The sequence below is a fragment of the Ambystoma mexicanum genome, chromosome 11, assembly GCF_040938575.1.
Source record: "Ambystoma mexicanum isolate Mex_15411 chromosome 11, UKY_AmexF1_1, whole genome shotgun sequence".
In the NCBI taxonomy this organism is placed as follows: domain Eukaryota; kingdom Metazoa; phylum Chordata; class Amphibia; order Caudata; family Ambystomatidae; genus Ambystoma; species Ambystoma mexicanum.
The window spans coordinates 1,308,489,303-1,308,561,391 of NC_090934.1; positions in this window are offsets into that span (position 1 = coordinate 1,308,489,303).

A 72,089-nucleotide genomic window follows, 5' to 3' on the forward strand; every position below is an offset into this window, starting at 1 on the left:
TCATTTTTATTACACACTCGACAATATCTACCCTCCAAGGATTTTTTCAATTGTGGTCCCAGAATGGATAATAGTGGTAATTTGTTTATGCCAAGACGCAGCATAAGCCAGCGCACTTCTGGATTAGGGCTAATGTTGATGCAAAATTTAGGTCTTTTGTATCTATGCACCACATTTGCTACATTGCTCTAACTTTTTAAGGTAGCAATGTGTTCATAGTTTCTGTTCCAGTCGTTTAAGTCAAATGTAGCTTTACATGAGATGTTTAAGCTCTGGTAGCAGCTCTTAGATCTCCAATTTGGGCACCAGCTGATTTTTTTGAAGGTAGACATCATGAGATCGTCAAACATTTTGCTGTCTGAGTGTTCACCTCTACCACAGTTTGCACCTAAAATTTTCAAAACGGGGCAAACCAGTGTCAAATTTGCCTTCATGTAGAGTTCAGCCCTCTTTCTTTCCACCTATCCTGCCAGTTAGGTCAAACCCAACTCCAATTGAACAACCTCCATAGGGACAGAGGGTCTCATTCTCAACAACTTCCTCCAGAAAGTCCCCTCGAGACAATTTAGGCATCTTAAGTCCCTCATCCTCAGTACCTCAAGGATATTAGTAATGGCTGGGCAGAAACACTGCTTATAAAACACTTGTATCCCCGCAAGGCAATACCGCGCAGTTTGATGGGTGCATTTATTGAAGAGGTTGGTCAGCAATGCCGCCTTTCTCTCCTTGTTTGACACAATATAAGAGTAGCTAGTCGCTGCACTCATCTTCAGTCCCAGATAAGGATAGTGATCAACATATGTCACCTCGCCTAAGGAGGTCTCAGGTTATACCATGTTTACCATTTTCACACGAATTAAAAGGTTTTTTCGATGTTAATCTCGAGATCATTCTCCTTTGCGTAGCTGGTTAGGGCATTCAACATAGATTTGCAGCCACTAAGGGTATTGTCCATTATAACCAGATCGTACGCCTATAACATATACGCGACTTGTTTGTCCAATCTAAGCCGGACAATTGGAGGCAGACAGCATCCTTTCTGATAAGTCTGATATATACAAGTTAAATAGCAGTAGGGCCAGCACGCAGCCCTGTTTGACACCCCTTCACTGATGCAGACAAACCTCCATCATTGTCCAACCGGACTTGCACTCCAGTCCCTTCATGGAGCTTCTTAGTTATATCCAGAAACCAATTAGGGCACCAGATACCCTCCATTTGTATTCAAAAGTCTAGCTCTGTTCACAGGATCAAAATCAGACCTGACATCTACGAATGTTATATATAAAGGGGTAGCATCTATACGTGTGGCATCAAATATAAGCCGATCAAGTAGGTGAATGTTGTATGTGGTGGAGGAGCCTGGCCGAAAACCTGTCTGTAGGTCGAGCATGATGTCTTCTGCCAAAACCAAGGCCTGGATCTCCCTTAAGATAAAGCCTGCAAAGAGCTTGCCAGTCAAGTCCAATATTGTGAGCAGTCTGTAGTTCCCCATCCCAGTCCTGTCTCCATTTTTATAGACAGGAACGAGAACCGACTGCCTCTATGTGGACGGGATGACATATTTGTAGCATACTATGTCAAAAAGGGCCTTTCACCATGGTACCCATCCCTTGGGGTTGCTCTTAAATACCGTGTTTGCTAGGCTGTTTGGACCAGGTGCCCTTGATGACTTTAGGTTGTTAACTGCCAGCAGTAGTGCCTCATTAGAAATAACCAGTGGCCAAGAATCGCAGTTCTCGGAATCGTACACTGAGGGAGGCTCAACGTTCGGGTTCATGTTTGTTCCCAGGTAGGTGAAATACCATGTGGTCTCGTCAATGGGATTGAAGATTGATTTTTCTTTTGCTCCCTTGGCAGCAGACAGTGCTTACCATATGGATCAAGTATTTCCTTCAGTGAGGCTCCGATCATGAGTTGCCATTGTATTTTGAGCTTAGAGTTTTTCCAGAGCCTCAACCACCGTAGATATCGGTTCTTGATCTTGTTTATCACACTGTGTAGCTGACGCCCAGGGAAAAAATACTTTCTCAGTTCTCTAATCTCTTTACGCATATTGCATTTGGAATTACGGATTACAATGTGGAATGGTTTACCCATGCCTTTACCCGCCATCAGGGCCCGCCTTGGACCGATTTTTGCTACATCCACGGCAAAGGCGTGATAACAATTCTTCCGGGATGGAGACTAGGTAGAGTTGCCAACAGACCCTTCCAATGGTATTTACAGTTATCGTGGCTTTATCAATGTTAGCCGCAGACCAATGGAATCGGTTGCCTGAGTGGCTTGATTTGGGAAGTATCTTCACAGGTAGCTGTAGTGTCAGACTTAGTTTGGCGTGGTCACTGTGGGCATTCCACTCTATTTCTAGGGCCAATACACACCCCAAGACAGCATTGCTGCCAAAAAGGTAATCTAAGATTCCCTGTTTGTGGCCACTCCTTCATGTCCATGTCCCAGGGATGTTGCCACTTGCTTGCCGTTTAACAGTATCAGTTCCCATTCTTTAAGAACATTGACCCATAGCTTCCCTGGAGTTCTGCTTTATCAGCTTGCACTCTGGGTTGATGTTCTCAAAGTGGGGCAGTGATCATCATCCAAACAATGCACATATAAATCACCTCTCAAGAGAATGATTTTGTGTTCAGCTTCCACTCCCCATTCCACATATATTTCATTGATGTATGTGAAAATGTCCTTGGTGCTAGCTCCCCCTGGGGGGTCGTACTCGTTTAATAAATACATTCCTCCATCTGCAAATTGATTTCTACAGCCAGAACATTATTTTATTTTGAACTAATCAGTATCAACTAAGTCCCCATAGTTTGCCTAACACCTGTTAACAAGCCCCCATACGGCTTACCCCGAGGGCCCTTTTTTGCCAGCATCTGATGTATTACAAATTCTTCAATGTGTGCCGTGTCAGTCAGCCATATCTCTTGACACATGATAACATCAGATTCTAAAAGTAAGGACAGAGAGCCATCTTCTGAAAAAAGATGGCAGTGTTCCAATAAAGAATCTTTAAACCTCACTTTGAAACATGACGTTGAGGAAGGAAACTTTTGAGCCATTCCCACCGCTGCTGCTTTACTGCGGACATAGATGTTTGCTCATGTGACACATGCCTGACCTCAGGTGTCCTCTTAGGTTCATTTGTGAATTTTTCACAGCAGTTAGGAGGCAGCGGGTAGGCAACCTTTGTGTCGAGATCGTAGCCCAATGACCCGAAAGTTGACCTTTGTGTCCAGATCGTAGTCCAATGACCCGAAAGTTGACTTATGTAAATGTATCATTGCAGCTGTCTCCCATAGGCAACAGTGCAGGCGGGTTATTTTCCTACCATTTACATTTAACTGTTCAATTAATTAAAAATCCATGCAATTCAAGGATACTTTAGTCAATAGGCTTAGGACTTCTAGTCCATTGAGATGTTTTGCCCCTCTGTGTGGTTTCGTAGGAGCAACAAACAAGATTAGTGGATCCAGAGGGTTGGAGGTAGGGGGTTCCTGTGGATTGAGCTGAGTCGGATTATGGGGCCTAGGTGGAGTAAAGGAGTCAACAGATGCCGCACTTCCAACAACCAGCACTGAGTTGCTGACCTGCACTTCCGGAATTGCGACTACAAGCATGGCCTTAGGGGGCAGTGCAAGCTTTACTCCAACTCTAGGTCCTGGAGTCACCTCCTTGGCAAACCAGCTTGTAAGAGTCCCCACACTTCTACGTTTTCTTTCTCTCCTACAAATCTTCCGTCCCCTCTGCTTCTTGGATATTTGAGTAACTGCTACTGCTGTCGAGTTTAGAGGAGCTTCTACAGCTTCCGATGGCAAAGTTGGAGATTCAAAGGTTCTTTTCTGTTTCTTTTGGTGTCAACGTTCTTTATGTGTTTTGTATGTGAGTGGTGAAGCTTCCACATCTAATACTTCCACTATTTCATCAGTACTGTGTGTAGGAACAATACTGCTGTTAGCTGCAGTATCAGAGTTTACCTAAATCTCCACAGGCAGGAATGGTTGGTTTCAGTACCCTGACTTTGTTCAAGGAGCGACGTCAGGTGCGGCACCGTTGTGCCCTGCAGTTTTAGATCCTTGTGGATACTTCCACAAACCTTTAATAGGATCTTTACCGAAAACTGCAGTGCACCCTTGTTTAAGTCCACTACCGGGCTCCCAGTGCTGCTATTTGTCAATGAGCTGCGGTCCGCATTTTCAAATCCTTTGGAAAGTAAAGTGGTATCTATGTCAGGGAATAGGTTCGGGGTCGGGGGACATCCTGTTAGTGTGATCAATGTATGGAAGTAGTGTGGTCGGAGTGTAGGGGGGGACATGTCGCGAGGGGCGCTTCCCCACTTGTAGGTGCTTCGCCGCGTAGTTCACTAGTGGATTGGATTGCCCCTTGTAGAGAGTAACAGAGGGCTAACAGATAGTTATTATTATCGATTTCCACTGCCGAGCCATTTATGCTGCAGGTGAGCTCGTGTTCGGGTATAGACATTATCGGTTCAGTGCAGACATTTGTTGGCAAGCCGTTTTCATTTTGCGAGCTGCCTGCTAATAGAGTGGGTTGTTTTGCTGAGTCCGTGGGGAAATACGATGTGATATGCCAACGACTACTGCGCATGGTTTTCCTTGGTGGTGTATTGGTGCAGTTGGCGCTGATGAAGGCGAGGTCACAGTAAAGTGCTCAGTACTTGTGAAACGTGAGCGAGTGTTTGCTTTTTTGTATGGCTTAGCTTGCAAAGGTTGTAGGCCTTCGATCTGCTCACAGGTTTTCCCAGCATGTTTCAGACATGACACAATATATGGTACGCAGAGTGTTTGATTATTAGTAAAGGTTAGCCGCAGCAGTAGTTATACAGATCTCGAAACAGTCTTCTTGAAGTCAGTACCTTATGCTGACTTGGGCTCACTCGTGCACTCTCCGCTGCTCATCAACCGGCTATCCCACCAGCAAAGTGCCAAATCCCTGGAGCTCAGAAGCACAGACCACAAAACACTCAACACACTCCAGACTGCTCCGCTAAGGCACGAAGTGTTTGTAGTGTTGATCCCGCCTTCAGCAGTCAGTAGCAAGGAAAAATTCTTCATGGGTAGGGTCTCCATCAAAACACCAGACGCACTCCACAACACTCCGCTAAGGCATGGAGTGTTTCTAGTGTTGATCCTGCCTCCAGAAATCAGTAGCAAGAAAAGACTCTCCATCGGTAGGGTCTCCAACAAAACACTTGAAACACTCCGCACCGCTCCGCTAAGGCACAGTGTTGATCCAGCCTCCAGCAGTCAGTAGCAAGAAAAGACTCTCAAGGGTAGGGTCTCCAGCAAAACACTCGACACACTCCGCCTGTTATAAGCTGCAGACAGACCATAAATACATTTGTATTTGTGAAAAATTCGAAAATACCAATCAATTATAAGGAATGATGCACTTTTCCTAATTAACTTTTACTTTGAATATTTCAGGCATTATTTGCCTTTTGTGTTAGGGCTTTTTTGCAAACATAATTCCTTATTGGCTAAAAGCTTTTGCTTTGTTCTGCTGTGAAAGCATAGACATATATGTGACTTGCTTACTACTTTACTAAAATAAGCATTTTGGATAAATACTATTGCATAGGTTTATTAATCATGTTTTACCTTTTGATTGTTTCATCTTAGAACAATTATGAGGCTGTTTGTTAAAATTCGTGTGCTAATAATATCAGTATGCTTTAAATTCCCCATAACTGTGAAAACATAAACATGTTTTTAAACATAAAATCAACTCAGTTTAACATGAGTAGTTTGTGATGTAGAATGAATGGCAGTATTAATGTGAGGTTCCCCTTTTTCGATTGTAGCTGCTGTGAGGTAAGATAGCCGCTTCCGTATTGGATCTCATCGTCTATAGCTCTTTGTATTCACTAAAAGACATAATTGTCATTAGCACCCTGAGAGAGGGCGCTGGCCAATCAGGCTGTATTGTATGTATGGTACAAGCCTGTGTCCCGAGCAGCATGGTTAGCTAGCGCACCCATCCCTTCCCTGTTTCCCCAACCCCCTCACCTCTTAGCACCTGCGTAATTTCCTACACGGGTGCTAAGAGTGTGTTTCTTGTATTAAAAAAAAGTGTTTATTGTATTAAAAAAGAATGTTACCTTTTCTGCGCGGCCGAGCATGGCACAGTACTGTCAGTCAAAAAGTCCTTTTTGGACCTGATGATACATTCATGTCTTCTACAATTGAATTTAAGTTACATTGCATCATTACACTGGAATTCTGAAGGGCCTGCTGTAAACAATGAAAAAGAAGCAGCTGTTAACCACAAACCTAGCTTGATACAGCCTGTCCTCAGTGGCCCAATGGCCACTCTGAAGCACCTTGCCTTGCTTTAGATGGGGCAGCCTTGTCAAGAGTGGAGGCACCATGCCAGGGTGTAAAGAATCGATGGAGTTAGGGCTCTGAGGCTTTTTTTAAATGGTTGATGTAACAGAAAAATGTGGGTGATTGTGGGCTGGGGAGGGCGGATTTGGGGTCTCTACCCACTGATATTCCCTCCCTTGAACAGGACATTTGGTTCTCAGCAGACTCTGGAGGGGAGGAGTTTGGTTCAATTGCAGCGTCTCCCTGGAATGTTCCGTCCCTATTTACTGGAAATCCTTGTTGATCATTGGGAGTCGGCTGTAGAGAAATGTTGGCTTTGGTTTTGTGTAGTGATGAGTGCAGCTCAGTTCTATCGTCTGCAGTTTCACGCTCACTGAGGAGGCATCGTTTGTAATGTGAACAGGAAGCGACTGCTGTTCTATGTTGGGTGTCCGTTTCGCTGCTTTTGCTTCTTTTGAACTACTTGGTTCCGATTCTGGCTCTGGGTCACCCGTAGTCCTCATGGCGGCTTGTTTTAGGGGCGGTATGCTCAGATCCCACTGGCCCGGTGGACTTGCTGAAAAAGAGTGTATAGGGCAGCTTCCCGGGGTTTTGACACCTTTTGGAATTTCAGGGCCAACTCTCCGGGCTTTTGTCATAGGGAAATCTAATGTGACTTCTAAGATTTCAGTGTCAGACAACTCAGTTGAGACGTCTAATTATCTTTTGCATTCTTTCTGGAAGAAGCTTTTCAGTGCATTGGATAGCAACGGTGTTGGTAATGTCTTCACCATGGGTGCTCCTAGTTTCCTTGACTGAAGTTTTAAATTGCTTGTAACTTTTTTGGGGCCTTCTACAGTAGCGCGATTTGCCGCTTTATTAAGTACTCGTTAGGCAGGGGGTTTCTCCTTTGCACCTTTCTGTTGATTACACATTTTTTTTTTGCTGTGACTTTTACTCCGCTGGCCTTATTGCATTTGTTGGACAACCTTCATTGTCAAAGTCTTTGTTGGCGTCACTTTTATTGCGTTCCTGAATCGAATCTTGACTCTGATTCAGGCTCAGACTGGTGGCCACTGATGTGTCTTTGTCTTGAAGTTCTGGGGAATTGTCACTAGAAACTCCATTTGTAAAATCTGTTAAAGGGATGGTTAAAATGTATGAGACTGCTGTCTTGGCATTTGATTCACCTGAATGGACTATGGCAACAACTTTGAGGGGGACATTTACATTGCATTCCAAAGGTAGCCGTGCATTTAGAGTTCTTGCCGGCTTTTCGGGCGGAACCAAAGTTTCCTCCAGGCGGGGCTCCGCTCTAACTCCAGCGACGTCAGATGTGCATGTTTCCTTGCCGAGGGGGGCGTGTCTGCTGATTTCTCTGCACTCGTGTGGAAAATCCTGTCTGCTTCCTGGATGATGGGGCTCCCACAGCAGAGCCGAAGGGGCCGGAAAGGAGGAGCTCCATCCGCTCCGAGACGCGTCCTGCAACCCGGGGGACAGATAGTAGATGGTCCGAGGTCTACGCCGGGGCAGTCAGGTGGGTCGCCAGGAGTTAATCCGTCATTTGGCTTTTTAGTTGTATTTTTTAGGATTGATGGTGTTTTGGTCAGACGTTGCGCACGGCTCCCCTGAAAATCATCATCCAGAGCCACAGTTGTCTCGTCGGGTTCTAAATCTGACACTCCACTATGGTGCGGGCTGGACAGGGGAAGTGGGAGGGGAGAGGGCAAAGAGACTTTTCCTAATGAGGGGCCGTGTTGAGCCACGCAGTCAGTCTGTAGCCACACCTCTTGTGTAGACAGTGAAGAAAAACTGCAGGGCTCTGCCACAGTCACCGCAGATCACTTTCTCTCCACTTTCATAAGAATTATTATGAATGGTTATGAGAGTGGTTCTCTCCTAGAACTGTAGAAATTTCTTTTTAATAGATTATTAAGTTTATGTATTTATATACAGTGAGGAACAGTGTTCTTTTAATCACAAAAGAATGTACATTAGATAAGAAATAATAATAACACTATTAATACCGGAGACCAGTCTTTAAGTGTAATTAGCACATGGAAATCAGCATTGACTCCCTCTCAGCCAATCAGAATGTTGAGAGCACAGTCAATAACTCCTGGCATTGACTGCATTCTGAGTATTCTGTTTTCGGAAGCAGACAGGGAAACAACAAAGCAATGTCCGGGCAAGATTTTGTTTCAAAAAGATAATTCATCTCTCGGAGGATCGTTTTCTTTTTGCTGCAGCATGCCATTTAAACACACAAAAGAGAAAAATAAAACATTAGAAAATTATTTCACTTTCCTATAGAGAAACCATTTACGTTTACATGACACTTAATGTATGCTCCTTTTAAACCTGCTCCAGTTCAACCAATTTGCAATTAAAATTGGTTAACCAGAAGACAACCTTGTTATTTAAATGATACAAAATAGAACCACATTTTTTGCTAACTCGGTTGGTCCAATTGCTTCACTCACTCTTAAAGCACAATTTTTTACTTTACCACGAAAAGAACATGCATTGCTACTAACACCATGTGCTGATAGCCTTACAGATCTCAGTCATTAGCGCTTGGGATAATGACCCTTCCCCAACGTAAGGCCCTCATCTTTGCCTTGGGTCATAACCTGGTGGTGGGTCCATATCCTGTGATAATGACCCCTCCCTCGGTCCATAAGGCTATATTTGAACATGTGGTCCTCTGTGTTGTCTTGCTTCCTAGACAAACGTATTGCCCCTGAGCTATCCTCCAGGTGAATGCAACAAATGTTTTGTTTATTCTGCTACAAACTACTCCACCAAAGAGAGATTGACCTTAATGAAGTGATAATACAAGTTAACATTCCATACAAACTTACATTGACTGTCGAATATAAAGCTTGTATCTATGCTTTGCTTAATGAACTGTTCATTTTGATAGTATTAGTGTTGTTGGTAAATTGGAATTACTATATAATATTGCCCACCACTTAAGGTTGAGAGCTACTCTTGAATCTACCATTTTGATTTTTCATGTAATTGCTCTATGGTGGGGAGGTAGGTTACAATAAATCAATGTATTGAGTTTTAAGATGGCGGTCAAGTTTTACTTTAGTACATTTTTCACACGTATTGCCAAAATCAACAGAAGTCAGAATTGTTCAAATCAGTTAAGAGCACTCTAACACCAAGATGTCAGCCACAAATACCTCTTTACAAGAGTCCATATCTATGTTTAGCACCAGACCAACATGAAGGATAGGATGTAATATGATTCAAGCATAGCAGATTGCTGGTCATTCGACAGATGAGCATCGCAATTAGTGGAACAGACCATGTAGTTTGGGTAAGTCCAGATAATGACTATTCTTATTGTTTTTTTATTAAAACTGGTATAGTGCTCCATCTTAATGTGGATACTAAACAGTAAACATGCCCTTATGTTCTACTTTATGTAGCGTACAAGCTGACAATTCTGCTAAACAGCAATCATGATTGAAACATCCATTTGGAAACCTAATGAAGCTTAATAAAGCTTAACGTAGGAGTCAATAAGGTTCAATAATTAAATGTGTTAGTGAAGTCAATTAGATGTTTTTTTTCATTGAAACCCGTGCACTGGTGCAACAACCTCTGCTGTTTCTTTTGTTGTTTGTCACAGTCTATTCAGCCAACAAGTAATTGTTTGCAACCAAGGTCCTGATTTACTGAATTATTTGCACGGTGCAAAGTGACTTTGCACTGCCAACAAACATCCTAATTTGAAGAACAATGCAAAGTGTATTTTGCACTGCAAAAATACACTTAAACTGTTCTGTAAAACAGTTTGCACTGAAAAAGTTTTCTTTGCACTTTGCAAGAGTACTTTTTCAGTGCAAAGTGATTTACAGAAAAGTGCAAAGTGTGTGTTTGCAGTACAAAGTCACTTGCACCAGTACAAAGTCACTTTAGACTGTGCAAATAAAATCCATAAATCAGGCCCCAGGTCTGCTAATAATCAGACTTTTTAGAAACACTACAAAAAAAAGGAAAAGAAAAAAGATGTAGGAATGATATAGATATTTCTAAATTAGATGCACCTTACAAACATTGTTATTTGATAGTGAGTAAAAAGGTTTCACTGCAAATCCCAGTTACATATTTATCTTACTGATTATTATATGAAAACACATTTTTAAAAGTATCTGCCATTTATTCTGTGCATTCTAAATGTTAAGTAATTAAAGTATATGTTGTGAACATCATGTATAATGGAGTGTCACTAACCCTGTACTTAGACTATTAATGTTAAATGTTAAATGTTAAAGGTATTTGTACCGCGCACCGTCACCAACGGAATTGGTCCACAGGCGCTCTGGCGGATCTGCAAACGAGAAGGTGGGATGGGTTAGTAGGTGAAGCGGGAATTGGATAGTGAGAGGAGTGGTGTTCTGTTGGCAGCTTCAACTCGGTATACACCGGGTGCTGAGCTTTGGTGCGAGTAGCGGATCGATGTCAGTTCTCCTGTGCTGTTGGTGCGGCTTATGTGTTGTTGCGCTGTCGTGAAGTGCATGCGGGTTGTTGTGCAAGAGATGGTTGTGTGAGATAAGTCTGTAGAAATGCTGAGATTTTTTGTTAGTGGGTTGTATGGAGTTTAACAAGTCGTCTTTTCAAGAGTTCTTTAGACCCTGTTTTGGAGGAGAACATGATATGACTGTCTGTACCAGGGAAATTGCAATGAAATGTAATTATCTGTAGCACATGAGTGGCTATTATGGCACAATCAGCAAACTTAATTAGATATAAGGCTCCATGGTCCTTAAAAATGTATACAGCGAGCCACAATGTAATGTGTGCAGTGCCAGAGGTTAAGATTAATTCTAAACCTTCCAGCCATCACCTATTTTGTTTTGCTATAGTCACCCCAGGTGGGACGGGTATGCCCAGATGTGCCTAGAGACCCAAGCTACTCCTCACTGATGACTCACAAAGAGGCTGAAACATGCCTGGGGATGCTTGTGGTCTCGTGCAGAAGGGATGCGACCAAGCCGTTCAGGCTAGACTGCCCTTTTTGGGTGGGACCAAGTCTGATTTGCAAATGGTCATCCCCCTTTCTGTAATGGGTTGTCAGGCCGAAGAACGGTGGTCTAGGGGGTTGCCCAGAGCAGTGACAGAGGTTTAGATTTATCCTAAACCTTCCAACCGTCACCTCTATCGTCTTGCTACAGGACAGACACACCTCTGTTGTCTTGCTACAGGACAGACACAGTACAGTATTTCGAAAGTAACTAAATGCATACAGGGAAGTATGTACAGTTGGATTTGTTGCAGGGAGAGTGAGAAATGTGAGCCGAAGTGGGGTGTGCCTCCTCTTGGTTAAAAGGAGGAGCTTTCGTGCAGATTTTAAAGGGTCAATAATTGATGGCTATTATAGAAAAAGATATATAGCACGTTCTGCCCCTCCTACGAACAAAGTGAAAACTAACATCACTGAAAGATAAAGCATACGCAGGTGTTGCCGCGCATGCGCACTACCGATTGCTCTGTGCATTGTTTTGCACAGTGCTCAGGTCTGCACATGCGATGAAACTCACGCACGCATTTTTTTTTTCTTTTACTGGCGTCTCGCGCAGTTTTCAGGTACGTACGGGCAAACACTAAAGAGAGATTGGTGGTTGCTGCATTTTAAATCTCTGTCCGCAAATGTCGTGTACTCCTGCTCCTGGTGTCTTAACTGCAGAATTAAGTAGTTTGTATTTTGGTTAAGAAATGCCTAGGCTGATCATAAGTCTTCTGTTTCATCGAACTGCTTGGGTTGAGTGTCCCTAATGCAAGATTGCATTGGGCAAGCCCTGCACTGGCTTCAAAACGCTTGTACTAAAGAGGTGCCTTGGCTTCATATCAAGAATAATTGGAAATTCAATGCTCACATTATTACACTATTATATAAAATGGCTAGTGTCCATTATTTATTCAGGTCATATTATTGACCTATTAAATGGGGCTGGTGTGCCTGCTATCAAGAGAGCCAAGCTATTATGAGAGCGAATATCCACAATAGATATCAACCTGAAATCCTTAATATGTATTATTAGCTGCCCAATATTAGGCCCATGGTGACCTTTTATGCTACAAATGTTCTTGATGTCATTTCTTCAGTGTGCCCAGGACCAGATGCCGGAAGAATATATTTGCTCCCTCTCAATGGGGCAGCTGGGCACCGTAAAAATAAATGTTCTGTGGTTATGGGAAAGTTGAAATGAGTGTTGCCTTTATATGATATTTTATAATGATCATATTTAGCTTCTACGTGGAGCCTGAAACTATTCCTATGGCGCTCATGCAAAGCCTGGCTGGTTAGGACAGCCTGGATATGCAAATGCATTCCCTCCATGTACAGTTAGGAATAATAAACGCCATATGTGAACATCCCCACCCGCGAGCCAATGAAATGGCCCTAAATAAATTGGATTGGCATTAGATCCACTGTTTCTGTTGCTCATCAGAAGAGCGCCCTGTCTTCTGCATGAAGACGTTCGCCCGGTGTGTAGGGATGTCCCTGTTGGATGCGCTACTGACATCCGCATGAATAATCGATCTGGCTCAAGCTTATCTGTCGCAGCTAGTCATGAACATGCCTCTCCGCCAGAGTTACTGCCCATTCTGCCAGGATTCAGTTAGAATTAACCAGCGGCGCAGCAATCTCGTTCTTTTTTTCTGTTATATTCTAAAAGGCTTGTATTCAGACCGCACCGATGGTCTTGCAGAGCAGCGGCTTATGTGGATAGTGGGTCCTTGAGTCCCTGTCCTTGGGGAACGAGCCCGCGGTCTGTGTTAGAGGTCTTGTCGTTTGTAGCACTGCCATCTTGTCGAAATGGCAATAAAACAGGAGATTGAAAGAAAATTAAAGGAGGATATGAGAAGTAGGAGTAAGAGGAAAAAGCGACTGACTAACTAATGTGACAGCACGTAGGGTTTGAGGTAGAGTGGCTACGCTTGTGGTGGTAGGCTTGTGAGTGTGTAATCATTGGTTGTGGAGCAAACAAATGTTGCTTGAAAAGGGACTGAAACCTGAGGTGATGCCTGCCGAGCAATTTGCGTATGCGCAATTTCTAGTACAGTGGTTTGGTGGTACTGGGGTTATTCAGAGAATGGCTGTCTGATGGACTTGAGATGTGCTCAAGCATGCCCTTGAAGTCTGGAGGCTTCTTCCAGAAGGTTTTTACATGCCTCTCCCAATAAACAAGGAGGATAATCTAGGGTTGCCCAGATGCTTGGCAGAAGGGCTAGAACAAAGAGTTGGCCGTGCAGAGGCGAGTGCTGGGTTCACAAAAGGGAAAAGATTGGGGGGAGAAGGTGAATCAAAATCATCCAAGTGGCAACTTGATGAGGTTGACTGATTAATATTAGGTGATTAAGAGCATGTTCTGCCTTGCTTGGGAATAGTGTATCAAATCATAGTAACATATATCCATCTATGAGGAGAAGAGATACCCTGAGCACCCTATCCAGGCTGTGTTCAATCGAGTGAGTGAGTATATTTAACCAAGAAGGCGGGTAGGAAGAGATGGGCCGGATGTGTGCCCTTCTGTTCACAGTGACAGCCTGGCTTTCTTTTAAATGAAACATTCTATTGAAGTATTCTCTCATTCTTTCGTCCCATCTCTGCCCATCTAATGCTTTTCGCTCCCTCTCTGCCTTTCCCATTATGTCAATTTCATTTCAACACTTTTCCCATCTCTACTTGTATGTTATCTACTTCATAATGCACTTTTACCTCTTAGATCCACTTCTCACCCTTCCCTCCTCTCAACTCCAAACCTGCATGTTCCCATCCATACCTCTGAAAGAGTTCCCTCAATTGCACTTCTCAGTCTATAACCTTCAGCTCTGCCACACTCGTTCAGCCACCTATATTTCTACCAATGTCCTTTCATGCTCAAAGTAGGCTATATTTGCTGCACACATCTCAGAGCCCTCTTCGACAGGTTTCAGTCTCCATCTACCCTGTGTTGTATGTTGTCTTACCTCCATATCTGCCCCTCACCCTTTTACCACTGTGTCTATATCGTTTCGCCTCGCACTCACTTCCACCTTATTCAGTATCGGGCTCACTTCCATCTCTACTCTCTACTCTATTGAGTCTCTCCAATTCTAGCTCTATCCTCTATCCTCACTTACACCTCTGCCAGAAAAAGCTCTCTCAACTCAACCTCACTCTCAATGGACTATTCTTATCTGTTACCATGATGTCAACTTTTTCAAACTTTGTCCTTCCCTCATCCATATCCCTCCCACGTCTCCTCTCAAACCTACCTCTCATTGGCTCATCCCCAGCACCGGATCTGTCTCAATCTTTACTCCTACGGTTGACCTCACATCCCTGCTTCTGTCCTAACTGGCTTCTTCACTCCCAGTTCACTTCTCAGCTTGACCTCTTGCTGCTAATTGTCACCTATATATTTTTGCCCCCTCTTACTCTGAGCTCTCGCCATCACTATCACTTTTCATTGTCTCTACCAGTTTCACAGGCTCACATTGAACAATCTCTTCCACATTACCTCTTGCTCTTCCTGTACCATCTCATCTGACTCTTTCCCTGTTTCACTATCACCCCCACCTAATATTTACTCACCTCCACTTCTCACAGTTACCATTTCATCTACATCTCACTGTTTCTTTCCATCGCCTGCTCCTTTTCCAATTTCACTCCCACTTCCAGCTCTAACTTTCTCTTTGTCTCAGAACCATTTCTCAAGTTTCACATAGGGCCGAAAAGATAGCTCAGGGGCAACGCATCAGTCCTTAAAGCAAAACACGCATAGCACCACAGGTCCCCGGTATTAAGGGCCTTGTAAAAGAACAATTATGATTATATTTGTCTGTAACCTCTACCTCTCATTTCTCCTTTTTCTCTCAATTCTATCATTACTAACTAATTAGCTTGCCTACAATGTTTCCACTTTCTCTAGAAACGTACTTATGTTTCTGCTTCTTCCCCAGTTATTTTTATCCCCCTTTATAAGAATTACTCCCTCCATTATAGCCCCAAAATGTTTTTTGCTATAATGTCCTGGCTTTCTCCAAACTATCGCTTATATTTAGAATCTTTTTTTAACCAAATTTCTTTACATTTTCTATTCTTTTAATCCGCCCCCCCTGATACATATTCCCCTATTATAGTTCTCAGGAGTTGGGCTGTTGTTTCCTGTTTTCACTCTCCATCATTCTACTACATTCTCTTAGTTCTGAGGCTAAACACTAGAAAGACGACTGCCTCTACCAAATAATCTGCAAGGGTAATTTTCTACCCTCCTTGAATCATGCTGTTCCCATCTTCATCTTGTATCCAGGCTTGCAACATTATGTTTTTATACTGACTTCTGTAATTGTATTCGCCCTCCCCACTTGCTTCTCCACTCTTTTTCTCCCTTGTCCTACCTCCTCCCCTCCTCCCCCTACTTTCGTCAATGCACTTACTCTATCAGAATTGTCCCTGGACCTAGTTTGATAGCAACCTTGTTGTCTCCTCCCCTCTCCCCTTTCTTGCCCCCTTCCCCCTCCAACACTATCTGAAATTCCGTCAGGCCTAGTACGATAGTCGCTTGTTTTGTTCCTTCACTCGCTTTATGCACGCCTCTCCCTCACCTTTTGTTTTCTCTTACTCTACCAGAAATGTCGTCAGGCCTACTATGGTAGTTGCATGTCTGTTTCCATTTCCTTCCTACTCTTCCTCTACCTTCCTTATATATATTTTAGCTCTTGCACCATCTGAAATGTTGTCAGGGTGAATAAGATAGTTCATTTCACATCCTTACTGTTCATGACCTGTAAGAATGTCATTGTATTATACCTTGTTCCCTCCCTTGCCTTGAAGTGCTTTGAAACACATTGTGTATAGGCGCTATATAAATAAACTATCATACATCATATCATATAAACCTGCAGTGAACTGGTTTCACCATGAAACTCTGCTCGACTGACATCAGGCCATGAAAACTATTTTCCTTGGATTCTCCTATTGACATTTTATTATGGTCAACTACATCTGTATCATGAGTGAGCGTTATCCAATTTACGACCAGATGCCCACTACAGACGGCCCCCACTGCAAGAGATCACATGCAATCAAACACTCACACCTATTCTAAAGCAACTGCACTGGTCCCAACTTGGGCCAATTATCCAGTTTAAAATCACTTGCATGGCTGAAAAGGTGGTTGAACCCTAAGGTACCTAGTAGATAAGTTGATGATTTCAGAAGTACCTTAAGGTCAAAGAAGGTGGGATATCCTGCATTCGAAGGCCCGCTGGTTCCACCAAACATATTTCACAGGTGTAGTTGTGTCTTTTGGTCTTGCCGCCCAAAATTAGCAAACTCTTTGCTTTGTGTATCTCTTTAAAATGTGGTTGGATCACACACTTTATGAAGATTCTTTTGTCTGGAAAGTAGATTCTTATATTGCGATTTCCCCTTTTTTTTCTTGCTTTTTTATCTGATTGGGGTAGCTTTAAATTAGTACTCGTATTAAGTTGTATAGTTATTTTTTCAAGCCCCTATTTTTACTGCATATGTGAAAGATGTGCTGCGCTCTGAAAATTTTAGCTATACAGTTGAAAAGAATACAAACATTTTGAATACAATTAAAGATGACATCAAGCTTTCCTTTCCATTCCTTTGAGACAGTGAGGCACCTCATTAAAAATCACACCCTTTAAAACATTCTCTTCATTGGGAAAGCCTGTAGTGGCCACAATGTAGTTCTGGATTTCGATTGAAAAGATGGGCTTTGTAGGGTAATGCTGGCCCAGACGTTAAAGTGCCTGCCACCCTCCCACACTGCCTCCGGGCCACCCCTCGCACTGGGGTCTGTATCTGTACCCATATAGCCCCCCTTTTTCTTCCTGCACTTATCAGACCTACCCTGTCTGCTGCCTTAAACCTAGCATTTGCAAATTGCTTGCTGCACTACCAGTGTTTGTTGTCTTTATTATTTATTTATTGTTATTTATCTGTTTCTCCTCTGCTTCGCACTTTCCAATTCCCCCCCCTTCCATGCACTTTCCCCTCCCCCTCCCCCATGCAATTGCACGTTCTCAATGTCACTGGGTCTCGTAAGATTTCTGTTTTTGTTCTCCCCTGTTCCCCTCCCTTGCCTTGTCGCGCTCTGAAACACTTGTGTTTGAGCGCGATAGAAATCAAATTTCAATATCAATATTAATAACCCATTCAGTACATTAAGAAAGTGCATTTCATGCATTAACTCAAATGTTTATACATCCTACTTCTAATTAATCACCCCCCCACCTGAGACGAGGTGCAACAAATGTCTATAAGCCACACATGGGCACTCATTATCTGGCCATGCGGACATTTTGGCCTCGACTTAAACTAACCCCACACAGCATAATCAGTGCCGAAGGATCCTGGATGTTGTAGTCCAAAATATCTGGAGTTCCAAATTTTGAGTAATTATGTATTTTTTTATTTGTTTATAGTTACATGGTAACTTTTACAAAAGATTTCTTTTGAATTAAAACATCAGAATTTAATACAAAGTATACATAAGACATAGTTTCTCAATACAAAATTCACATTTGCTGCATACAGTTCCATGTCTTACAACTGTATACATTTTGAAACAAGAAAAGATTACATTTTTCATTTTCCCACATTCTATTTTTTCCCCCTCACAAAGCATCTAAATGCTCCCAGGTAATTTTACCCCATAGAACGATCCATGTATCCCATTTTTAGAGACAGCAATAGTTCTTCAAGAACCTAACTACAGCAATCTGTAATTTGACTCATTTACTGTGCAACATGTCAAGCCACAAAATATCCAAATCCATGCACTCAGTGTTTGGTACCTGTTTACTAAAGTGGCTATTGCATTCTTTCCTTAGTCCATTGCACTCGGTCAGTAAGTGCTCCAAGGTCTCCAGGTTCTCCTTTTGCTTACAAAATCTGCAGAAGGAGAATCCCTTACTCTGCCCGCTTCTAATGTCTAATATTTCTCCCGTGCTTAGCAAGTTGAAGCAAAATCTTGTGTATTCCCGCCTCCATGCTCTATCAGGAAATTTGATTAGATATGGTACAAGCTCCCCCCATCTTTTTACATTCAGAAGCAATATGATTGTATAAATGGGTCATCTTAACCTCTTGGACAGTTAGATTCCAGTCGGCGTGAAGCAACAGTTTTTTTTTTACTTTCATTCAAAATAAGCATGTCTCTAGGGACCCCCAATTTGTCTAGCACTTCATTTGCTTCCTCCATCATGTCCCTAAGATACTTAGATGTAGGCGCACCACTCCTGATGCCCCTACCCATAATGTCGTATAAAGTAGTTTCCTTACTGGTTATCAATTTCCTGTATAGGGCCAATCTATACCATTCTATGATACTTCTGATCGAATGCAGACCAAGCTTGTATCTCATTGCCACCAGTGGCACACATTTTGTCAAACATCTCACCATTGATTTTACAATTTTGGATTCATATACTGCAACCTCGATCCAACACCATAGCGGCGCTAGCTCCAGTCAGTAGCATAATTGAGGCACTATTCTGTTTTTATACAGGCGGATCCATGGTATTAATGAAAATGTACCATATTTTACGTCAATTTTACATAATTGAGCTATCATGGGGCCGATTTTCGCTTCTAATAGGGCCCGAAAATTTGCCTTATTCTTATTTCCAAAGACGGGGTAGCCTAGATATCTTATTGCCGTCTTTGTCAGTAATTTCTCGTGGATTAGTAACAGAGCATTCGTTTTTTGATTTTTCTTGTGGGACAGACATACAATCACTGTTTTTGAATAATTAATTTTTAATGCAATTGTGAGGATATTTTCTTTAAAAGCAGTTAAAAGACGTTGGAGGCCTATGGGAGTATGATCATATAGGGTCACATCATCTGCGTAGACAGTCCATTGGATCTTAGTACCCTCAACTTTAGGTGAATTTATGACCAACTTTTTAAAGCTCTCTCCCATATCAGAAAAATATAGATTAAATATTGTCGGAGCATATATGCACCCTTTCCAGAGGCCATTTTTAACAATGATTTCTTGTGATAGGTTTCCCTCCACACTAAGACGCACCTTTAATCTAGAGTCTTTGTGCATGTTATATACAATTGACAACAGAGGAGCTGGCATCCCTAAATTGGCTAGTTTGGTCCACAGGATTGATCTATCCACTAGATCAAAAGCTGATGTTAAATCAGTTGACGCTAAGTAGATAGGAAGATTTCCAGGGGTCCATGCTGCTTTTTGCAGGATGTTAATTAGTAGTCCTCCTGCATCTTTACCCACGTTCTTTCTAAATCCGAACTGGAAAGGCGACAGAAGATTGCATTTATCCATCCAACTCCGAATGTGCTCTAAAACAAGACCTGCAAATATTTTGGAATCAACGTCCAACAGGGCTATTGGTCTATAACTAGTGGGTAGAGCCCTATCCCCTTTCTTAAAGAGAGGAACTATATATGACATTCTCCAGCTCTTTGGAAAGAGTTGTGCCTTAAGGATGTCTTTGAAAAGAAGAAATAGCATTCTGGCCCATAAGTTAGCATTCCCCTTCAAAACCATGTTACAGAGCAAATTCGGCCCTGGATGGAGAGTTTTTCACAATAATATCTTCAATTTCCTTTACGCAGAAAGGGATATTCCATGTGGCATTTACAATATCTGGTGGTGGAATCCATGCCGCACTTGGTGGGCTGTACAGACCACTTAAATGTCCTTCCCATTTCTCTGAGTTGATACATGTTGTTTGGGCTTTAGTTTGCTCTAGCCCTCCATTATTAACCAGAGCCCAAAATCTACGAGTATTTACATCACACAACGATCTTAACATATGCTCTGCGTCTCCCTGATAAAGCTTCGCACGCATGCACCTTAATTTATTTTTCCATTTATTTTTTATTGCGTAAAATTCCAGTGATTCCGTCTCTGTGTAGGAGCATCCGTGATGCCTGCGAAAACTGCGAATTTCACATTTTCTAGCCTGCTTGAGTATTTTCATTTCTTCAGAGTATGCATGCTTGTGCTGTTATTTACTTTTTGCATTTTTCTTTATCCCCGCTTTCCCTCTGATTACGGATTCAATATAGTTTACAAAGGAGACATGGGAATACATCTTTTTTTTGGGGCATACACGTTATTTTGGAAATCTGCTTGGAAGAGTATATTAACTTTCTCAATATTCGTTTTGTGCCATGCAATTCTATTCAATTTGGCATTCACTGTTTGCCTTATCTTATAGTTTTGTGATTCGCCCCTATCCGTATCTACCAGCAGTGTCATCTTTAACATTTTGTGGTTGCTCTCCTTTGTACCGATCAAGACAAAGTCCTGGACGAGGTTAAAAGTGTTGGTACAGACAAAAATATAGTCTATGGTGGATACGCACTTTCCATTTGACCATGTTGATTTGTCCATTGAGTCTTCTATTAGATCATTTACGCCTTCCAGCCCCAACCTCCCAAATAAATGGGCCCATATGTCCCCCTGTAGACGTTTCTGTGTGTTAACCCTTTCACTAATCAACCGTCCAACCCTACATTCATTCATGCCTTCTTCCAAACATATTTCAGAATTAAAATCCCCACATATAATAATATAAAGTTCTTTATTCATGTCCTGACATTCCCGGATTACAAGATCTATTGCCTCGATGTTTGCCTTTAGGTCGCATTCAGGTTGCCAGTATATGTTTATAATTAAAAGAAACATGGGTAGTTTCCTGCGCCCTATTTTCACTAGGTCAGCTAGACACCCTTTATTTATGTGCAGATTTTTTAGGGTTGTGAAGTCTATATTGTTCTTAATTGCGATTAAGAGGCCCCCCAATGGTCTCCCCTTGGGGATTTTTGGGCTGGTTCCTGAAAGACAGTAAAACCATCTAATACTATCAGGTTTTCAGCCCACGTTTCTTGTATCCATAGGAACGAATAAACAGAGAGTGCCGAGCACGTGTCATGAGAATACAGTAAGCTCGCGGTCCCCTGGAGTTCCATGATAAGAAAGTGAGCTTCACAGTGCTCTAGGTGGAGTCTTTCAGGCATTGAATCTTGCTGATAGATTCTCTCAAGGTCGATGCCAACCATCTAAGCTCAGCCACCTCATTTGCATGTATCTCTGTGTTCATATCTCTTACTCCTTCTCAATTATTTCTACCCTGCACCTAGCTGGGATACCCACCCATCTCCCCTCCCTGTTGTTTCCCTGAACCCTGACTGAAGTTTACTATATCATACCCAAATCTTTGCAGTGCCACTCCTTCAGTAAGAGCAAGTTCATGTGTTGCTCTTGAATGGTACACAATCCTCACACAGTCATATCTTGTTGGGTGGATATAGTCAATTAGCTTAATGTCACTAGATGAGATTAGGGAGAGCCTAGATATCTCATTAAACAGAGAGTGAATCCTCCCTTGATTTAAAGACGGGGGTCCTCCTATTGTTAGCATGAAATTCAGTATGACGCTAGGATCGTCCACAAATTTCGGCTCCCTCCATTCTCTTCGGTCTTCAAGCACTACATAGCGTTGGGTCTTGCCCCTCTGCCCTCGAGTGTCTGCCTGTCTCCCTCTGAGTAATTATGGGAGGAAGCCTTTGGTATCACAAAACAAATCTGATAAATAAAAGCTACTTGTTTACCTCTCTATCTCATGAATGAAGGACACTGACTCATGAGTGTTGGGTCACAGCTCTATGCTTTATTCCTTCTCTCTGCTCTCCTTCTCACAATATGTCGCCCACTCCTCCTCTTCCCCTTTTGCCATCCTCCCTCCTCCCATGTGTGTCATGTGTATCCATCCTTTCCGTGGAGGAAAGTTGCATCTTAAAGTGGACAGTATCTCTCCACCTCTTACATCACCCTCTCACAAATGTCCTTAGGTCGGCTGTAGCATTCTTCTATCAGTCGCAATGGCTTCCTGATGGATCACTACGGCCAGCCTTTGTCACTGTCAAATGCGTTTCCTTCCTGATCCTGTAGCTCTTCTTGCTGACTTCCTGCCCTACTATCCATGGGTCTCCAGCAGTCATCTGCGGAATCGCTTATCTCTGGATCCTGTCCTTGGCTGTAAACTCTTCACCACTGTTATTTAGTAGGCTCTTGAACCCTGACATGTTTCTCATCAGTTCCTGGCTTCCACTTCATGCTGTCACCATGGATCCATTCGTTGCCACCACGTTGAACGAGTGAAGAGCGTATAGGGAGTCCATCTTTCTGTAGATCTGTTGTCTCACGAGAATCTCCTCACCTATGGTGAATTCTTTCGGTCTCGTCCCTCTCTTATGGTCCACGTCTTCTTTGGCGTGTTGTTTGGTCTCAGCGTCCTTTTCTTTTATCTCCTTGTCTCGGTTGCCCGGATACTCTGTCAGCTGATGAGCCTGGTGTTCAGTTGATAGGCCATCATGACCTCGGAAGGGGTTTTGCCCATGGCCTCATGTGGGGTATTCTTATAGTCCCCAAACATCCTGCAAAGAGCCTGTTGTGGTGACATTTCTTCGATGTGCACTCTCTGGATGGTTTTCTTTATCAATGACATGAATCTTTCGGCCATTACATTTGCCTGAGGCCAACGGGGCGTTATCTTCTGATGACTGAAACCCATGTGCCTGGTGAATGCTGCAAAATCATGGCCATTGAATGGGGGCCTGTTGTCTGACTTGATGGTACGTGGGATCTCCATTACTTAGGAATACATCCATGATCTCTGCAACCTGCGGGAACGCTGTTGTTGATGATCGCTTGACTATGGGGAACCTCGAGAATTCATCTATGAGGATGAGTAGGTATTCTCCAGTTTTCATTGCTCTGTAGAAATCTATGGCTACTCTGTCCCATGGTCTCTTTGGGATCCGTGCGTGTAACAGTGGTAGCGGAGATTCGGCTTCTGCTATGCACTGACAGGGTAGACAGTGACGTACCATGTCCTCCATAAGTGTGTCCATGTATGGAAACCATACCTGGCGGTGCAGTTGTTTCTGGGTATTTTCAGCTCCTCTGTGTCCATCCTGAGCCATGTGAATAACTGTGGTCCTGAGTGCTGGAGGTACTACTAGTCAGCATCCTCTCAGTAGGATTTATTGGTGTTCTCCTGCCAGTTTGCTGTGCGATTTGGCCATTCAGTCTATCTCAACTTGACTTGCCTTCGGGTATACCTGGAATAGCCTGCGGTAGTCTCTCCATTTGTTCCAGTTTGTCAGTTGGAAGGCCATGGTTATCGATGGATCTTTCTCAGATTCATGGGCAACTTCTGCCAGCATTAAAACGGGTGGTAGTGTGTTGTCGGTACCATAGTTGATGTATTCGACATCTCCTTTCTCTGTTGTTTGTCTCCCTTCTGGATGTCGAGAGATGTAGTCTGCAGGGTTTTGGTCTCCCCCTGGTCTGTGGATAATGTTGTAGTTGTAATCTTGTAAACAAATTCCCCACTGTTCAATTCTGGGTGGCATTCTGGTACAGGGGTTTCCAAATAGGGATAACAATGCTTGATGATCTGTGACCAATATGAACATCGTCCAAATGACAAAGTTGGGAAAGTGTTCACATGCCCAGACCGCAGCAAGGCTCTCCTTCTCAGCCTGGGAATATACCTGGGAATATGCTCTTTCTGTAGGCAAGAGAGCCTTGCTGGCAAATGCTACAATGGGGGTCATTACAACACAGGCGCTAATTGCGCCAACTTTACCACCATGGTGTAAACTACGTTTACACCATGGTGGATGGCGGATTTACCGCCCCATTCCAATGTGAGTGGGGCGGTAAATCCCCATTTCCCATTTTCCCTTCCCCATTCCCATTTTTGCCCCATAGGGCATAATGGGAGTGGGGAAGGCGCTAATTACGCCACCGTAAATTACGGTGGCGTAATTAGCTTCATGGCAGGTTAGCGCCATGGATTTTAACGGCTGCTAAAAGCAGCCGTTAAAAACAGAATAGGCGTTAAGGGTTAACGACGGCGTTAACCCTTAACGCCTGGGTCGTAATGAGGCCCAATGTGTTTTAGCTGTGAGTATTTATCTTGCGCATGTGCAAGTATGGCCCCTAGCCCAACCGGGCTTGCATCAACGATGATCTTGGCGTGCCACTGAGGATCAAAGTATGACAAACATTATGCTTCCCCTAGTGCATTTCTGATGTTGTTGAATGCCTCTTGGCATTCTTTTGTCCATTGAAACATGGAGTTATTTTGTAGGTGACATCATAGAGTCTCAGTTTGCGTGGCATAATGAGGGATATATCTGGCACAGTAGCCTGCCATTCCAAGGAATGACTGTTGGAGATGGTCCTGCATCTGAAAAGATGTGCCAGAAAAAGAACAGCTTCCTCTTGTTGTTGCACTTGGCTAGGTTCAGTGTGAGACCTGCAGTTTGTAGTGCAGCACATGTCTCAATCAGTGCTCAGTCATGTTCAGCTTGAGAGGTGCCATAGACCAAAATTTTGTCACTGTAATTCAGGGCTGATTTGATGTGAAGGATTACCTGGCAAATAGCCTCTTGAAAAATCTCTGTGGCTGATGAGATTGTGAGTAGGGGCTGAGTTGGTCTTCTCCCTGGTCTTTACCCACCTCTGGTATCTCTTATATGGCTACAAGTACCGCTGCAAGCTTGGTGTGTATCCCGCTTGTGCCCTACCTCGAGTTTGTGTAGGTGAGTAGGCTCTGTTGTTTTGTCTCCATGTGGACATGGGACTCATTCTTGGTGTGGGGAATGGCCTCCCTTACTGACAGACAGTTTGGAAGTGACCCTCTCTGCCGCAGTTGAAGCATTGTTGGGTGAGAGCCGGACATTTACCAGTATGTGGGAAAGCAAATCCACACCTGTAGCATAGTCTTTGGGGTCTGCTTGGTTGTCACATCGGTGGCCATCCTGCATTTTGTGCACAGTCTCCTGCTCTTAGTATCTGCATTGTGGCTACTTCTTTGGCTTTCTCTATTTCTGTGTTTGTAGGGTTTTCCACGGTTGCCACCTGTGCATCAACTCTTTCATATATTCTCACTTGTTCTATGACTTCGTTGATGGTGAGTGGTCTCTTAAGCAGTTGTTTTCTGGAGTTGGAGGAGACTCAGCCTTAAATTACTTGGAGCCTGATGGCATCATCATCAGTGAATTGAGAGAATTAGCAGTGGATGAGTTTCTGGCGCAGGTGCATGATGAATTCATCAATGGTTTCTTGTACCTGTTGCGTGCATTGATTGATGACATAACGTTCATAATTTCTGTTGGGTTGGATGATGAGTTTCTTGTTTATTGCCTACACCAGTGTTTCGTAGGTGGCTCTTTCCCCTTGGAGAATCGTTTTTATGATAGCCTTGACTTCCCGTCCAGCCAGGTTGGTGAACATCTCCAATAGTGCTGGTGATTTCTCTTCACCCACCGCCTTGACAAAATCTTCGAAGTCCTCCACCCACTCCGTCCATCTAGGACATTTGTTATTCTGTGGCATCAGTTTGAATGGGAGTGGTTTCCGGTGGAATGTAGCTCTGGTCGGGGTCAACGAAATGGCCTGCTGATCCCCGCATCATGCGTCGCTTGCTCCATATTGTGCTAGGTGGCCAGCAGATGAGGTAACGATGGCTCCTTTACTGTGGGAGTGCTGAGATGGTGGATCACAGGAGTTTAGAGTACAGTAATTTAGGCATATGTGTGATGTGTGCCTGGGATTATGCTTCATACAACCAGGCTGATCCTGTAGATAGACTGGGCATGGTTGCTTGCAAATTCCTGTGGTGAAAGCACTTCAAGCTTCCAACGTGTAGGGGGTTGGTATATTCCATTGCTCTAAAACCTAGTGTTTTCCATCCCTAGTGGTTTTTTTTGTGTTAGTGCAGCGGGCCAGCTGGATATGTTGGGCCTGTGAGCGGGGTGAGCTCACCCGTAGGAGGGATTCATACTCCTCAGTGGGCCCGCGTCGGTCAGCAGAGTCTTTCTAGCGGGCTCGGATGGCAGTGGTATGTTCGAGTGGGATCGCCACATTATCCAATGGTCTTCTGTCATCTAGGTGTTGGCTGGATCATCAGCGTCAGGCACAACACCCCGGTAGGGGTGGGCGTGACTGTCAGGAGCCAGGCTGCGGCTGGGTCACTCACAGCTGGCGCACACAGAGGGATCGCTAGTGCGAGTAGGCAGGATCTCCAGGATTGGTTTGCTTACACAGATGGGAACTAAGGATGGAGGCCTATGTCGGTAGATAAGAGCAGTTCTGAATAGTAGGGCCTGGGATTTGCACTCTGTGGGTTAACGAGGACATTGTCGGTAGTTGTTGGCCTCTTAATCCCATGAAGGACACTGACTCATGAGTGTTGGATCGCAGCTCTATGCTTTATTACTTCTCTCTGCTCTCCTTCTTTCAATAACTCTCCCACTCCTTATTATGCTGTCAAATTGTTATTTAGTGCTTCGTGCTGGATTCCTGCCAATTTTAAGCACTTTACAAACAGGCGTTATTATTACTCCATTTAATGATAGTCAATTTATCGGCAGAGGATGGGTGAATGGCTGAGTTGGCCCTGCATGAATACCAACTCACTGAACCGCTAGATGTCCCGTGTCTCAGGCAATCGCTTAACTGAGTGAGCTATATTCCCGGATTACTGATAAAGAGCATCCGTCTGGAAGGAGATACTATACAACAATATCTTCGGTTTACTGTGGCAGTGTTTAATACATATTTACTTCAGATAGGGAATAAAGGAATCATAAAAGGAAAGGTATCGATCTCTGTCATTCTTTGAGGAAAATAACAATGTTATCCTGAAGGCAATTAAAACAAATTCCCGGAATAACAATGCAGTTATAAATGGCTCTGCTTTTAGAGTAGGATGTGCTTTGTTTTCTATTCATTTATTTTAACGTGTTTTGCTCCTTTGCTGCCTCTTCAGATATAGATCACATTCTGGTTATTTTCTCGGCAAAGATTTCATTACCGTGTGCTCAATAACTCACTGAACATAATGCTATTACAGGGGCTCTCATGTTAAAAATATGAAATAAGTCTATTGAGCTTTGAAGAAATGAATTAGTCTTCTTGTCTCTGCTCCTTCTTTAAAACTTAATGGATTTAAATGATGTTTATCGTAATGATGTCTGTTTTAAAATGGTGAACTCTCATGAGATATGAGTGTATCACTATTTCTGTTTGAATGAAAAAATGTATTAACTCACTTTATTTTCTGGAGTTTTGTTTAGGTTATTGCCAATCATTTGTCGGTGGCCCAAGTCAGGAAATCCCTGTGACACCCTTAGCTAGCATGGGGTTCAATACACTGCAAACTCAAAGCTCCACTATATCCTCCAGCCCCAAAACCCCTGTTTGTCACTGCCAACGCACAGCTCTTCAACATGCTACCGTCAAACCTCCCTGTCCCCTTTTTCGGCCAAGGTGCTGCACATTTTTTGATTAATCCACAAACTACTTTCAATCTTTTCTGCTCCTTGTTCAATTGTGAAGAATCCCCTGCAGTGTTGCAGCATCACTTTCCTAATGAATGTCTGGTGCAGCATCAAAACCTGCCTGTTGCTGGGACGTGGGGGCATTTATTTTGCCCTATGTGAGAAGAGTTTGAGGCTTGTGGGAGACAGAAGGCTATACCTATGGGTACAACAAGCATGGATTCTGGCCTCTGGCCACACCAATGACATCAGACATCAGGATAGACCTTTTGGGCAAAATGAGCAGGCATTCTGGCCCCATCCTACAACCAATACCTGACAAATGCCTAACAAACCTGTTTCAATGGGCACTGCCTTTGAAAGGCAAAAGTCGAATCGGGCCACTGAGCATGGCACCTGAACATGTTAGAGTGAGATTTGAGGCCTCTCCCAGCCTGCTGACCAACAAACTGAAGAAGGTGAAATGGGTGACTGCAGTCCTCAAATTTCAAGCAGCCTTCCTCAGAACCTAACATTCTTGCCTCCCATAAGTCTTAGCAGGTTATGGTAATGTCTGTGTTTCCACGCTGCCCCTTTCCCTCATCTACCAAATCGTAGATGCTTGCTTTATCCCTCCTGGGGTACAATATCTTTAGTTGAGGCAGAGATATTGAGAGAGAGATAGAGTGGTGGCATTGGGAGCTAGAGATCTGGAGCTGTCTGCAAATAGCCTGGGGTAGGGGTGCACAGCTTCAGGTTATTTTCTCTTGAAAGTCCTTCTGCTGCCTTCCCCTGACTAACCAACTCCCCCCTAAGATCTCCTACCACCTTACACTGCACAGAAAAAAGCCTGACAGACTGCCACCACATGCCTTGCCATTATCACATCAGCAGTAAATGAGCCATGCCTAAGCTCTCCTCTTTGACCCCCCACACTCTCCCAAATATGCAGCTAACCATGCCTAAAGTTGTTGATAGTCAGATGAATGCATCATCTGTGGATTCTGCCCTTCCCATGGTCCAATACTACCCAGGTGAGAAATATTACTCATTGAGGCAACCACACGGCCCTTATTCCTGGCAGGTACAGCAGGGCATAGAGACAATGTGGGCTGAAAAAGGCAAAAACAGTTGCATTACTGTTGTAACAATACATGTGCATGCATTACACACGATGCAACTGTGCACTCAAAATGGAGAACATATACACTAGGTAAAATATGCATTTGGACATGAAGAATATTAACATAGCATCCACAAAACATGAAGAATACTAACATGCCTAATGCAAAAGGTGAATGTAACATAAACAATACATAAATATAGCTCACTGACATAGTAACAAGAGTGTAATTGGGCAGTCATCTTCTTTCAAATGGAAGCCAGAGCATACTTTTAATTAAACAAAAGGCCTCAAGACTTTGAGAGAACTCAAAACACTGAATCCACAAAAATGCAGATCCGTGCAGAGCTTAGACAAGGTTATGAGAAAATAAGGGACGGTCGGAGCAGAAGAACAAAGGCACAAGAGGGTAATTTTCGGAATATTGGCCGGATACTCCCAGATTAATTCAAAGTTATAAGAGCACAACCAGCCTTTGTAGGCCAAGTGCAGTAACATGGCAAGCCAAAAGACACCATCAAGAATAACTCAAGAGTGTCCCTGGGGGCACCAGAAAAACACACCACATGCAATAAAAATTGCTGAAATTCCAATAAACAGGAGATAATTCCATTTCATACGCCGTCTCATCACATGTGACCCATAATTAAAGAACACTATCTATTTATTAGAAACAAACACAGATATGACACCTATGTACTCTCTACACATACCCACAGACACAAAACACCACACAAGGTCAAATACAACGAGATTGCCTGGTCTCATGGCCTAGGAATGAGGGATGGTAACTTCTTTAATTAAACAATGAAATGTCCACAGGCCTATCTCCCCCTACTTTCTGTCTGGCTCATGTCTTGATGAGCTGTCCATTGTCCAAGGTTGGTTAGCAAGGAGACAACCTATCAAATTCCTCAGTGTTATGCCACCCATGAGATGCCAACCAATTACCTTTTGTAGAGATGACATAGTTTAATCTTTATCCATATAGGGGTGGTTTCAGGAGGAGCCATCAGACAAGTATAACTTAAATGATTGAACCCTATATAGTATATATGTAGCCACCACCATTAACCAATCCCCATTCCCATAGGAGTTTGTAAACTGATAACCTGAGATGATGTCATTTATGACAAAGTTGTACTACTTAAATCATTGTTTGTAATGGACGCACTGATAGTGGCAAGATTGTAATGCTTGGATGCTGTTACTGTTTAATGTGGATGATATAATGCCGGATTTTGCATTGCACGTTGTCTACTCCATTTTGAATCCGTTTTGGATTGATTTCTGAGTCCATGGGTAATTTGGGACTTTCCTAGGCCGTCTTAACAAAGTAATGTAGTCTGTCAGATCTTGAGCTCTTGCCTATGGGTAGAGGCAGAGGAGGAGCTGAGTTTTGCTGTCCCCATGTGTATGGTGCCCCCTGTGTGTGGTGAAGCAGAGACCAGTGTACTGTGCAGCAGAGACCTGTGTGCAGTGGAGTCCGGCACTGCCGCCATTACTCAAGATATCAGGGAAAGCAGGCTTCTACTGCCAGGAGGTTAACAAGACAAAGTGGGAGGTGGCCAAATGCTACAGCAGCTTCAACATTGTGGGTTCCAGCACCTGAGACTGTGTGTGGCATGGACATTGCCTTCTGTGAGAGAACTGAAGTGACCTGATCAGTGTGGGGGGAGCATTTCCATGTCTCTGATTATGGGAAGCCCAGTGTTGGGAAACGATACAGGAAAGTGACACAGAAAAACTTCACAGGTACGGTGTGCAGCAGCAGCGCTCCTGAGTCAAGGTCAGAGATCTGCTCAATATCTATTGCATCCGACTGCATAGCATTCATTGTGCACATACTCTGCATGTAAAACTATACCCATAGCACACAGCTGAGTTCTCAAAAAATGTGGTCCAGCTGTCACATAGTAATTGTAATTGGTTATTTATAATGTGCTTAATACCCAGAGATTTCTAAGCGCTGACCCAGGAATAAAACCTGCGTTGCTCTGCGTCGTCTTGCTTTCAAGGCGAGCGTGTTGCCCCTGAGCTATCCTCCAGAGACGAATGTATAGCCTCTATCATATGCATGTGCATTGGATGTAAAGTATAGAAGAGCCCTCAACGACACAGAGTTGCACAAGGGGTTCACACTTGTCATTCCCTGTACTTCCTTCTTTTAAACTACAATTTTGGTTGCATGTATTGCATTGCTCCTCTCTCTCTCGGCTTGCACAGACCACCATCTGCCTAAGGGCCATGCTTCCAGCAGTGCCTTGATGTCATTACATATGGCAGGAGGCCCTACACAAACATGAAATTATATAGTTGACATGAGTTTAAGGAAATTAAGTTGGTAAATCCAAAAATCAAGTGACTTTTAGAAAAAATGTTGAAGTTGACATTCTTTGGTCTCGATGTCAACTATTCAGTAAGGACCAGGGACACCAAGCACAACATAGATCAACGTTGCAGTGCAGAATGTGAATAGAGAAACATTGTTAGAACATAAAATATAGAAAATACACATATTCACATTAAAAAAAATATATTTCTTTTTAAGGATTGACAACATAACAATGAGGAGTAGATTATTATTTGTATTATTATTACCGTTTTATTATTATTATTATTATTATTATTATTATTAATAATAATAATAATAATAATAATAATAATAATAATAATAATAGCAATGATAATATCAATGACAATAATAATATTAATATTAATATTAATATTAATATTAATACAGATAATATTGACCAATCAAATCACCTTGACTGCCGAACATTTATCATGTTTTATTCTTCTGCTCCATAGCGCCACATCAGGAATAGAGCAATCAGACCTTTGTTAAAGCAAGTGGGTTTTAGCCAATGGAGACCAACATTAACCAACCTTGTGTTGGCTAAGGCCCCCGGTAGCCTGGTCTTTACTTACCTCGGTTTGAAGATAGTTGTACAGTATTGTTTTTTCCATATTTATGTAGTGTGATTTTACTGTCTGGTTGATATTATTGGTTTGTACTTTGTTTGTTGTGTGCGTTGATGGATATTCTGCTTATCCGAATAAAGTATTTTGACTGAGTAGATTAATCAGGATGAGCCTTTGTGTGCTGAAAGGGTGTACATGCTGGCAGAAACTTCAAGGTAGGAACCATTATGTTAGATAGGCGTATTATTAAAAAGCAAAAAAATGCAAAACGGAATGACAAAAAATACAGGTTCTTTAGAAAATAAACATAAGAGAAAAACAAGGTTTGAAGGGAAAAATGTACACTGTAGTTGGGTAGAAGTCTTACCCCACACTAACCTGAGATATATTTTCTTTCTTTTTTACACACACGTGGCAAATCTAATTAACATGTGTGCAGGAAGGAGTCTTATTAACAAAAGTATAGCTGCTAATCTGGGTAAATGTATCTTTGAAGTTTGATATGAATTCACAAATAAAATGAGACTTCTAGTTTACACTGATTTTAATTTAGCATGTTTGTGCAATCCACAGTTTGAAAAGTCTCCAGGGTACCACTATAGGGAAAATCCTATACTGAATTACAAAACAGTGAGAAAGATCAGAGTTCTCTGAAGAAATTCATAAACAGAGATGATAGGACAGAAAAAGTCAAGCATAGATGACATATGACATATTGTGTACATTATAATGTTGTGCTAGTAATATTCCTGTCAATGGAAATAATTGTTTCAATGCTTTGTTGTACTGTATATAAAGGACAATGATGTGTAATATAATGAGTATAGAAGTGATGAGGTTTTGTTCAATGCTGAATGATTGGATAGTACGAATTGCATAGCAATACTTGTTTAAATTGTATATTTGCATATTTCATATGTTACAATTATTTTAAAAAAAGGTGGGCACCAACAGGTGAGCAACTTCCCGTGAAGCGGAAGATTCCTTCCAGTCAGGAAACATCCCGGAGCCTAGCGCCTGTACCCAAGATGGCAGTTTTCGGACAGGGTCAGGCCCAGAATGTATGCACACGAAAGGAGGAAGTACAATCATACCCGGAAGCGGGTATGCATTTATAAGGAAGCCCTGACTAATGGCCAGTGTCCGATCAACTGACCAGTAGCCAAGATCTCTTGACTACGCTTCCAAAGCCATGTAAGTTTATTTAGTTTAGGGAAAGCCAGGCAGACCTTTTGTAAAGGTCTCTTAGAGAGTATCCTTCGCCATTTCATGCATTACTTTTACTACCAAGCTCTTCACAGCTTGGTCCACACTACATCTCCTAAGTAGAACAGATTGGGATATTATATCAATGGGGGGATGAGAAGAGACTCGCTTAAAGTGCTCCACTCATATATCTGATTTTCTCATTATAGATCCTGATGAGGGGTTACTGACCCAGGACACCCAAAACCGCGAGAACCATTACGTAGTTGTGGGAAGGACGGGAGAGAGAGTCTCTAAATGTACTCAATGAGAGTCTCAGGGGCACTGTCTCTGGTCGGGTTCACAGGAATAGCACCCTGCCGTGGAGGATAGGTAACCTGTAAGTAGGGGTGTCCGCAATTGGACCATTCTTTACTTATTTATTTATTTATTTATTTATTTATTTATTTATTAGATATACATATAGCCAATTGGCTTTGTATAACACATTAACAAATCAACATAAATACACACAATCTAAAAACATATTACATTTTCACATGTGCTATACAATACAGTTTAAAATTGCCACAATTTTCAAATAAAATACCACCATAAAATATATCAAGTTAATATCATTGCCTCGCATAAAATTCATCCATTGCTCAGAGATCTCAGTCATCACTGTGTCATTGTTATAAGATTTAAAACATGTAGTTCGCAGATCATTTAGACTTTCACAGCACATGATTAGATGATGAAGGGACTCAACTACATTTACTCCACATAGGCGACAATACTGCAACATATGTGTGGAACCAATGTTCGCACAATTTGTTTCTAGTGCATCAGTCACATTAAATTTCATCATTAGGTAGGTGCGAATTATGCCAGCATTAGGATAAGCAAGAATATAAGAGGGAGACAACACTCTACTCATATATTCAACAAGAAACCTGCCACTATGCTTTTTAGATGCTAAGTTTACAATATTTTGTTCATGGCAATAGTCCTGCACCTTGACCTTAAGTCTCATTTTTAAAGATAGTAGAGAAAGAGTGCCTGGATCAGACCCATTAGTCCATGTACAGTGTAGTCTTTGAATGATACCAATGGTACCAATCAACACATTACCTTCCAGACTAAGATATGCTTTTATAAATGGCACAAAGATAGTTTCAGTGCGGGGTGTTGCAGCTTTCTCATAGGATAGAACACATTGGCAGACATATGCATACAAATAACTTTTGATGTTGAATTCCAAATACAGATATTCCACACTCACTCTCGGAGGGAGACGTAGTCATTTTCTTAAGAGAATAGACTCAAAGACCGCACTACGTTTGACAAACTTATGCCCCCAAATTTCCACAGCATAGAGCAGCATTGATTTTATTTTTGCAAGGTAAATGTTGAGAACTGCAATGACTGAATAACAGCAATTGCGACCAATAAAAACACTTAAAGCGTTTGCAGCCACAGTACATCTGCTCTTTATAGATGACCACTGTTCCTCCCAATTCAACTTGTCATCAATAACAACTCCCAGATATTTATATGATTTCACCTGTTCCACTTGTTTGCTTTCCAAGCTCCATGAGTATTTCTTCGGTCTGCATTTATTAGAGAAGACCATTATCTTGCTCTTATCGATGTTAATGGTTCAACCATTCTCAGCAGAGTAGATAGCCAAAGAGTCAAGCATATGCTGAAGGCCCGCCGGGGTATAATCTAACAATAGCAGGTCGTCAGCATAGGCGAGCCATCGAATAGTTACTCCATTAACTCTCACGGGGTTAGCTTCTGGGATAGAGAATGCATTCATCATATCTGATAGATACAGATTAAAAAGGATGGCAGCAATCATACAGCCTTGCTTAACACCGCAGCTAGTGGCCATAAATTTCGAAAGTTTACCAGCTGCGTTGAGTCTGATTGTGTACTGATGTATCAGAGTGTAACAGCATTAACATCTTTAAAAGACCTTGGGGAAACCCCCATGTACTAAGTTTTTTCCAGAGTCGGTTTCGAAGTATGGTGTCAAATGCAGCAGAAAAATCAATATATGCGCAATAAACATTTAGATTGCGTTTTTTCCAGGCATGTTCTATCAAAGATATAAACATCATCAAGTTATGTACAGTACTAGATTTGTCACGGAAACCTATTTGGTTGGGAGGTAAGATATTATTTTCACTAACCCAATCATTAAGTTCCTTGAGCAATACTTTGGTAAATATCTTAGAGGACACATCTAACATTGCCAACATTCGAAAGTTAGCCGGGTTATCACATGGCCCTTTTTTATGAACAGTAAGGATGTGGCTTGTCTTCCACGATAAGGGTATTTCACCTAGCGTCCCTATTTGTTTGAACAAGAGTACAAGAGCAGCACCCCACAGTTCAGGCTGCTTTTTTATGACCAGATTACAAACCCCATCTGGCCCTGCGGCCCGTGAGTTCTTTAGGTTTTCAATGATCTTAATGATATCAAGTTCGGAGGATTTACAGACCCAAGTAACTTCGGGAGAAAGAGTAAGCGTAGTACCTAGTTCAACTTTGCCCAGTGTACCGTTGATATAATGGGCCCACGTGTCTTCAGGGATACAATTTATTGTTAAATCGCGTTTTTTATGTTTGCTAAGGAGATGCCAAATCCCTTGTTGATTGTTGGACAAGGCAGCCAGAGCAATTTTTTTCCATAGTTTGGTTTCACATTCGCGTTTATGGATTTTTAGCCACACTTTATAATTCTTTTTGAGTTTTTTAATTAGACATGCTACCTAACGTTCTGACGACAGGGAGTCAATGTTTCTGAGAACAATGCGAATTTCATTATGCAAATTCTTTTTAGACATATTGATCTTTTTGTCATTCCCAGGCCTTCGTGGGATAGCGATATTAGAACGTTCCCCAGTTGATTTGTATGTACGACGTTCACCCACTTGTTTCTGAATATTTTGCATAAGTTCGGTGAAACTATGCAAAATTTGATTACCGGCATTCATACCGGACACCCCCTCCTTAATGAACTCTGGTAATAGGGTGGATACCAATTGAGAGACATGTTCAATATTACGACTATGCCAGACAATCCTATTATGTCCTTCATTAATACTGAGCACCCCATTATCATCATAGTCATGATGGACTATACCTTTGTCTGTGACAGCAAATAACAGAGACAGGGGTAGATGATCACTCTCATCTCTCTCAACTACACCCATATCTATGACAAAATGGAACCCAATTTGATTGGTGAAAATGTAGTCAAGGGTAGCTGCAGATCTACCCTCAACCCTAGTGAAGTTCATAGGCACATCGCTAGGTGTAAAACCATTAAGTTTAATAAAACTATGGGTCTGCATAACTTTCATCCACTTTTTGCCTTGTCTATTAGACACAGAGTGGATATTAGATTTGAGCGAGGTACCCAGCTGCACATCAGTCAGACAATAATCGCCAATTTTCGCATTCAGATCACCCAAAAGAAATATAGGGTAGCGATGATTGAACAATTTCAACACATTTTCAACAGTCTCAATATTAGTTGCTGTTTTAGCCAGATTAGGAGGATCGTAGATATTAATCACAATTAGGATGGTCGACATCAATGCTAATTTGGCCACTAATATATGATCATTCGATAACGAGAGTTTGTTAATGGACCATGGTGAATGAACAGAAATCAACAGGCCACCTTTCGGGCGACCAAGAGGGCCCTTTGTCACAATTTGATGGACAGTACATCTATCGTCAATCTGTATTTCCGCTGTTAGCCATGTTTCCTGAAGTGCAATAATATTAAAGAGAGCCATACATACAGTCAAACCATCATCCTGAAACAGATGCGAGTGCCCACGAGCATTCCAAGAATAGAGCAACTGCATCGAGTTTGGTCATTGACGAGTGTCAGCGAAGTGGGACTTAAAACTCAATGGCAACCATTGCCAATAACCTTCAGGAATGGCATTGTTATTATTTGCTACAGTATTAGTGTCATGGTTAGGCAACTGATTCATGGGTGCGGTATTGGATTTGGTGTGCAGATTAGAGCCACTAGTATTAGTGTTACTAAGCCTCTGAGCTTTAGGACTTTGGCGTGATTTTACAGATGGTATTGACACTTTATGAATGGCATAACCAAGACGTAATAGCTCAACTTCATATGCCATAACGTAGTTAAGCGTAGCTTCAGCCTCAAAACACACATTGGTAATATATTTGTTATGAAGCTCAAGCTGGTCCACCAAGCGAATATCACTAGATGTAATTACCCTCAATGGAACAATAGTTTTAAATATGCTCAATACAGCAGCATGATTTAAAGGGGGAGAGCACTTTTCCATGTGGACTTGCTATATTTGTACGCTGATAGCATTCCAATGCAGTTCCCACCACTGCTGGTGTTAGCATTAGAGGAGGTGGTATTGGCATTATTATTGAGGACCCAGGAATCTGGCAGTGTTGATTGAGTAGGTGCCGCTGGCATATTAGAAATGCCTGCTGGCTTTGTAGTATTTGTTGATGACTCAATCGCAACAATTGAAGACATTAAGGATTCTACCATCACACAATTGGATTTAGGGCCAGTCAGAATAATATTAGAGATCAACTCATTAGATCGAGAAGGAGTGATCACTAAATCACTAGCATTAGCGACTACAGCATCAGCAGATACCTCTGACTCAACCACAGGAATGGCATTCACAGAGGCAGCATCCAGTTCTAGGACTGGATTTTTCTGTTTTTTTGTGGTCCGCTTACTATACATAATCGCCTGGTGGGCAATATTCGATTTCTTATTGACCAGAGTTTTCTTCTTCACAACAAACTCACCCTTACCTTTTAGATTTGTCTTAGGGATCACTACAGGCAGGGGAATAGTGGGAGAAGTATTACGCTTATTTGCGCACACGTTACAATGGTAGTCTTTCAGAGACGTATGGATTAATATGACTGGACATCAATTTTAGTCTCTAGATGTGCACACTTCTCAAGTAACATAGTCAACAAATTTTCTAGGGCATTAATTAAACATATCATCAGAATTCATACTAGAGTCTACATCATCGATAGTACGTGAGCCCTCACCATAATCAGTAATTAGGTTTTGAGAGGGACATACATGCTCCTGGGTTGGTTTAATCGTATTGAAACAAAATATAGATGGAATACCAACATCAAAACCACTCTCATTCTTCAAAACAGGTTTACAGTTAGGGACAATAGACGTATTGGGTCCCAATGGCAGTGTCATCTTAGTAGGAGGAGTGAAGAATAATGGGGTGGGAGCAATCTCAGTCAAAGATATTTCAGGATCAATTCCCATGTACTCAATTTCTAGTTCATCCAATTAAGACATTGATATGTCAATAGAGCTTTTTCCATGGTTGTTTTTCTCCTTGTGGACCATGGCATTAGTACTACCATTAACTAATAGTCCACTGGTACATGTGGTCACAGACATAGGAGTTGGTAAAGGAACTATGTTTGGGGTGACTGGCACAAAGTCAGTCACTTTAGGATCAAGTTGACTTAGGGAAACACTCGGCATGACATTGTCATGAGACCCCTTGGCCACAGAAGGTTCTATATGATGCATTTTAGGATTGTCACAAAAAACATCAGACAATAGCTTACCACTTACACAACCAAGATCATTTGTTAAATCTAAGACCAGATCCTGAGATGCAATAAGACGAAAATCCTTATCGATAGGCAAATGGGAAGCCGTTAAAATAGGTATGGAGGTCTTTGAGAAATAATCTGTGATAGCATTACTAGAATTACCGAGCACAGCACCCTTTTTAGGACAAGTGATTATCTTAGGAACGCAAACGCGCCTATTGCGCAAATTTCTATGCATAGCCACTTCCTTGTCAAAGTCGTCCATACCTTTGCGACAGTAATACACACAACACAAGCTAGCAAGCTAGTTAAATCCTAGGATAGGGCACTTGAGCACACACCAATAAGAAAGCGTAACAGAATAGGTGCGGAATGCACCCGCAATAAAAAACAACTATACGATGTGATGCAATCACAGTGGTTACAGAGTATAGCCCCTCATATGTTGTAGATACAGTGGTTTCAGAGTATAGCCCCTCATATGGCTTATCATAGACACGAAGTAGGAGGCACGAAAGCCAGAGAGGATATTGCCGTGCACACGACACAATATAAACACAGTTGAGGGAGCAGCAATAGCAAGAGGAACAAACAATAAAAAATGTTTTAAAACTACTTGTATTAAAACTTTCAGCTAAAAATTGAACTGGCAATAATACAATAAAGCAATCAGTATAACATGTAAAAATCCAGGAAATGTTTTCAAACAAGCTGTAGACTCACCCCAAGACTACTACAGCAAGTGATAAGCAGCGGCTCGTATTTATGACGAAGTGGGCGTGTCCTAGAAAAAATATATAAAATATTATTGATTAGGTCCTATCATTATACAATAACACGTATAATTATATTAGGAATTATATAAATGTCCACAAGTGATGGTAGTCAGGTAATCAGGGATATCCTTGTAGAATAAGCGTGGAATACCGGCAACAATGTATCCAGCGACGTGATAGAGAGTTTTCCACAGCCTAACAGCCACTTGCAGAGCCACTTCAGGAGCATGCGCGCAGGAGCGCGCGGCGGCTCGTATTTATGACGAAGTGGGCGTGTCAGGCAACAATGTATCCAGCGACATGACAGAGAGTTTTCCACAGCCTAACAGCCACTTGCAGAGCCACTTCAGGAGCGTTCTGTTCACCAATTTCAGGACATTAGTAAAATGCATATTTTTGTCCATAATGTTAAGCAAATCAAGGGGCAACTCATAACATGAGCTTTTTTTTAAATGATTTCAGTCACATAAGTAGCAGAAATGAGTATATTTGGAAAAAGGCACCCATGTGTGTTTTTTCATATGTCCACACCCATTTGAATGAGTCAATTAAAAGATTGCATGGCTAATTATGAAGATTGTTTAACAAATCCCATGAGTGTAAAGCATTAGACCCAAGCACTCATTTTTCCCAAGTTTCCAATGGGTGGTTTGGTGAACATTGCTCTACCTTGACCGCTACCCAGCAAGCGAGTTGGTTAAAACTTCACTTTCACCGTGCAGCAGATTTCATGGCGGGCGGGTTTTTGTGACTCAATTTTCGTTTAAAATGCAAGAGGACAACTTCCAAGCAGAATAATGCCTCTTATGATGAGTGCATGGCATTCAGGTGACCTGACATTCATAAGAGTGATGATGATGTGACATTTGCTGTTTCGGGTAAATAACCAAGCGCTAAGGGGAGGCGTGTGGAGGAGGCGCTCTGTGAATGCTAATGCATTTCTGATGCCTTTCTACATTACAGCGTAGGGTGCGGAGGGTGCGAGGTAGAATGCAGGCTCAATGACTCTCAGAGCACAGAGCCCATTTTGAGATGGAAACTAATCTTTAAAAAAAAAACAGAAATGCTTCTAGGGGCAGAGAAAAGGCAATGAGCAAAATATCAGACCTGAAATGCCAACACAAGCATTCTGTGGCGTCGAGGTAATCAACAGTACATAATGGCAGGCAGGCAGGCAGGCATGGGCTAATCTTTGCTACTGTTATATATGCAACATGAGTGCAACACTGTACTCAGTGCATAATGTGGAGATGTTTGACAGGGCTCGCCCGTGGTTCTTATTTATGAGCACCGCAACTTTTTGTCTCAGACTAAGTTTGATTATGAAGTGGTGATAGTCAGTGCATCCATCAACCACAATGAGCAGGTGCGAGCTGTACTTTAAACAAAAATATGTCAACAGTGTGGCCAGAGGCTCTGGGTGCTGGCAGCAGTGGTGGGGAACTACCTGCCTACAGTGTTGTAGAGGAGAATGTACCTGTCTTCTCCTTAGTTCCCGCCCACTCGCCACCATCATATTGATATGACAGACGAAGAGCCATGATGGGGAACCCATGCCTGAATCCTTGCAATATTCCTGCACCCCTTCGAGTATATGAGAGACGATATGCACTCAGACAACCCTTCAGAGTGTGCCTGCAAGCTGACATAGTGGAGGAAAGTTACCAAGAAGGATATACTTTACCGAGCTGTCGAAATTCAGCCATGAACCTAATGGATGAGCGTTAAACCAAAGCCCGTCGACAGCAAAGGAATGTCATGAAGAAGATTTAAGAACCTATGCTGAAACAATTTGAAAATACTTAAGAATGACGATGTAACTGGAGCACTATGAGAAAAATGTACCCTAGTGTAAACCATAATTTCATGTTGTTCCGTGTGTAAATGGGCCCTGGTTTCATGTGCTTTGCTTCACAAGGCCCTTTCTCGCGTTCCGTAGCGGTGTCAAGAGGAGAAGCTCCAGGGGGGGCTTGGTATGCTCGGCCAATAGGGGGAGCGTGCCTGTGGCTGAGGTGTTTTCACCTTTAATTCCTGTCAGGAGGCCCCCGCAGTTCAGCAACTGGTGGACAGGATGACATTTTATAAAAGGTGCCCCGGTGTGACGCGAAGAGAAGGAAGCTCCCGGGGAACCAGAGCGGGCAGCCAGGCTCTCTGTTGCTTGAATGGATGTCTCCTGAGGCCGTCCTTGCTTTGGGCTGGTCTGTTTCTCTCCCCATCCCTGGGTTGAGAGTGTGTGCCCGTCCAGAACCGAGGGGGTAAGGTCGGCTGGTGTGTTCCCCACTGCCAGCGCTGCTCTGTTAGGACAGAGCCGGGGCACTCTCACGCTAATCCGCGTGTGACTGGCTTCGGGGTAGGAGGGAGAATGTGAGGGGGAGGAACGTACATTCTCAAACTGTATAGCAGTACACCTGTTGCCTGCATCACACAGGTGTGCTTGGTAAAGTGTACAGTTTCTGTTAAAGTGAGGAGGAGGAACGTACATTCTCGAACTCTATAGCGGTATACTTTTTCCACCTGCGTCGCACAGGCGTGCTTGGTAAAGTGTACAGTTTCTGTCAAAGTGAAGTGGAGGGATGCACATTCTCAAACTGTATAGCGGTATACTTTGTCGCATGCATCGCACAGACGTGTTTGGTAAAGTGTAACATTTCTGTCAATGTGGGTAGAGGACCAACCAGACTGGGTTCATTGGTCCCTCAGTACGTATTGAGGAAGAGGTTTTTACAGTCCCACTGAATGGGGCTCCCGCAGGGGTATTTCAGGTTGATGAAACTACAGATGAAATATGTTTGTATATTTAATTAAAAGGATTATAAGAGGACATAAGAAAAAACTAAACAAAACAAGCAAGGGAAAGTGAGGGGAGTGGTCACTGACCCGCCCCCAGGTTCACCACAGGGTTTCCTCACAGGCGGGCATGTATCTGGAAATTTTGGTCATTTGGTCACTACAGTGTAGTGTTTACGTTCCCCTTTCAAGGGAAAGCTTGGTGTGCATATGTTCACCGTGGACGGCGGAGAGATTCAGAGTAAGCGAAGTGCATACGACAGGAGAGGCCAGGACTCTGCCCTAACCTGTATTAAGAAAATGTAATCATTTATTTACCAGAGGTGAATTGACCCACTACCAGGTGAACCAATGTATGCTATTCAACTATTTATATACCAAATGTCAACTGACTGGCTTACCAGTGATCCAAATGTTAATATTTAATTATTTATTTACCAGAGGCAAATTGACCAGCTCCCAGGTGACCCAATCTGTGATATTCAACTATTTATGTACCAAATGCAAACAGACTTACTTACAAGTGATGCTGTTGTTAATGTTTAATTATTTATTTACCAAAAGTGAATTGACCTGCTCACTTTCTAGCTGGTCAACTGAATATAAGTCTGTGACTGTTCATTTACCCATGGTGCACATTAATCAAAGTAGGCCACCCGGGCTAACTAGCCCATAGAAGAAGGCCTTCACTGCCTCAGAGTCTATGGTTCACTCTAAGGGGTGACCATGGTCATCATAGGAGAGCCCACTCATTGCCCCCTGGGTTGTCATTTCGCACATGTGTGCGGTAAGGTGTAAGTATCCCATGCTCAGGACTCCTACAGGTTGCTAACCACCCCACTTTTCAGATACCTTATGGAGAGACACCTTACAATATGATACAGTAATTATGAACACAAAGAAGAATTAAGTGACTGCCTAGTAAATAACTGTAAATACGCTGAAACGCAAGGTAGAAAGAAAACATAGAAGCTTGCTTATGACGTTTAGGACGACCATCAGAAGAAAATCGATGACAGCTTGTGTCAATCAACCCAGCTACCTCAAAATACGAGCCCAGGATTGTACAGTGAAAAGATGATGAAGAAGTTATTTCCCTTGCAAAAATAGAGCGGTAAACTGGCTTGGAACCAATTATGCTATTTCGAGAGATGGAGGAAAAGCACAAGGGGAGTCTAACGAGCAGACCACGTGTGAGGACATATTTCCCAAAAATTAGGAGGAACAAGAACATTTATGGATGCCAATTATTGGACAATTAAAAGGGCATGACGTTTATATCGGATAGATTGAGCAATTTTTTAAGGCCAAGAGGAACAAATGCACCCAGCATTATTGAATCAATGGAGGAATTCATGGTCTTGTAAAACGTGACAGAGAGCTCGTAAACAAGGGCTATTCATTAAGTTTTAATCTAAGATAATGGTGTGCCATGTTCCGAGACAGTGCAGACTGGCAAGGTCAGCCTTCAAACAGAAGACACTGGCATGAGGCCTGCCGATGAAAGAGGGTAGTTTAATTAAGAAAACAAGGGGAGAGCTGACGTTTCTACAAGCACATGGGTTTTGTTTCTATGTATGTGCTGCTAGCAAGCCGAATGTCCATGGTTGGATTTGGGTTGCCAACCAAACAGAAAAGCCTGCCATGCTCTTTTACACACAATGTTGCAAAGTATTATTCTGCTGCCATATTCCCTGGTATGACAAGTTTATTAGACCACGTGTATAGAAGTAGCTCAGGTTGTGTCTCACAGATAAGAGACCCCCAATAAGGGATTAACATTGGTATTATGGTTATGTAGACATGTTCACCTAATCCAATTCCACCCCTCGATAGATTTTACGGTTTGCCACGTAGGATGGCATCATAGATGACACATCTAGCATTATATAAACTCAGTATAATCAATAAGACATTGTGATCCTGCATAAATTGATTTGATGAGTGTTTATTCATCCTGCTTTACTTCTTTGAGATTAAAGCAGTATTTTACGATCTCCTTTGTGTCTGTCTGGTTATTTGATCTGAGATATTTTATTGGTAATGCCATCTAGCAAACAGTTGCTTCCAGGTGCTAGAGCACATTTGGTAGCAGTGTGGATGGTTTAGGTCTAATCAACCTAGAGCCCAGACCCAGAACCCAGACGTAGATTCCCGGACAATTAACTGCTCCTGCCATAAGCCAGAGAAGCGCAGAGTTTGATGCAGTGGCAGTGAGCGATGCGCAAGAGCATAACGTGATCAACATTTGGTCGACATGTCCTACTTTGATTAGATTTCTGTCCGGTCCCTGCGGGTGCCCCGTGGACGAAAGGTGAACTGGACCAATCATGGGAGAGTCGATGCCGGGCGACAAAAAATTGTTTGAAGATAGTAAAAAAAACAAGTATGATATATAATAATAATTAACAAAAAGTGTAGACAAAGGATGCCGGGGGTCAAAAAATTGTTTGACGATGGTAAAAAACCATGTACAATGTATAATAATAATTAACGGAACGTGTAGAGAAAGGAGCTAGAAAAATAGTGTCAAATAATTTGGTTTTAAAAAAATAATAAACAAAGGTAGGGAAATATTCTGATCTCCTGAAATACGAATGGCGATTGATGGTGCCTTTCAAGTAAAACTTGGAAGTAAGAGAAAATATGGAGTAAGTATTGACAGTCTGAATTGAGCTGTCGTAATGGAAGAAACACCTCTCACACACCTGTGCAGAACACTACCAAGATATACAGCCAAGATTCTGCAGTACCATTCCAAATGGCTTAACGGCACGACCAATAAGACATTTATGCCTGGCCTCCAGGACACTTGTTGTCAGATACAGTATTAGGTAATCTGACGACATATTTACATGCTTTGCACAAGGGAAAGAAGCTAGAGAAAACATTGGCAGTACTAGAACTTTGGGAAATATGCCCGAATGCGAAATATGACCCAGTCTATAGGAAGTGGATATTTAGTCAGCATAAAGGGGTTGCTGTAACGTCCTCAGCTCCTCTTTCCCCTCCTGAGAAACAAGACATGGAAGATGAAGAGAAGGTATGTTATGCTGTAAAACAACTGAAAGCAGCAGTGGAGTATGTTAATCCACCATACAATCCCCTGCCTATACTAGCGAGGAGACAGCGGAAGAGAACAAAAGTAGATAACGTGAATATACATTGGAGCCTCATTAAGAGTCCAGCGGTAACACTGCCGATCTTTCCAGCGGGTTGCCACCGGACTCATAACATTTTACTGGGGCCTAACTTCCAAGTGTCACCGGGACATTACAATTCCGGCGGCCAGGGAAGTCAAGCGTCGGTAAACTGTTAGTCCCCATTTCCATGGAATCCCAAAGGACTCCATGGGAATAGGGGCTCCGAAGCACCGGCACCGTTCGTGACGGCTCTGCCTACCGGGGCCACTGTGCCCAGCAGGGTCAGAGTCATTGGGCGCGGCACCCCCAGCAGGCAAACACATAGTTTGCCGGTCCAGAAACAAGGGTGCCTTTGAGCTTACAGGCACCCTTGTTTCCAGTAACGGCAAACTCATAATGAGGCATATGGACATGCGATGAAAGTATGCAGTGTGATGAGAACAAGGATAGACAGAACAAACAGATAGAAATAGAGGAAGAGGCAGGGAAACCAAGAAAAAGAATAGATATAGCTAAGGGTACGACAACAGTACAGAACAAATGGATAGGAGGACAAATATTGCTCAAAGTAGATGACAAAAGTTTGGTGGAGTTTGAGAATGAGTGGAAAGTGAGGAGCAGGATAAGAAAGCGAAAGAGAAGGAAGAAGAGAGGCTATACAAAAATGAAAGAGACAAGTAATGCAAGCGAAGGGAAGAACGAAGACAGTATGAGGCAAAAAGGGAGGAGAGGCTAAAAGAAGAGAAATGAGAAGAAATAAAAGCCCAAAGATTGAAAGCACGTAGATTACAAAGAATGCAAGAGGAAGAGAAATTAAGGGAAAAAACAAGGGAGTAAGAAATGAACAGAAGTAGGGGATTTATAGATGATGAGACTGAATATCTATGCTGAAGGAGCATGGTACCCATAGAAATACAAGAGCAACCCAAAAAGGAGAGAGGGTCACAACCATCTCATTGAGGGTGTCGAGGACCATTAGATATGCCAACATGGAGAAAAGAAGATACAGAGACTATAGAAACAAGGATGGGGAAACTATATAGAAAAATGAAGGATAAGGAAGGGTATAGAACTCAAGAGGGTGAACAAGGAGCACCCTTTAGAGGAACAGGAGGAATCTTCGATGACGTCAGAGTAGGTGATCATATAACTATATCCTTAAGTGGGTTAGATCTTGAGGACGTTGAAGCGGACAACAATCATACAAGTTGGGGCGTAATAATGTCAGACGAGGAAAGGAAGCAAAATAAGAAGATGTAAGAAGAGGACGTATATGCTCCACAATATAATACAGATACACAGACAGGGATATTATGGCCAAGATCACACACAGAATCAGGCATAATTGCCACAACCACAGCAGTTTCAGCAAGTGCCAATACAAACACAATTACCACAATCACAGCAATTCCAACAATCTCCTATGCAGACACTCTGTTATGCTCACCTGGTATCCACAGGGACGCCACCCAGCCGGGTTACTCGCTGGTATGCTTCTCATCTTTGCCCTGATGTGGTCTGCGGGGAAGGTTCTGCCTGAAAATACAGGAGGACTGTGTTCAAAACTGACCGACTGGGGTAAGTATCCTCCCTCCACCCCATATGATTTCAGTCCCTCGGGCGCCCACTCCTCAACTTGTGGTAGAATTAGGCATGCTCTCCGTTTTGCCTTCTTTGCAGGGGCGCGTTGTCTTTCATGGGTGAGTGCGGTCCAGTTACTTCACTGACGCCGGGCCGTTTGATATTGTTCAGGTAGGTCTTATTGCTGTTCTTTAGTTTTGTTGCTATCCTGCATGCCTTTCTTTGTTTAAAATGTCTCTTTTTTCTCCCTTAGGTATGTGGAGCTTCAGCGCAGCGAACTGGCTTGGTTGAGCCCGCTGGTAAATGATGGTGCATTAAGAGCGCTATGATGTGGTAAGAAAGCGCTATGCACAGCGCTGCAAAGTCTTGCCTTTGCTAACCTGTGTTTTCCTTCCTTGTAGGTCGCAGTGATCTTCTGCGTGAGTAGAATGTCCGGAGTGGTGCCAGCCGAGAGGCGACCCGCCAGGTAAGCCTTTTGAGCAGTTCCTAATTTGTAAATGTCTCTACTGCTTTCTTTAATGTTGCCTCTATCTTCCTCTTTCTGTCCGTCCTGTCCGTGAGGTGTGCAGATTCGAGGAAGCTGTTCTCAGTAGCTGCGAGTGTTTAAAGAAGAAGACTGCAGGTAAGATGCTGCTGCTAATGATGTTCCTTTTGTCTCCTTGCAGGTTCTGCTTCTCCGAGGTTCGAAGGAATAGCTGGACACGGTGAGCGTCACGTTTCAAGCTGCAAAGTTACGCAAAGCGTGTTGTCTTGCTCGGGTGTGGTTTAAATAGTTCCAACAAAATAGTCCAGGTAAAGTAGTCCCTAGGCTACCACACCCAAAACACTAGACCACATAGCTTGGTTTTTAGGAACCAAGCTAGGTGGATGCCTCCATGTTGGCTGACAATACAATAAAGTAGTTCCCAAGCACATTGTTTTTCATGGTGTATGAGCCTGGCGCCATAGACGCCAGGACTGGCCCCATGAGGGCTTTTGAAGAGGATGCCAGGCTCTAGAGGCCCGAGTCCTGACTCCACCTGGCCAATGGGTTTGCCAGATGGGGTTTTGGGCGAGGGTCGTGACACACAGTCATTATAGGGGCAACAACAGCAAACACCTATGCAAATGCAACCGCCACCCACTAAACAAATACAATAAATCCCAATGCAACAAACAGGTACATCACAGTAGCAGATGGACACAGGAGCTACACAAGCAGCCAACCCCAAATTAGGGAGTGTGACTGCGGTGGGAGGGAATCCTCTCACAGACACTGGGATGTATTTATACCCACAATAGGGTAGCCAACAGGATAACCTGATTGAGTTCAGTGCTATCTGTAACACCAGACCCCCAAGATGAACCAAGGGTTAAGGTAACTATAGGAGGCAAGACATGTTCATTTCTTGTAGACACTGGAGCGACTCGTTCTTGTGTCTGTGAGGGTAAATATTCAATGTCAGGCATTGCCATGAATGCTCAGGGATTTTCTGGGACGACAGGTTTAGTTACATTTACAGATGAATTACCTATTTCTATAGGGGAACATGACATGTCTATGCCATTGCTATGCTCTAAACAGACACCAGTGAACATGCTAAGACGTGATTTAATGTCAAATCCTAACATGACGATATCTTTACTGACAGCGGCATGGTGTGTTCAACTCCGGGGATACATTATATAAATGTGAGGGAATTTGTATCAGGCTTTCCAGGAAGAAAAGCCTTAAGGGGAGTCCCTCTAGACGGGGAAGTGTTTTTGTATGGACTGACCATTTTATTATCATTGGCAGGTAAAATAAAAAGGATGTCTGATACATTTTTGTTCAAGACAGACATTCCCATGGATGATGAGGAAGGAGAAGTTATTCCTCTGGAATTAGAAGCAGCAGTGGCAAGAGAAGAAAGGGTGATGCTTCATGGGACAGACGATGAGGGAAGGGGATGGAGAACGGTGATAGCCCTCAATGAAGAATATAGACTGACAGACTTGACAGATGAAGAACTACTTAGGGATGACTATTCAGATGACAAATTAGTATTCTTTATTAGTCTCAATTATTGGATTAAAGTTGAGAGCATAGAGGTACCCAGAGAATGTGTTGTAAGTATGAAACCATCATTTTTTCAGGAAGACATGGAAAAAGTGCCAAATATCTTATGGACCGTCCGTGTGACATGGGCCTATTGAAAGGAGTAGGAGCAGTGAAAATGAAGCTTATACCAGGACTATTTTGCCACATGCAAAACAGTACCAGCGTCCAGAAAAGTGGATGAGGGGATATTCAAAACTATAGCCACCCTAATGAAACAAGACATGCTAGTACCAACAGATTCTCCATGCAACATGGCTGTGTTCCCGGTCAAAAAATCAAAAGGGGGGTTGTGGAAATGTATCCAGGATCCTCGCCCCATAATTCATATAGTCAAAGCAGAGTTTCCTTTAGTTCCAAACCCTGCGACAATATTGTGCAATATCCCGTCAACAGCCAGGTATTTTACTGTAGCTGATTTGAAAAATGCATTTTTATCAATTCCCCTACACGAAGTCTCACAGGATAGGACTTCCTTTTCATATAGAAAGTTTTGCCTGAAACATACTCGTTTGCCTCAGGGGTACTGTGAGTCCCCTTCTATTTTTAATAGAATTCAATATGTGGATGGCATTTTAGCGTGCAGTGAGCAGAAGAAAAATGCAGAGAAGACTCTGTCAAACTTATGAAGATACTTGCAGAAAAACTGTAGAAACTAGACAAAGAAAAATGACAGTATTTTCAGGAAGAAGTATTATACATAGGACAGTTAATCTTGCATGAAGGGAGAAAAAAAAGTGGCACCTGAAAGGGCAGCAGCTATTATGAGAACTGTACAGCCAAAAACAGTGAGACAACTTCTGCAATTGTTAGGTCTATGCAATTATTGCAGGGCCTGGCTCTTTGATTACAGTACAAATATTAAACCACTTTTAAAAGCACTTAAAGTAACACAGGTGACTAAAACTAAATTAATGTGAACAGAAGCCCTGACTACAGGGTTCAATGAATTAAAACATGTCATTAGGTGATTCCAAATTACAGCAAATAATGTGACTTATTTTCCCATTCGAATGGAGAAGTCATGACATCAGTCATTAAACAGACAAGGACATTAGGACATGGTCATAAACCATTAGCTTATTGTAGCAGGATTTTAGATCCTGTTATGAAAGGACACTATACCTATAAACAAATTTTGGCAGCTGCTGCATTTGCCATAGAAAAAGCTTAAAGTATAACTATGGGATGTTCCATAACTCTATTTGTAGAGCATGCATTATTTGCAATTTTAGAGAAAACCAAAGTACGTTGACCACTCAAAGAGTATCGGGGAATTAAGTAATTATCTCAAACCCTGCAACCAAAATTGTACGGTGTAGCATAGTGAATCCAGCAACATTCATAGCTGAACCAGTGGGAGAAGTTGATGATGTGCATGAGTGTGTTACATATACCGAATGTTATAATGAAATTCCCCATGTTAGCGAGATGCTCTAGGAAGAGGGGGAAGTCATTTTCATTGATGGTTCATCTAAAACCGTTCAAAAAACAGGGGTGAGACATTTATGATCGGCAGTGGTAAGTGTGACCTAATAGAGCACATTTGAATTATTGATAAGCAGAAGATTGCCATCAACCTTTTCAGCGCAGGCTGCAGAATTAGCCGCACTTATTGATGCCCTATGAAGTTTTAAGGATGAGGAAGTGACGGTGTGTTCTGACTCCACCTATGTGATGTCAACCGTACATGCATGCTTGTGATGTTGGAAAAGGAGAGGCTTCTTCCGCACAGACAGCACTCCAGTGCAACATGCAATGCTATTAGACAAGTTCATTGTGGCCTTAAGCTTTCCCACAACCCCATCCATCGGGAAGCGTTCAGCACATTAAAAAATAACAGACTTAATCTCCCACAGGAACAAAGCCGCAGACTTAGAGGCCAAACATTCTGCATATTATTCAACCATGTGTGAAGATGAGTTAAACAATTTAAAGCAAGAAACAGGGTGATGCATGTTGGTAAGAGAAGGATTTAATATGACGTCCAATGTACAGTTAATTGAGATATAAAGGCTAGCATCGCAAGAGAAAAAGGGGCTATGGAAAAAGAGGGGGTGCTCTTTATCCCCACTGAGGCAATTTGGAGAATGCCTCCAGCATTGTTGAGAGTAGCATTGCAGCAGCTCCATTACCCAGTACATGTGACTCAAGAGAATCTAGCTGCTACAATACCAGAAGAATGGTTTGTACCGAACCTCATTGAACATGTGGCACAGTTCATTGGGAACTGTATTGTGTGCCAGAAATGTATGGCAGGGCACATCCTGCGAACGGTGAGAGGAGTAATCCCTAGACCTAATGGCCCCTTCCAACACCTGCATATAGATTATGTGAATATGTGGCAAACATGTAATGGTCATCGATACATGTTAGTTGTAGTTTGTCCTTTTTCCAGATGGATTGAAGCAGGTCGGTGCATACATCCTGTTGCCTCATGCGCTGCAAAATTTTTAGTCTGCAAGGTATTTCCACAATGGGGGGTGTGTGAAGTTTTGCGAATGATAATGGACCGCATTTTGTGAATGAACTCTTTGAAAATATAGTCTCACTCTTAGGCCAAAGCAAACTTATGCTTGATGCCTATCACCTGCAAGCCAACGGTATATGTGAGAAATTAAATGGCCTTCTGAAAGAGATAATAGCTAAGCTTAAAATAACATTGAAGAAAGGATGGCTGCTTTACCTACCCCTTGCATTATATGCATTAAGCAATTAACCTGGTTCAGATCACCATTTAACGCCCCATGAGTTGGTGACTGAATGCTGAATGAGAACTCCTCTCACCCCCCTCCTCACAACAAGGGCAAATACAGACTACCACATTGTAGTGAAGGCATCAGGGAATGTGATGCATGACTATTTGAAAATGATCACTCAAAGTATTTCTTTTATTTCCCAACAGATCAAAAACCAACAGGAGGGGGTCAAAAGTGAATGAATCTAACAATCTGTCTAGTAGTTTAGAGGATACATTAAAACATCCAATATTGTACCCAGGAGACCAGGTGCTGGTACGCCAGTTTGTGCACACCTGGAATACCCCGCGATTCAACTGACCCTTCAAATTGGAAGAAAAAAGCCCAACCGCCGTGAAGTACAAGGGCCGACGGGCTTGCATCCATCTACACAATATCAAGTCCTATAAAGGTGAAGCATAGACCTCTTCTGCACCTACTCGCAGTGAAGCAAGTATCCCCAGTGAAGCAAGTACCTACAGTTCAAAAAGAGAAGAGGGACAACAGATGACCACACAATCAATGGCCAAGAACCTGGATAAAGAAAGCAAAACATTTTTAGATTAGGGTTGATTTATGGACTAATTAATTTTCTGTAATCATGGAACATTTTGCCTAGAATAGGTTTCAAGGAGCAATGTGAGGAAAGCGTCAGCTTAGAAAGAAAAGAAAAGAACAAAATCATTTTCTAATCTTGACCTATGATACCTATTATTATATTCCTATACACATTATTAGTTTTTCTTTCGTCTTACAATTCTGAAACACATCCAGCTTTGATCCAAAGAAACATACACATTTTCACATTTTTGAAGAATCACAAAAATAGTTGGATCATTTGGAGAGTAATTATAGAGACAATACTCCAATTTCAGATATAGAACCGATTAAAAAGGATGTGATACATTTGCATATTCATATAATAGAGATGCTTCAACAGATTGCAAATTCATTGCCTTCTAAGAAATCAATAGGCTTTCATGTAATATTAATAGTAATCTCCATCAGTATCATGATCTGTGTTTTCTTCCTTATTATAATGGCCTTTATAAATGTTATAAAAGATGATAAGATAATGAATAATGCAGAAACATCTACTATTGTCTCTGCCAAAGATATAACGGCCACATTTCATAATATAACAATGCACCGGTTTCAACATAAAAAAGAGAGTGGGGAGGATCATGAAATTATAAACCTTTATTTAGACAATGCGGTACATTTGAAGAATAACCTGTGGAACCAGCACATGAAAGAATTGGGAAGGAGAACATCAGACAAAAACTGCTATGTATGTTTCTTGATCCTGTATTGTCAGAACCAGAATGGGAGAAAGTATTGATACTCTCCCCTGAACAACAGAAGCCGAATGGATTCGACCCTACTACTGTGCTTAGCACCGGTGCCTGATGTCTGAATCACAGGTAGCCATGTGGAAGCCAATAGGGGGAAGAGGAATTAGGGAGGGGTTGTGGATAGGAGAGGGGAATTTAGGAATACCGAAAAGAGGTGGAGGAACAATTGGATGGGTGTGGGGGAGCATTGGGAAAAAACATGCATGCATATGTGTAGACCACAACCTTAACAAACCTGCCCTACTGTGAACCCTGTCTGTACTCCCGACCTCCTTCAATAGCATGCCACACCAGCCTTCATACTTTACACATATTCCCAACGCCCCTGCTTGACACCTGCCACTTAGCATGAGATGTTGAAATGTACTGAGACAACAAAAAAACACTTAGCAAGCAGTATGAAACAAACAAGGGAGTTCTCGCAAATGAAGTTACATGACTCATGGCCTAAATAGGCAAAGCAAAGCAAAAGTGACAAATACATAAACCATGATATGTTAGCCCCATGGCTGCTGGGGCCGTTGATAATGTTCTTTGGAAAGTGTTGTGTTTACTTAGCACACGAACCCCTCACTCATTCAAATGTCAGCAAGATCTTTGGCCACTTTGCCTTTCTAACATGTTTTTAGATGTTGGCCAAAAGAAACAAAAGATTGCCATCCCCCATATTACAGTTCCAGGCTAAGAAGCTGTGCCTTCAAACACAACAAGCAAATCATATAGTCCACGCGCTCTCTTATCTTTAGGTCCAAGAGCCCCACAGGACTGCCCGGACATGAAGGAGTGAGGAAAAGTGGAGAAAACCTCCCAGTCACCACCGCAAGGACTGGGTTGCTACTCGCTGGTCCATGCCCCGCTTCCTCTTCTGCACCTCCGTTCACTCGAGGAAAACATGCCGCATCGGCCCGTGCCGACTCTCAATAATCTGCAAGAGGCACGGACGGGCAGGGCCTGATGAAACCACTGCAATTACATGCAGTTGAGCAGGTGCGTGAAATACCGCCACACCTGCTGGAAATTGTAGTCCCCACCCTATCATAAAGACCTTCAACGCCTGAAGTGCCCTCTCTTACCCCAACCACTTTTCCTGACATGTACGCCATAAGTGCGACAAGACCTTTTATTGCAACAGAAATGTCACCATATAATGCCAAATGCTTCATTCATCTAGCGGCATGCACAACCAGAGGACAGTTTGAAGGAAAATGGGTGATGTTATGATGGCAAACAAAAGCGGCATTCCCATATGAAGGCACCTATGTGAAGACAAGAAAGATGGAAAATGGATTAGGATAGACAACCAAGAAACTCATATATCCAGCCCAGATAGGAGAACGAATAAGGGTTGTCCAGATGGATAAGTTGAATTGCTCATACGCCATTGAAAAACCAGGAGAGCCGAGATGTGGAGAAAGATCTAAGCTGGTGGTATATGGACATGTTCTCACTAGTACTGGATGGGAAGAAAGGCTTTTGGCAAGCCCTGCACATCTATTGAAGGAAGAATCAGCCAATATAGTGAAGATAGTGAGTGACAAATGTCTGGAATCACAGGCCAGGTACTCAAAGTTACTCACATGGGTTGAAAATGAAGCAAGACTAGTTTCTATAATACCGCTAAAAAATGCAACATCATGCTTCAGGAACAATGGTCTGATCCTGGTTGGAACGAATAAGGGATGTAAATATATAAGTCCAAGGAATGGATGGAGGAACTGCAGTGCTAATGGATCGATATTAGGCCTGTGGATTCAGAGTCTACATGCAGTATCCTAAGAACTTGGGCAGAATATGGTCAATAGTGATGATATATGTATCCGCATTGGTGATCCCGCAAAGTGATCTCCATATTGACGAGTTTCCAAAAATGGATGACCATTTAAGAAAGAGGAGATCACCTGAATTTCGCTGATTGAGTAGAAGCAATTATTTCTCAGCAAAAGCAACGGAATCATATGATAATATCCCAGAGGAGCATAAATTATTCAGCAAGATGGCAATGATTATATCTATATTCCTGCCAGGACTTCAAGCTGCAGTAAATACTAAATGGCTCTAGAGTACTAGATGGGACCTGTTGCAGACAATCAAATCAACAATAAAAGGATTCAATGCAATTAAATCTCTCGGGAGGATAGCTCAGGGGTAACGTGCTCGCCTTGGAAGCAAGACGACACGGAGCACAACAGGTTCGATCCCCGGGTCCGTGTTTAGAAACTTCTGGGTACTAAGAGCATTATAAAAATAACCTATCATATCAATTAGAGAAGAATTGAGAGCCATTCGGCTGATGGCTCTCCAGAATTGGCATGTCACAGATTTGATGAGAGCAATGGAAGGAGGTGTGTGCGCCAAGATCTGACCTTCTTGCTGTACATTTATTCCTTCTCATGATGCAGAAAATGGAACCTTAACTGAAGTGATAACTATATTAACAAACCTGCACACCAAGATGATGCAGGAAGTGTATGAAATTTAAAACAGTGATTGGTTTACATCTCTGTTTTTTTTCATGGATTCCAACTTGGCTAGCAAATGCTTTCAAGATGCTTGGAGCAATACTAGTCTTCGTATTGCCATTATTCTGTCTCATAAGGACTATTGTGGGTCAATGCAAGAAAAGAGCCAAGAAAGCTATTAGAATGAAGATAATGGTTGACCTTAGCGTTGGAACAATTGAGCAACCTGAAGACAGCACCCGAAAGCGCATAAAGAAAAGTATCCTTGCACCTCCAGGAACTAAGTATCACTATCCCAATGATCAGAAGAAGTATCTGGGACAATGGCTATTCTGTTCACCAACAAGAGATTGCCAATTCATGACCTTGAGTGTGGATGAACATATAAAAAATGCTGGTAACCTCAGAGGGGGGTGACGAAGATATGGGTTCCGAAGAAAAGAAAATATGATGAAATGGTAGAAGAAGACATAACAGGAGTTGCAGAAGAAAAAGCGAAGAGTTTGGTTAAGAACTCAACCAGAGGGGGAAATGTAGAGGAGGAGATACCTATCTTCTCCTTAGCCCCCACCCCCTGGCTACCACTATATTGGGATGACAGACGAAGAGCCATGATGGGGAACCCATGCCTGAATCCTTGCAATATTCCTGCAGCATATTGAGTATATGAGAGACGATATCCACTCAGACAACCCTCCACTGTGTACCCGCAAGCTGACTGTTTTATTGTAATTGATGGTCGTGCAGATTAATAGGACCTCCGTCCCCAAGTACCACACTGATAGATTTAGGAACTACTATCAGTGCAATCTTTGAGGCCACAGGTGAGAGTGCCGAAGGCCGGAAACGGGAACGCCGGAAGGACCCCCTGACCGCTGTAAGGCAAGAATGGTTAGGTCAGTTAACAGAAAACAAATGAAAATGCAGTAAGGCGAATCAACGTGTGTAAGCTTACCCAAGTCTGGTGGGCAGGACACTTTGAAGGGATAGGGGAGGAAGGATACCTGAGGCAGGCAGGAATATCACAGGCAGAGGCACGAAGTCCAATCGAAATTCCAAGGACACCGGGTGTTCCGTTCAACTTGACAACGGGAAAAGAAAACGCAATCCAAAAAGAGTTCCGTGGTCGAGTAAGCCAAAGTTCCAAGCAAAGTGTCAGGGTTAAGCAGTTCAATCCAAAAAGAGTTCCGTGGTCGAGTAAGCCAAAGTTCCAAGCAAAGTGTCAGGGTTAAGCAGTTCAATCCAAAAAGAGTTCCGTGGTCGAGTAAGCCAAAGTTCCAAGCAAAGTGTCAGGGTTAAGCAGTTCAATCCAAAAAGAGTTCCGTGGTCGAGTAAGCCAAAGTTCCAAACGTGACAACTAAACGCTATGCAGCACTCAAGGAATGAAGCAGCTGTGAAGCGTTTGTTGATTGTTTCCTTCGTTCTTTTAACAGCATACAGGGATCACGTGATTCTGCTCCGGGAGCGTGGAGTCGAGTCAGGTGACCCTCGTAGTGAAGGAAGCAGTCGTCGATGTAGAAGCACGTGACTCGAGGCGCTTTGTTTTCCTCCTTATGTTAACACAACGCGGCACGCGACCTGCGTTGTTTCGTGCTCCTGTATACCAACGTTGTTTGGGATAGCAATGCCAAGGTAAGTGCCAGTAAAAGAATGGTCGCAGTCTGAACGAAGACTGGCGTGGGTTGCGGGGTGTTCGAGTGTTACCCTGCGCTTGTGGTGTAGAAGCGGGAGGCTGGGAGTAAGATGTGGACCTGGGAGGAGAAACGGAAGACATGACAGATCCCCCCCCCAAAGGCCCACGACCTCGTGGGCTTGACGGATGTTCACGATGGAATCGGGCAAGCAACCGCGGGGCATGGACATCGCGAGACGGAACCCACGAGCGGTCTTCAGGGCCGTAACCCAGCCAATCCACTAAATACTGAAGGCGTCCCCTACAGAGACGAGAACCCAGAATGGCATTGACCTCAAATATATCGGGCGCAGATACCGAAACAGGAGCAGGAGGGGCACAGATACGGGTAGTATCAGGGCAGGGCTTGAGCAGAGAGGCATGGAACACCGGATGGACCTGCCAAGCAGCCGGAACCGCAAGGCGCAAGGCAATAGGGTTGATGATCTTGACGATCTTATAGGGCCCCACAAAACGAGGGAGCAGCTTGCGACAGCCAGGGATACGGAGGTGACGTGTAGACAGCCAAACACGATCCCCAATCTTGTATTCGGGTGCTGGCAACCTCTTCCTATCAGCCGCTGCCTTCATGGAGGCCTGGGATTCCCGCAGATGGACGAGGGTCTGGGCGTGGACCGTGACGAGGTCGCGGGCACACGCATCAGCACCAGGGGTGTTCGTAGGTGGGAATCAGGAAGTGGCAGGGTGCGGGTGGTGTTGGCCGTATAGTGAATAGAACGGGGAGAAACCAGTGGAGGAGTGAAGAGCGTTATTATATGCAAATTCCGCAAGATGTAAAAGGTTAAGCCATGTGTCCTGATGTTGGAGGGTAAGGCAACGTAGATACTGCTCCAACGACTGGTTTACCCTCTCCGTCTGGCCGTCACTCTCTGGATGATAGGCAGAGGAAAACCGAACATCGATGCCCAGAAGCTTGGCCAGCGCCTGCCAAAAACGAGAGGTGAATTGAGTACCTCGATCAGATACTATTACTTGAGGTAACCCAAAGAGGCAAAAGAACGATCTGAAAAACAGGCGTGCTAACGTGGGGGCCGAAGGTATCCCCTTACAAGGTATGAATCGTGCCATTTTGGTGTACGAATCCACGATCACCCACACGGTGTCATGGCTTTGTATACATGGTAGATCGGTGATTAGATCCATAGAGATCGTGTGCCATGGTTTAGGGGGAATTGGTAGAGGTCGGAGCAAGCCTAAGGGGCGACCCCTGCGGGATTTACTTTGTGCACAGATGGAGCAGGAATTTACATACACCTCGACGTCATGTCTCATAGATGGCCACCAACACCAACGCTTCAAGAGGTCTAGCGTACGGATTTGTCCTGGATGACCATTGATAGCTGTATCATGTGACCAGTCTAGGGCCTGGTTGCGTGTGTCGGTAGTGGGCAGGAATAATTTCCCGTGTATGTAAGGCAGCCCATCCTGGAGGAACAAGTCCCACTCTGTTAACCTATGTTGATTCTGTGATACCCATTGGCGTATGGTGGCTATCATTGGCAGGGTAGGCGTGCAAGCACAAATGACATGGTTCTTGTCTAACAACGTTTCAGGAAATACAGAGAGTCCCCCCCAGGTGAACGAGACAGGGCATCGGCCTTCCCGTGACCAATACCTGGTCTGTGTTTGATCATAAAATTGTAAGCGGCAAAAAACAAATGCCATCGCACTTGACGGCTGTTCAGGCATTTCAGTGTAGCCAGGTCTTGGAGATTCTTATGATCTGAATATACTATCGTCTGGTGCTTGGCCCCCAGGAGATGGTGTCTCCAAGTCTGCATGGCATCCTTGATGGCCAAGAGCTCTTTTTCTGTAATGGTATAATGCACCTTAGACGAGTTGAATTTCCGAGAGTGGTATGCCACGGGGTGTAACCGACCTGTGGTTGAACAGGGCTGGGAAAGTACTGCACCCAACGCAAACGAGGAGGCGTCTGCTTCCAAGACAAAAGGGAGTTCTGGGTCCGGGTGTTGGAGTACAGGGGCTGTGGTAAATCTAGCTTTGAGGGCCTCAAATGCCGCTTGGTGTTCCGGAGTCCAAAGGTAAGGGACCAGGGGACTGGTAAGAGCGGTTAACGGGGCAGCGATGGAGGAAAAACCAGTGATGAAACGCCGATAAAAATTCGCGAAACCGAGGAAGGACTACAGTTGTTTAAGATTAACTGGGACAGGCCACTCCGTGATTGCGCGTACCTTGGACTGATTCATAGCGAGACCCCCGGGTGTTATGTGGAAACCAAGGAAATCCACTTCATGGGTATGGAACAAACATTTCTCTGGTTTTGCAAACAGAGCATTCGCCTGCAGACGGGACAGAACCTCCTTGACGTGCATGACGTGTTCCTCCAATGAAGGGGAAAAGATCAAAATGTCATCCAGATAGATCACGACATATACATCCAGGATGTCACTGAACACGTCGTTCATAAAATGTTGAAACATAGCGGGGGCGTTACAAAGCCCAAAAGGCATCACTAGATATTCAAAAAGACCCTGTTTGGTGCAAAAGGCCGTCTTCCACTCATCCCCCTTGCGTATGCGGATCAGGTTATAAGCCCCACGTAAATCTAACTTGGTGTAAACGGTAGCGTGTGTTAGTTTGTCCAATAGCGTGGAGATAAGGGGAATCGGGTACCGGTTCTTTATGGTGATTGTGTTCAACCGGCGGTAATCAACACAGGGACGTAGGTCCCCCTCCTTCTTAGGAACGAAGAATATGGGACTCGCAGCTGGGGAAGAGGAAGGGCGGATGTGACCAAGTCGCAAGGCCTGTTGGATGTATTCTTTCAGTGCTCGTTCTTCGGACTGAGACAAAGAATAGATACAGCCTCTTGGTACTGGAGCGTTTGGTACCAGATCAATGGGGCAATCATACGACCTGTGGGGTGGCAGGCCTTCTGCTGAGGCTTTATCGAATACCACGTGGTAATCTTGATATACCGCGGGTATACCGGCTGACACTACCCCGACCGTATGTGTTAAGGAAGAGTTATCTTCCATGGTAAGAGAAGCCACGACTCCCAGATACTGGCAGGAGTGGATGGAACTGCGGATTCAACTAAGCAGTAGTGTTGGCAGATTTCTGACTCGAAGGACACTTGTCCGGTACCCCAATTGATGAAGGGGTTGTGTTGTTTTAGCCATGGTATGCCCAGAATTACCCCAAACTGCGGAGTTGTGATTAGATCGAAGGATATGGTTTCTCTGTGATTACCCTGAATTATTACTTCCAAAGGGGCGGTCTGTTGCTTAATAGGGCCGGAAGCGAGGGAGGTACCGTCCACGGCCTGTACTTGTTCTGGGCGATCTTTATCTACGAGTGGTAGGTTGAGTCGATGGGCTAATGCAATATCAATAAAGCAACCAGTTGCTCCGGAATCTATGACGATATGGACTGGATGCACATGATCTCTGCTAGGGATCAACACAGCCTGGACCACTATGGGTTTGATGGGACCAAAAGCAAGGTCGGAGGTGATCGTTGAAGTGCTCGCCCTTACCCCCGATCTCAGGGACGAGCCTTCCGAAAACCCGGGTTCTTATTCTTTGGGCGACGGGGACACTCCTTTACGTAGTGACCATTCGTACCGCAATAGAAACAGGCATTGCCGGAACGTCTACGTTCTCGTTCAGCTTGGGTTATGGGGCTGCGAATCCCTCCTACTTGCATGGGTTCTGTGATTGGGTCTATCGAGGAAGAGATCCGGTGACCAGAAAACTCTCCCTCTGCCCTACGCTCGGTTCTCCGGGCATCCACCTGTAATGTTAGGTCTACCAATTCTGAGTAGACGGTGGGAAGCGATGGTACGACTGACAGGGCGTCTTTCATGCCCCCACACAAACCCAGATAAAATACAACTGCCTTCTTGTCTTCTGGCCATGAGGTTTCTGCGGATAACTGATTGAAGCGGGTTATGTACTCTATGAGAGTCTGTTTTCCTTGTGCTAGGTCTAGTAGATCTAGATCCCGGGACTGCGCTTTGTGTCGAGTGTCAAAGACTTTCGCCATCTCATTGACCAAAAGATCGAAGTCGTATAGAGCAGGATGGTTGTTTTCTAACAAAGGGTTTGCCCAAGTCGCAGCCACACCCGAAAGATGGGAAAGGAGAAAGGCAGCCTTTGATATAGAGTCAGGGAAGGCCTGTGTTCGGCATAAGAAATGAAGCTTACACTGATTTAGAAATGTTCCATAACTACTAGGGTCTCCCTGATACCTTTCCGGGGCTGCTAAGGGGAAAGGGCTTGGGAGTAACACAGGAGCTGGCACTGGAGGGGCAGCAGGGGTAGTCGGAACCTGAGGCGCGGCATCCCCATATTCAGCATTATCAGGTAAAGGGTGTCGGGTGCTCTGTAGGGCGTCTAAGCGGTGGTGGATCGCTGTGGTGGCTGCGGCCATGTCAGATCTAAGGGTAGCGACCGCTTGCAATAGAGCGGTCACAGGGTCCCCGGCGGAGGTGTCCATAATCCGAACGACCAAGTAGGCTTCACAGTCTGTTCTATTGTACTTGATGGTCGTTCAGATTAATAGGACCTCCGTCCCCAAGTACCACACTGATAGATTTAGGAACTACTATCAGTGCAATCTTTGAGGCCACAGGTGAGAGTGCCGAAGGCCGGAAACGGGAACGCCGGAAGGACCCCCTGACCACTGTAAGGCAACAATGGTTAGGTCAGTTAACAGAAAACGAATGAAAATGCAGTAAGGCGAATCAACGTGTGTAAGCTTACCCAAGTCTGGTGGGCAGGACACTTTGAAGGGATAGGGGAGGAAGGATACCTGAGGCAGGCAGGAATATCACAGGCAGAGGCACGAAGTCCAATCGAAATTCCAAGGACACCGGGTGTTCCGTTCAACTTGACAAGGGGAAAAGAAAACGCAATCCATAAAGAGTTCCGTGGTCGAGTAAGCCAAAGTTCCAAGCAAAGTGTCAGGGTTAAGCAGTTCAATCCAAAAAGAGTTCTGTGGTCGAGTAAGCCAAAGTTCCAAGCAAAGTGTCAGGGTTAAGCAGTTCAATCCAAAAAGAGTTCTGTGGTCGAGTAAGCCAAAGTTCCAAGCAAAGTGTCAGGGTTAAGCAGTTCAATCCAAAAAGAGTTCCGTGGTCGAGTAAGCCAAAGTTCCAAACGTGACAACTAAACGCTATGCAGCACTCAAGGAATGAAGCAGCTGTGAAGCGTTTGTTGATTGTTTCCTTCGTTCTTTTAACAGCATACAGGGATCACGTGATTCTGCTCCGGGAGCGTGGAGTCGAGTCAGGTGACCCTCGTAGTGAAGGAAGCAGCCGTCGATGTAGAAGCACGTGACTCGAGGCGCTTTGTTTTCCTCCTTATGTTAACACAACGCGGCACGCGACCTGCGTTGTTTCGTGCTCCTGTATACCAACGTTGTTTGGGATAGCAATGCCAAGGTAAGTGCCAGTAAAAGAATGGTCGCAGTCTGAACGAAGACTGGCGTGGGTTGCGGGGTGTTCGAGTGTTACCCTTCGCTTGTGGTGTAGAAGCGGGAGGCTGGGTGTAAGATGTGGACCTGGGAGGAGAAAGGGAAGACATGACACTGACATAGTGGAGAAAAGTTACCAATAAGGATGTACTTTGCTGAGCTGTCGAAATGCAGCCATGAACAGAATGGATGAGAATTAAACTAAAGTCTGACAACAGCGTAGGAATGTCATATAGAAGATATAAAAACCTATGCTTAAACGATATGAAAATTCTTAAGAATGACGATGTAACTGAAGCACTAAAAGAAACATGTACCCTATGATACAGTCATTATGAACACAAAGAAGAATGAAGTGACTCACGTGCTGAAATGCAAGGTAGAAAGAATACACAGAAGCTTGCTTATGAAAGGTATATGTTTAGGACGACCATCAGAAGGAAATAGACGACGGCTTATGTCAATCAACGCATCTACCTCAAAATACGAACCCAGGATTATAAAGTGAAAAGATGATGAAGAAGTTGTTTTCCCTTGTGAAATAGAGGAGTACACTGGCTTGGAACCAAGGATGCTATTTCAAGAGATGGAGGAAAAGCACAAGGGGAGTCTAACGAGCAGATCATGTGCGAGCACACATTTTCCAAATATTAGGAGGAACAAGAACATTTACGAATGTCAAGTATTGGACAATTAAAAGGGTATGAAGTTTATATGGGATAGAGTGAGCAAGTCTCTAAAGACCAAGAGGAGCAACTGCACCCAGCATAATTGAATCAAATGGTGTTAAATGCACTGTTGAAATGGACAAATTCATGGTCTTGTAACACGCGATAGAGAGCTCACAAACAAGGGCTATTCATTAAATCTGAAGCTGAGATAATGGTGTGCCTAAACTCCCTCGAATGTCCCAAAACAGTGCAGACTTGCAAGGTCAGCCTTCAAACAGAAGATACTGGCATGAGGCCTACCGGTGAGAGAGGGTAGACTAAATTGGAAAACAAGGGGAGAGCAGACGTATCTCAAAGCACCTAGGTTTCACTTCAATGGGCATGCTGCAAGCGAGCCGAATGTCCAAGGTTTGATTTGGGTTGCCAATCAAACAGAAAAGCCTGCCATGCACTTTTACATACAATGTTGCAAAGTATTATTCCGCTGTCATATTCTCTGCAATGATGAGTATATTACACCACAGAAGAAGCTGAGGGTGTGTCTCACAGATGAAATTAAAACATATATTATCAATATGTAGACATGTTCCCCTAATCTAAACCCACTCCTCGATAGGTTTTACAGTTTGCCACATAGGATGAAATCATAGATGATGCATAGATGACCTCCCAGATCCAACTTGGGTCCTTCCTCTCTGCTATCTTTTTCTCTATCTGTGGTGTCCCCCAGGGGTCCAACCTCTCTCCCTGGCTGTTCAACCAATACCTGGCACTCCTTGCCCACCGCATTGCAGCTGTCTGCACCAACTTTCAGTGCTATGCGGATTACACTCAGCTCATTTTCAGGCTACCTTCGGCCACCTCTTCTCCATCCCTCATCTCTGACTGTCTTTCTGCTATCCAGGAGTGGTGGGCCACCAATGACCTCTGCCTTAATGCCAGTAACACTAAGATTCTTCTCATCGGGACACCCACTGCCTCCTTCCCTGTTGCTCTCTGGACGGCCTCTCTTGGCCCTCTTCCTGCTCCCACCTGTAAGGCTAAAACCCTAGGGGTCACCTTCGACTCCACACTCTCCTTCTCTCCTCACATATCTGATGTCTCTAAGAAGTCACACTACCAGCTGCACCTCCTCAGAGGTATTCTTCCTTTTCCCAACCTGCCCCAGAAGCTCAATGTCTGGAGAACTCTGGTTCTCTCTAGGCTGGGCTATTGCAACAGTCTCTTTCTAAATCTGCCTGCCTCTACACTCCGCCCTTTGCAAACTCATCCAGAACAGGAATGCAAGACTTGTCCTCGGCCTCAAGCCCAGGGATCGTATCTCCCCAGGACTGATATCTCTGCACTGGCTCCCAGTGGCTGCGAGCATTAAGTTCAAAACCCTATGCAATGTCTACAAGGCCTACTGGGGCACAGGCCCTCAATACCTTCAACTCTCGCTTCCTAAATATCTTCCTTCTTGAGCTCTTCGCTCATCTGCCTCCAACTCCCTCAAGATCAGTCGCTTCTCCAAGCAACAAGTTGGTGTTAGATCTCGTTCTTCAGTTGGGGCCTCCCTCTGGAGCAGCCTCCCTGCCGCCCTTAAACTTGAGGAGAACCACCTCCGGTTCCAGAAGCACCTCAAAACCTTTCTCTTTGCTTCTGCTTTTTCGCCTCCTCTCCGCTGCTGACCTCCTGGCTGTAACTGGAATTGTACTGGTTACCTGGACACCCTCTGATCTCTGGCCCAGGTCCCTGAGCTGCCAGTCATGCACACCTGTACTGCCTGCCTGTCTACACCCGCACTTGGGGACTGGTTTTGCATCCCTACAGTCCCACTACCAGCACTTGACAGCTGATGTCTGCACTTAGCCTTGCACTTGCCTCCTGCTGGCCGTTACTTTCTCTTGTTGTTATTATCTCTTCCCATGTACTGCACTGTCCCTTCCCCCATCCCATGCACTTGCGTGTCTGAATGACACCTGGCCTAGTTGGATCGCTGTCTGTCCTCCCTTGTTCCCCCTCCCTTGCCTCGTCACGCCTTGAAACACTTGTGTATAGGCATGTTATAAATGCCATATCATATCATATCATTATATAAACTGAGTATAATCAAGAAGGTATTGGGCCTTATTACGAGCCCGGCGTTAACCCTGCCGGTGCTACTGCCACCGGATCTGTAATAACTTACCACGCCTGACTTCCCAGTGCCACCAGCTCATTACGAGTCCGGCAGCCCGGGAAATCAGGCGCCGGGTGAGCACCCTTGTCTCCGGACCGGCAAACTCCTAATGAGGCCCATTGTGATCGTGCATAAATCTATTTGATGAGTCTTTATTCACCCTGCTTTACTTCTTTGAGATTGAGATTAAAGAAGTATTTTACCATCTCCTTTGGGTTTGTCTGGTTATTTGGTCTGGGATAGTTTATTGGTAATTCCATCTAGCACACAGATGCTTCAAGGTGCTAGAGCACAGTGTCACAGGCGTGTTGGAAAATATTTGGACCCTGGCACTTGCTTGGCCAATATTTTGCAGTGCACTACGGCTGTCATTGAAAACTCTGCCATGACATCACTAGTAGCAACTACCTTGATCCATAGTACATCCAGAGCCATCACTACTGAAATCCAAGCTGTGTTCTTTAAGGATGGGTATGGGGCGCAGGAGGAAGGTGGAACAGTAGTGCCTGGCATTTAGCAAAAGAAGTGTTCCCATACAACTTTCCCCACACTCCCCTTACAAAAAGGAGGACTGATTCCTCTAGGTATGTGTGTACCATAGATATGTCTCCAACTTGTAACACATTGGCCCTCATTCAAAGGTTGGAGGTAACCATGCCGCTTTTAGCGGCATGGTTGCCTCCTTACCGCAATCCGGGCCTGGGTTCCTCGAATGAGGAATACCGGGCCATCGCAACCCTGGCGGACCCAGTAATTCCCCGTCCGAGGAACCCGGATCCGGTCCATCCACATTCCCATTCGAGCCCCCATAGGGCTCAATGGGAATGGGGATGGAGCTAACAACGGGCCCGTTAATGACGGGCCCGTTGTTAGCTCCCTGGCCTCCTCGCGGGACCCGGTAAGGACGCTTGGTTTTTCCAGGCACCCATTGCGGGTCCCTCGAGGAGACCTCGTGGTAGGGCGCAATGGGGTACCGGCACCGGCACCTTTACCGGTGCCGGTAAACCCATTCCGCCAACCTTCTAATGAGGGCCATTGAGCCTCATTATGAGTTTGGCAGTGCAGTAAAAAAGTGGTGTTAATTCTGTTTTCACCATTCTTTGGGCAGCAATGGAATTACCGCCATTTTAACTGCTCCACCAAATGCCGAGTTTGGAGGAAAAGTGGAGGATTGTGCAGGAGGGAAAAATCCTCCACTTTTGCTCGAAAAATTAGTGTATTTCCTAGGCAGAATAACCGCTTCCCTTCCATCACTCGTTAATCCTGTGGTAAACGCACAGGACCATGTGGTGGTAATGATAAATGAGCTTGTTGGTAATTAGTCTTCTTTTTTAACCACGTTTTTATTGATTTTAAACATCATCAATTTACAGGGGGAAAAAACAGTATTCCCCTCTCTCCTACCCCTAAACCCGCTCCTTGGCAGGAGTAGTTCCATCTTGTCCGGATCCCAAGGTCCCTTAGGATCATAGTAAGTCCAATATCCTGATTTTGTGTGGGCACCACTGGAGCATATAGTCACTTTGTAAATATAATAGAACTTGTCCCCATTCTCATTTGAAAACATCTTGATTCCCCTGAATTTGATATGTCATCCTTTCCATTGAAACAAAGGTCCAAACATTCGGTAACCAGTCCTGGGTCGTGGGGCACGTCTCCTGTTTCCATTGTTGTGCGATCACCACCCATGCCACTATTAACAAGGTCATGAATCCCCCATTTCTGTACCTTTGTGAATGTTTTCGACCCTGGGTCCCACATCCCACACATCCAGACAATGTAGCAGCATTTTTATCCACATCTCCCTCACCTGAATGGCCCGCGTCAGCTTAGGGATAGCTGCCCATAAATATTCCCATTGTCTACACGTAATGTCCTTTCCCACCTTTTCTTATACTTCCATTGAATCACTTCCCCACTGTCATTTAAGAATCTGTACATTTTTCATACCAACTTCCTTGAGCCCGTGTGTTTCATGATGTAGCCCTAAAACGGGGTCATATCTCTTATTGCTGCGCCCTTAATTGTTGGGTCGGTTAACCAGTGTTTTAATTGGGTATATCTAAACCAATCTTTTTCTGTTGGCCCCATATCCTGTATACACTCTTCAATGGTCCGTACAGTCTGTCCCTGATACATATCTCGCATCTTCAGGCACCCCTCTATGATCCAAGCCGTAAATGCCCCCTATACCATTCCCGGTGTAAAATCTGGGTTCCCGAAAAATGGACCAAAAGGGGAGGGGTTTTCTCTCAGTACCCCTCGCTTGACCGTTGAATCCCAGGCCTCCAATCCCACTTCAAGGACTTCATTAATCCTAGTGTTGGGGTGCCTATGATTCTTATTCAACCACATGAGCCCCAATAAGGTTGATCCTGCCACCACCCTATCCTGCCGTGCCCATATCTTATGCCAACTATCAGACAGACACACTTTTATGATCCTCAGCTGTGCTGCCTCAAAATACCTGTGAAAATGTGGAAATGCTAATCCCCCTCAATTCCTTGGGGTCATCAGTGTGGTCATCGTCAGCCTTGGGGGGGGTTATGCCTCAATATATGTTATGTTGCTGTTCTTGTGAGGGATCTAAAAAAGCTCATCGGAATCCGAACAGGTAATGCTTGAAAATAGTATAACAGCCTTTGCAATATTGCAAACTTAACTTCTGACATTCTCCCCACTATGAGGTTGTAAGGGGATTCCACTTCATAAGATCTACTTGAAGGATTTGTGGGTAGTTTGCCCCGTACATCTGTTTGATTGTTCTTGTGAGGGTTATGCCCAAATATGTAATGCCCTCCTTCGCTATCTTTAATTGTGTACTGGAGCCCATCCTGTCCAGTGTATCACCATTCACTGACAGGTACAGCACTTCAGATTTCTGCCCATTAATCTTTAACCCGGACAACATCCCGTAGAGTTCCAATTCTCTCATCAGCTCTGGCAGGGATTCCTCTGGGTCTGACAGTGCTACCAGCATGTCAGCCACAAACTCTATTAGCTTTGTGTACCTCTCCTGCCGTTCTTATTCCTTTAATCTGGGTCGCCTCCCTTGTCTTGACCAATAGGGGTTCTAAAGAAATAGCGTACAGCAGTGGAGATAATGGGCACCCTTGTTTGATGCCCATCTCTAGTATCACCCTCTTTGATACCGTCCCATTGACAGCTATACGAATAGATGGTGAATTATAATTGGCCCTAACAACTCGTTATTTTTACTACCAAATGATTGCCAAATTCGTAGTGAGACAGATTGTTCTGTAAGGACTGCTTTGTCAATACATGTGCAATGTAATTATTGTAGAAAGACATGATTAAAATAATTGGGTGTAACATTATCAGATAGAGTATGTGATCCCTGAACATGTATAATTGTATACTTGGACAATACTAAAAACATGGTACTGGCACCTTTATTATCAAGCATCAGTAAAGTGCAACAGACACCACTAAAAAATAAGTTATTGCTTGTCCCTTTTTATAGGTTTGATGAATATCCTTAACCAAAGGAGCTTTCATTTCTTCATTAAAATCAGAACAAAGGCTAACCAAAGAGGAATAGTGCTGGAGACAGTGGGCATCATTACCAGTTAGGTGGTGTCGGAAAAAACTGGTGGTAATTCAGTTACTGCCAGTTTTCTTCATGGTAGCAGAATTACTGCAGTTTTTATGCACTGCCGAACTAAAGGTTTGACCACTTTAAGGTAAAAAATGAGTTGAAATACTGCTCGCGGTAATTCAGTCGAAATCCCATGGGGTCCTTTGTGCTTCAAAAGTGGGAATTAGCACCGCCTTACCACCACTTGTAATCCCATAGTAAACCCACAGTACCAAGTGGTAGTAACGGTAGGCAAGTTTGGCGGTAATTCTGCAGATTTACAGCTGAATTACTGACAAACCCGTATCGATGCCCAAAGTCCTTAAAAAGCAGCTAAGCAGATCTTGTTGTAACATCTGGAGAAAATGATGAAATAAAGGGTTTTCCAGAAAGTATGACGATTGCAAGACACGCTCACAAGAAACAGCAAGAATTATACTGTGCGGATGTTAAAAAGACTATCTGATGAAGTCTGCAGAGCTACAGGCAAGAAAATAAAATGTCAGCCTTCCAGTGTTATTTCAATGATCTATCTAGGTGGCATGTATGTATATATTGGGACTCATTACGAGTATGGCCAAAAACAGTGGTAATGCATCTGTATAACCACACGACCAAATGTATGGGTTTGGAGGTAAATCCTCCAGCAGAATGCTGGAGGTAATTCCTCCACTTTACAGCCAACTAAAGGCAAATCAGTGGAAATACCTGCCAGCGTAATTACCACAAGTGGTAATTTCTGCTGAAATCCCCATGGAGTCCTATGGACTCCAATAAATGGGGACTAATACCGCCTACCACCACTTGTAATCCAGTGGCAATTCCGCCAGACCAAATGGTGTTAATGGTAAATCCATTTGGTGGTATCTCAGTGGATTTATTGCAGAGATATCACCAAACGTGTAATGAGTCCCATTGTGTTGTATATAGTTCAGTCCTAACTGGGAATCAACAGAGCCTTGTGCAAGCTGATGCAGAAGAAGGAAACAATAATATGGCTACAATTAGAAGGACATACAATGAAGGTTACAGATGGAATAATACTTAAAGGCGGTGTAGAGAGTCAAATAAAAGACGAGGGATTGAAAGTCGGATGAAGTCTGGAAGGTTTTGCAGTTGTGGTTTGATTAAAGCTTCATGTCTGTGAGTTTCAACATTCGGACCGTAATTAATGTATTTTTAAAAACTTACGTCTTCGTCAGTGTCCCTTCCTTGCCTTCTCATACACATTGACATAGAAAGCAGGTTGCAAATATAATAGAGCAAGACAAAAAGATTAATCTTATTACATATAAAACTCTAAGATGTTTGCAACCCCTCACAAAATGGGGCCTAGGTCCGCCACCGAATGGCAGACTTCACTTTTTCTAGTAAATATTACATCTAAAAAAAATGCCTCAGAGGGAGCTTTGGTGCTTCACCAGTTGGACATTTTGATAACTTTCAAACCCATCCTTCGAGCTCTGGTGTGCTGAAATACGAATGCTAATATAACGAGAAGAGTTGGAACGATTCCATTAACCCAAATTCTTCTCATTTGGCAATTTTTGGAAATCTGATGGGGAGGCATTATAGACGTTATATTATATAGTTATAATCAAAAAGCAGTGTGACAGCACTTAGATATGTAATTACTGTATTAGGAAGTGATCTGAAGATGTGAGCAGGGGATGGATCGAGTAGCTCACTGCTGTGATTCAGTCATAACACTTGCCAGGCACTTACAATATCATACATATTCAAAATAATATGCAATTTAAAGTAGCCATCCTGAGCTCAGCTAATTAACAAAAAGATCAGTGAGAGGTTTAATTAGTGAGATGAATATGAGGTTAGGGCTGAGGAGGGACAGACACAGGCTTGCTTTGCACATTTCTCTACCACTGCCTGTGCGCTTGAGATACAAAGTCATTTGAATTGGAATTTAGAAATATTTGCAATTTCAAAAAGCTTACATTCCCATTCCATTAGACTGCGTCCTGTCTTGTTTTCTGTGGTATACTTGTATCCTCCGTCTATATTTGTACCAGCTGCTGCGCTTGCAATTGTGCAGATGGTTGGCTAGGGAGATGGACATAGATGTTCATGTGTACAAAGACACAGCAAATAGATATCTATCACAGTGCATTGCTTCAATTAGTAGGGTCTGCCAGAAGTCAATGACACACTATTCCCAACTCAACAATACGCCTAGATTGCTAATTAACGCAAGCAGCTTGGTGTCTACAGTTATACACAATTACTTTTCAGTGACCAACTGGCTCACGTCTATTTCAACAGGCAGTTCAAACACGGACAGACTTCTATAAACACGACGCTGACACTGAACACAGCACCTTTTATTTACAGATGCAATTCTGGAGCCATCTGGTGAGTTTTCCTTTCCATCAACCGGTACCCAAATGTGAACTGTTATCAGATAACATCTGGAAAAGTGACAATGTAAGCGTGAGACTGTAAATGAAGGCACTTTGTATAAATATTCTGTGTTACCCTTCCCCCAGAGCTGAAGCTAAATGTCGGTATAAAATTACAAATGATATTGAGGTCAAATAATGGCTGATTTGTATTTATGTAAACTCCTCAAAAGTTGGATCATTGTGTCTTCTGCATTGTTAAAACGTGAAGGCTGGAGGGGTGCTCTAATGCTAAGCACTTGTCGACGAGGGTTTTCACCGTGGCTATTTTTACCATGGTGTTTTCACCGTGGCTGCTTTTGGTGACTTTCTTTTTCCTTTTCGAAATGGGGGGGTTCCTCCCCTGACCCCCGATCTAACCCACCTCCACCACCTCACCCTACCATCCACTACACCGAATACCGTATCCAAAAGACACATGTATGTTTAAAAAAAAACAAGAATCGCCAAAACAGCCATGGCAAAAACACTATTATGTTTAAAAAGCTGTGGTGAAACATCCGCGGCAAACACAGTAGCCGGTTTGAACAGTGGTGTCTTCAGTTTTATCTTTTAAGAGCTGTGAATATGCCTGGTGATGTTTCTACAGCGGTGGTCCTGCTTTTCTCTACTCTGGCATTTCCAATCATGTGATGTT